Raw genomic sequence first — 72,089 nt, 5'->3', positions numbered from 1 at the left:
TGCCTGTCTGTTTGAACATGCTAATCTCTAATTTTATTCTACGCGAGTTTTGATGGTGTTTGTACAGGTAACTCGGCGTACCTTAGGGTAACGTAAGACTTTATTTCACCAAAAAACATCGCAGAAGAAAGATATCCTTATATATCATAAAAATGTACGTGTGTAAACTGTCCAGCCACATTAATGTTACCATCAATCAAAAGCCTGAATAACCACCTTTTCCTGCACGAACCGCTGCGAGACGTGCAAGAGGAGAGGTGGGATAATATTGACAGGGATGCGGGACCATACCGAATATAGTTCCGCGGCCAGCTGCGCCTAGGTTTCTCGATTGAGGATTCATGGCACGTGAAAACCACATTAAGGTGATCCCCACACACTATCGATTGGGTTTAATCCGGAAAGTTTGGTGGTCAGGGGAGTACACAGTAAACTCATCCTGTTGCTCTTCGCACCACACATGTACACTGTGAGCTGTGTGGCACGTTGCACTGTCCTGCTGGTAGACGCTATTGCGCCGAGGAGAAACAAACTGCATGTAGGGGTGGACATGGTAAACACCCTGCCGACAATTGTTTCAGGATGTATACTATCAGACGTTTCACGCCATACATGCCTACGATCACTTGTCCGATGGACCGTAAAATGTGATTTATCTGAATAAGCCACCTATCGCTCCTCATAGGGCGTCCACTTGCGATATTGGCGTCACAATTCCAGCCTTCGTCGCCGATGCCAATAAACATCGCTCAGCGTAGGCTGCATGAACCACAGGCTTGCTGCGGAGGCCCATACGCAGCAGCTTTGCCAAACGGTCACTGAGGAGACACTGTTGGTAGTCCCTTGGTTCATCTGGACGGTCAGTTGCTCAATATCTGCACGTCAGTTCTCCCGTACACATATACGCAGCCGTCGTTCATCCTTGTCATCTCTGGCCCTTGGTGCGCCACAGTTGCCCCGGCGTTGGTTTTCGATAGCGACATTTTGCCATGCACTGTATATTTGAAACGCGGCGGACCGCGAGCTATTTGGAGATTTAGTCAGTTCTGAAATTCTTCCACCCCTGCATCGAAAGCCAATGATCAAGCCGTTTTGGATGTCAGATAAATCGCTCCGTTTCCGCATTACGGCAACGACTGCAGTTGTTTCGCTTCATATGCCCTCCACTGCTTGTGCTGCCACCTGGCATCTGTGAGTGGGGCCAGCCGGTGTGGCGGAGCGGTTCTAGGCGCTTCAGTCTGGAACCGCGCGACCGCTACGGTCGCAGGTTCGAATCCTGCCTGGGGCATGGATGTGTGTGATGTCCTTAGATTAGTTGGGTTTAAGTAGTTCTAGGTTCTAGGGGACTGATGACCTCAGATGTTAAGTACCATAGTGCTCAGAGCCATTAGCCATCTTTGAGTGGTTATCGCAAATTGATGTCTAACATATTCGGTGGACACATTAATGTGACTGGACCGTGTAATGCTTACTATCTGGAAAGGAGTACTGTGGGGATAAGGGCCAGCACCTCCTATTGGGATGAAGGTAATAATGTGGAGAGAGAATGAGGAGGAGGAGATGAACAGATAGAGAGAGGGAAGAAGGAAACGGACATGTATAGGGGGAGAAGAGGATACTGACAGAGATAGGGTGAGGGGAATTGGACAGAGAAAGGGAAGAGGAGGAGATGGGCAGAGAGAGGGGTAGGAAGGCATGGACAGAGAAAAGACAGTAGACAGGGGGGGGGGGAGTGGACTAGGTGGTCTGAGATAGGGGAGAAGGAGATGGAAGAGAGGGGGGTAGAAGGAGATGGACAGAGAGGCGGGGGGGGGGGGGGGAGGCTGAGTAGATGGGCAGAGAGAGGGTGAAGGGGGAGATTAACGAGTAGAATGAAATAACTAACAAACCCTAACAGTGTCGGGTACTCAACTTCTATCAAATAACTTAAAAATAGATAGCATAGATCCACAGTGGTACACAAAACAGGCCAGAAACTGTTGCAGAAGAAACGAAAAAATCATTGCCAAATTTAAAAGAGTACATAATTTCCAAGATTGGCGATGTTTCCACAACGAAACTCAAAAGTTTGCAGAAAATCCAAAGAGATTCTGGTCATGTGTACAGCCCACCAGCGGCAATATGCAATCAACATCTTCACTGTGCCTTAGCAATGGTAATGTTACCAATCACAGTGCAACTAATGTGGAGGTACCTTTACCGAAGAAGACAAAGATAATATTCCACAATTCGAACCAAGAACTGCTGTCAGCATGAGTAACTTAGAAGTAGATACCCTTTTGTAGCGAAGCAGCTAAAATAACTTGAAAAAGACCAGATTGTATACTAGTTAGGTTCCTTTCAGAGTATGCTGATACAGTAGCTTTGTACTAAGCAATCGTATGCAACCGTTCGACCAATGAAAGACCCGTCCCTAATGATTGGAAAGTTGCATGGACTATACCAACACTCAAGAAACAGGAAATACGAGTTCTATGCTGAATTACAGCCGCACATCATTGACGACGATTTTCAGTAGGATTTTGGATCATAAGTTGTACTCATTTTTGAAAAGGTCTTTCTGCAAATTTGGAGGAAATGCGCTAAGAACGGATTCCATACCTTTAAATACATCTTTGAGCATGAAAAGGGTTTTAATCCACACATAGTGAATGGGTTTTTGTGACTTCGTTACAGTGTCATTTTTTAAAGTGCTTTACTTCTACAATAATACCCGTTCAATAGTAATCATCTTCGCATGCCATCTATCGACAGTCTAATGCACATTGCGTTACGTTTCGCTTTTGGTAGTTTAACTGTTATTATTTATGAACAGTCCTGTGAGATGTAAAATGGCGTCAAGTATTGAACTGAAACGTAGTGAAAGTACCAAGAATCTTTTATTCCCGGAAGTGTCAGTTTTTAATTTTGAAAAGGCTACACTATTATCAAGAACAAAAAGCAAGACATACAACCTTTAATTGATTTATTTCACATGAGTATTGGTGTTTCTATGATGATTCGATGAAGTGAGGCCACTTCAGCACGTAACAGTGCTGCTGCTGATGATATCAGGGAAACCATTTTGTACGTACTTCGGTTAGAGCTGCAACACTGTGAAAATGTATGAGCAAAAAAAGGAAACAACTTAAAACAATACTAAAAACGTAACTTGAGCATGTGAATAAATTACTTCCTCCAAAAAAGGACCTTATTCCAGGATTTTGGAGTAATTTTTTTTTAAAGATGGAAAAACTTAGCAACTGCAGTAATGACAAAATTCATTCAGTTCTTTAAAGATTTGAAAGAGTTACATTCTATATACCTAACACGCAGAGCGTTTTCTTTAGTTACTGTAAACTGAAGAGTTTGGAGTAAGGTCCTTTCAAAAATGACTGTATTACATACTGTGCTCGAACATCATGAATTACCTCGACGGAAACGATTTACTAACATAGTCGGCACTGATTCAGAAAATATCGTTCCTTTGAAACACAACTTGCTCTCTATTCACACGAAGTAATGAATGCTATCGACAAGGGATCTCAGATTAATTTCGTATTTCTAGATTTCGAGAAGGCTTTCGACACAGTTCCTCACAAGTGATTTCTAAACAAATTGCGTGCTTATGGACTATTGTCTCAGTTGCGCTACTGCGTTCGTGATCTCCTGTCAGAAACGTCACAGTTGTAGTAACTGACGGAAACTCATCGAGTAAAACAGAAGTGATGTCTGTTATTGCCCAAATAATTGATCTATATAAACGTTTGTCTCTGCGGCGAGATCTACATCTACATCTACATTTATACTCCGCAAGCCACCCAACGGTGTGTGGCGGAGGGCACTTTACATGCCACTGTCGTTACCTCGCTTTCCTGTTCCAGTCGCGTTTGGTTCGCGGGAAGAACGACTGCTGGAAAGCCTCCGTGCGCGCTCGAATCTGTCTAATTTTACATTCGTGATCTCCTCGGGAGGTATAAGTAGGGAGAAGCAATATATTCGATACCTCATCCAGAAACGCACCCTCTCGAAACTTGGGCAGCAAGCTACACCGCGATGCAGAGCGCCTCTCTTGCTGAGTCTGCCACTTGAGTTTGCTAAGGAAATAACCCTGTGACAAAACGCGCCGCTCTTCTTTGGATCTTCTCTATCTCCTCTGTCAACCCGACCTGGTACGAATCCCACACTGATGAGCAATACTCAGGCATAGGTCGAACGAGTGTTTTGTAAGCCACTTCCTTTGTTGATGGACTACATTTTCTAAGGACTCTCCCAATGAATCTCAATCTGGCACCCACCCTACCAACAATTAATTTTATACGATCATTCCACTTCAAATCGTTCAGTACGCATACTCCCAGATATTTTACAGAAGTAACTGCTACCAGTGTTTGTTACGCTATCATATAATCATACAATAAAGGATCCTTCTTTCTATGTATTCGCAATACATTACATTTGTCTATGTTAAGGATCAGTTGCCACTTCCTGCACCAAGTGCGTATCTGCTGCAGATCTTCCTGCATTTCGCTGCAATTTTCTAATGCTGCAACTTCTCTGTATACTACAGCATCATCCGCGAAGAGCCGCATGGAACTTCCGACACTATCTACTAGGTCATTTCTATATATATATTGTGAAAAGCAATGGTCCCATAACGCTCCCCTTTGGCACGCCAGAGGTTACTTTAACGTCTGTAGACGCCTCTCCATTGAGAACAGTATGCTGTGTTCTGTTTGCTAAAAATTCTTCAATCCAGCCACACAGCTGGTCTGATATTCCGTAGGCTCTTACTTTGTTTATCAGGCGACAGTGCGGAACTGTATCGAACGCCTTCCGGAAATCAAGGAAATTGGCATATACCTGATAGCCAGTATCTCATATTTTCTGGGTCTCATGAACAAATAAGGCGAGTTGGGTCTCACACGGTCGCTGTTTCCGGAATCCATGTTGATTCCTACAGAGTAGATTCTGGGTTTCCAGAAATGACGTGATACGCGAGCAAAAAACATTTTCTAAAATTGTGCGACAGATCGATGTCAGAGATAATAGGCCTATAGTTTTGCGCATCTGCTCGACGACCCTTCTTGAAAACTGGAACTACCTGTGCATTTTTTTATGAAATTTCAGTCACCAACTTCCTCCTCCGAATGCGAAAATATTTTGTTGGCACCCAGCTCTATGTGATCATCCTGTTCAAATAGAGAAATCAGAGCTCGCACGGAAAGACTGAAGTGTTCGTTATTCCAAAGCACTGTTCGATAGTGAAAGAGTAGAGAAATAGCTTGCAGGCGGTTGGGTGGGCCCTCGGCTAGCATTTAATTTTGAATTGCAGAGTAGTCTTGTATATGTAGATGTAGAATTTTTACGTTTAGAGCAAGCTGTCATTCATCGCAGCTACTGAAAATCTAGTCTAAGTCAACTTATATACTCCTAGATTCGTTCAACGACGTCTGCTCATCAGAGCCAGTCGAAAAACATACGATGTTCTCGTTCTAGAAGAACTCGTGGCTACTCCTCTTTGCATACACTTGTCCTGACCGACGAGCACGGCAGGTGTCATAACCCTATTTCCGAGAAAGTTAGCTCCGTGGAAGAGGGGTCAAAAGAAGCGAACACGTGTCTCGGCTTATCCGCAAATATTCGAGTCAAACTTTCCCATGTGCGGGTTTCGAACGCGGAACGCAATTTTGTGAAGCCGGGAAGCTAGCCGCTGTGTCATCGGTTCGGTTGAGCATATTATGCGCCAAGCGGCATATAAAGTACTTCGGAAACTTTGACTGTCGTTTCCTCAGAAATGGTCGAGCATCTGGGGACAAGCCGAGACCGTTTTCGCTTATTTGGGCGCCTCTTCCAGTGGCCAATGTTCCTGGGAAGTCGGATTATGTCACTTGTCGTGTTCTCCTCCTGAGTCCATATCGTCTCTGAGAAACGTCCCCTTAGAAAAATTATACATGACTGTGCTTAAACTGACACACAATATTTTTAGCGCAACGCAATTTGACTTTCAATAATCCATACAAAAGAATGGCCCTGACTAACATTAACCTATACCTTTCACAAATCACTTACCTCACAAAAATCTTCGTTACTCGAACTACTGCAATACAGCAGCTCCATTACTGGCAGCTAAATAAAAGATTCAAACTACTGAAGGCACTAACTACTGATAGGCATAGTTAGCAAATACCTTTCACAAATCACTTACCTCACAAAAATCTTCGTTACTCGAATTACTGCAATACAGCGAGCGCCAATACTGCCAGCTAAATAAAAGATTCAAACTACTGAAGGCACTAACTACTGATAGGCATAGTTAGCAAATGAAAGATTTTGATAGAGAACAAACAATGTATTTACCTTAATAGTGTTCAAAAGTCATAATATATATATCAGTTCATGACATCCATTCTTACAAATGTACTGTTTTGATGGACACACGTCCAGATCATCCGCTGTCAAAACTCCGCCATCTCTCTCTCCACATCCACCACTGCTGGCGGCTCACCTCCAACTGCGCAACGCTACGCGCTGTTCACATCCAGCTGCCCAACACTACAACGCTAGACAACAATGCAAACTAGCCACAGACTGCACACAGCACAGCCACCGAGTTTCATACAGAGCGCTACGTGGCGTTACCAATAAGAAAACCTAAACAGCCTACTTACATAGCCCCCACGCTCCCCACAAAAAATTTTACAAATTGTTTTGGGCAGTGGCCAATAATCTTTTCTAAATCGCTTTGCTGGTCTTCGGATGACCTTACTAGACGGTAAATTACAGCATCATCTGCGAACAACCTCAGAGAACTGCTCAGATTGTTACCCAGGTCATTTATATAGATCAGGAACAGCAGAGGTCCCAGGACGCTTCCCTGGGGAACACCTATGTAGATAGAAAACAACAGCGGACCTACCACACTTCCCTGGGGCACTCCAGATGATACCCTCACTTCCGATGAACACTCACCATCGAGGATAACGTACTGGGTTCTATTACTTAAGAAGTCTTCGAGCCACTCACATATTTGGGAACCAATCCCATATGCTCGTACCTTAGGAGTCTGCAGTGGTGGTACCGTAGTGTTCGGTTGAAGGTGTTCATGTTGTAACACTTTCCATTTCCGTCGGTGTTATACTACTGAAGATAAGTACGTGAGACCACACTTTCCACATCCCATGAACTGTGGACATCTTGCGATCTATAACGTCCACGAGTTTTGTGCACACACAATAAAGAAAGAAAACGATGTAGATACGATATAATGGTGGACGTACCATAACGCCGGTATTAACTCCCGGTAGAATATACTGCACATTTGTTGGTGGAAAGGAACAGATGGTTGTCGTCTATAAGCCGCAACTGGAAAAGAAACTCCGGTTTTATACGCAGCCATTCGAAAGTAACTGCTATGAACTGTATCCAGAGAGATTTGGTGAGGCAATAGCGGAAAGATACGAGCGCGGAAAGAGCTGGGAAGGCAGAGAATTCAGTGCTCAAGAATGAGAGAGATGAACCGGAGAAAGACGTGCTAATCGTGCGAGAGATTAAAGAGGAGAGAATGAAATGGTATCGCGGGGGAGTTACGCGAAGCGAAACGAAAGGCCGAAGAGAAGGGGAAGCGAAGGCATCACGTGCGCGCAGCTTATGACGGCAGCAGCTGTGCCGACTACTCCCCTCCAAAAACCCGGCCGCCGTTTAATATCCTGAGTAACTCAATTATGGGAGCCATCAGGCAGGATTTGTCGTCCTTCCATATGATCCATTGATGGCAATAACGCAGCAAATATTGCGCGTGACCCGGCCCGCCGCCAAGATGCGGACAAAGGCCGCTCCACGCCTTGCGTGTCCGCACGCGCGCCTTTATATGAAGCCAATTACAGCTGGAGTTATATCGGGCCCGACGTGACGCCACACTCACAGCTATAATGTATTCACAACCATCTCTCATTACTACGAATCTTATCATGCAGCCCGTCCATTTAGGGTGTTCTTTTCTTACTGGACATGGATTCATAATGTCAAAATGTACCGCCAAATACGATTTTTGTATATATTGTACAAATCGTCATCTTTGAACAAGGAGTTCTACATTAAACAAGATACCTAATTCATTCTACAGTTTCATACTGACAAGATCATCTGAATGTAGCATTCCAGAAAGAAATAGAATCGGTATGCATGCTACAGCATGTGTACCTAATATGTTCCAAAACGCCGCACATCAAAAAGGGATTTTCCAGTGCTTATAACTCCTGTTGATGATAAGAAGGTAGGGTCAAGTGTTTTGGATAGCCCTTAGGCTAGGGATCGTTTTTATACACAAAGTATAATCGTCTTCGCATTACTATCTTCCTAGTCCGCCCCCGGTAGCTGAGTGGTCAGCGCGACAGACTGTCAATCCTAAGGGGCCCCTGTTCGATTCCCGGCTGGGTCGGAGATTTTCTCCGCTCAGGGACTGGGTGTTGTGTTGTCCTAATCATCATCATTTCCTCCCCATCGACTCGCAAGTCGCCGAAGTGGCGTCAAATCGAAAGACTTGCACCAGGCGAAAGGTCTACCCGACGGGAGGCCCTAGCCACACGCCATTATTATTATTACCTGATGTGGACTACGGTGAGCTTGATGAGACTTATGGAAGTACTTTCAGTTCATGGGCAGTTCCTGGTAAAACCACAAAAAGGGTTTTCTTCACTATATTTTGGCGCATCACTACTGAACAAAAATCCAGCTGAGGATTCCAAGACGGCTACCCACAGCAAATGGTCGAATTTTTTAGTCTATATTCCTAAAATCCCGATACCGAGCAACTGTGAAAATTTTTTCATATCTTTACGCGTTTCCAAGATACAGGGGTTCAAAGCTACCCTACTCCTACATGTAACATCCCGTATGAGACGAAATCTAAATAATAAATCACCACAGAAAATTGCTCAAATTTTATCGTTATATTCTCTAGGCATTTATCTAGACGTATCATTACCCTGCTTTCAAATATCTTATCCATTATCAAGAAACACCCCAAAGCTTGTTTTTTGGGTGCCAAAACACAGCTGCGGATTCCGAGACGGCTGTGTACAGCAATCCCTATCTCGAACAGCCTTGAAAATGTTTTTCGTATTTTTATCCGTTGCCGAGATACAGAAATTCAAAGTTACTCTCCTTGTACACGTAAAATACGCAAGCAAAATCCGATGTGAGGCGAAAACATAGTTTATATAGTGATGTAGCACGGAGAAATATGCTGTAAAGTGTCTCCGTTATCATCCTATAACCCCATGTTGTAGTACTGAAGCAGATGCAATACGTTTTTGCACGTACAATCCGGTCTGAGGTGTAAAATTAATTTAGCGTTATTTCAATTTCACATAAGTAAACTATAAATTTTACTGACCAATACATTTCTTTTTACACGAGTGTCATGCAGTGTTGCAGCAGGGAAAAGAAGGAAACCAGCGGAAAAATGCGCCTGTCGGAGCACAAAAAATGCAAGTATGTTCGTGGTTCAAAATGGTTCAAATGGCTCTGAGCACTATGGGACTTAACAGCTGAGGTCATCAGCCCCCTAGAACTTAGAACTACTTGAACCTAACTAACCTAAAGACATTACACACATCCATGCTCAAGGCGATCGTAGCGGTCGCGCGGCTCCAGACTGGTATGTTCGTGTTTATTTAAAAAACTGACTGAAAAGTACGGTACCAGCTGCTTTATTCTACCTTCCTCAGCATCTTCAAAACTTTTTCCAAACATTTTAGATTTTTTATGCTGAGACAAGGAGACAGCGGCAGTGGCAGAGGGACGGAAAAGAAATAAATACTGAAAGGTAGCAGACAGTAGTTGTTTTGTAGCTAGAGCGGAGGAGACAATATCAGCGTGAGAGAAAGAAGGGGACACAGTGGCAGTGCAACATAGTTGACAGTGACAGAACAGTGCTAGGAAAATAGTGAAGGAGACAGTGCCAGGGGGGATGGGAGGAATAAAGAGAATTTGGAAGTGGTGGAGAGCCATTGATAATGAGAGACAGAGTGTATGACAATGACAACGAGGAAGAGAGAGATAGCGACAGTGAGAAGAGACAGCAGGAATGAATGAATGAGATAGTAGCAGTAAGAGGGAGATGATGACAGTAAGAGGAGACTATGATCAGGACACAGGAGACATTGACAGACACAAAGAGATAAAGACAGTGACTTGGACTCAATGAGTGAATGAGAAATGCTACCTGGGAGTGGACAGGTATGAGCGATATAGTGGACTAGTGTGTGTGAATGACTACAGTTACGGGGAAAGTGGTGGTGTTTGAGGTGCGCCGATGTTAAAGCGTGAATATAATTCGCACGCCAAATTTTGTTGTGAAAATTTTTAAAGGTGCTGAGGAAGGTAGAATGAGACAGCTAGTACCCCACTTTTCAGTCAGTCTTTTACAGAAACAGGAACATATTCACATATTTTGTACTCTGATAGGAGTATTTATCCCTGGTACGAATGTATATGGTCCAGTAACAATAATGCGAACACTGCCTGAGTTCGAGGTCAACGTAGAATACCCAATGACAGGTAGCAGGTGGCAACAATAGCAGTGGTGGGTATACAAAGCGTATTGGGGAGACGTGGAAAACGCAGTTGTCGTAATTTGGGAACGAAGTGATTTATGTGATGTCCGAAAGGGCATGTTCATTGGCTTTCGGGCCAATGGTGCAAGATTTAAGAAACGGCTATGTTTGTTCATTGTTCACATGCCGCTATGGTTAAAGTATACCGTGGATATCAAAATAGCGCTATCCAAAACCGGCGCCTAGGTAACTGTGGTGCACAACGGCCATCAACGGCAGACGTGAACGACGGCGACAGAGATGTGTACGGGCGAATAGTCGTGCAAGAAAATGAAATGAGCGTATGGCATTGTTGGGCGGGAGGCCGCTAATCGGGGAACTGCCGCCAGGTGCAAGTCTTATTTCAGTCGACGCCACATTGGGCGACTTGTGCGGCGGCGATGAGGATGAAATGATGATGAGAGCTACACAACACCTAGTCCCCGAGCGGAGAAAATCTCCGACGCAGCCGGGAATCGAACCCAGGCCCGTTTGCATGGGAGGCGAGCACTCTACCACCTGCCAGCCGAAGTGGCCGAGCGGTTCTAGGTGCTACAGTCTGGAACCGCGCGACCGCTACGTCGCAGGTTCGAATCCTGCCTCGGGCATGGATGTGTGTGATGTCCGCAGGTTAGTTAGGTTTAAGTAGTTCTAACTTGTAGGGGACTGATGACCTCAGAAGTTAAGTCCCATAGTGCTGAGAACCATTAGAACCACTCTACCACCCAGTTAAGCAGGCGGATGTAGTCGTGTAACTATTGTGCAACTGATCAGCCAGATGAACCAAGGGGCAATCAGTAGTGCTGCTCGGTGACTGTTCAGCGAACGTTGCTGCGTACGAGCCTCTGCAGCAGGGGCGTGTCTCATGCAGCCATGTTGAGTGCTGTGCATTGATGAGGAAGGGTGCAATCTGCACGCCAGTACTGCAAGTGGACTTCTGTTGAGTGGCTTCAGGCAGTCCTTCGAGAGAAATTACGCTCTGCGAGGTGCGACAATAAAGTAATGAGGCTGATTTTCTTTGCAAGATGTGGCAACCCTGCAGGCTTTCATAGGAACAATATCTTTGACCTTGGTCTGTAAGCTGCTCCTAGTCCAAGCGGCACATCGATGCAACTGTTCAGTCGTGAGTTGTGCTGTAATAAGTTAACACGTGTTTGTGTCTCTCGTCACCGCATAATATTGCGCAACGTTATGCCATTTCTTTTTGCGTTAAATTGGGTGAAAACGCGACGACAACTTATGGTAAGCTTCAGAAGGCTTTTGGAGAGGAGGTTATGTCAATAGCTCAAGTTTATCGTTGGCATAAAATGTTTAATGAAGGCAGAACGAATATTGAAGATGAAGACTGCAGTGGACGAACATCCACCTCACAGACGGATGTCAACTTGGCCAGGGTGCGTGAATTTGTACGATCTGATCGAAGATTATCCGTGAAAATGTGTGGTGTGCGTACTGTAAGACCTTCGGTACACACACCATCAGATTATTTGACTTGTCACTCTAACGAAGTAGGCGAGTGTCAGCAACATGTCTCGTGGTCTTATCGTGGCGTGTTTATCTTCTGCCGTTAGGTCAGATGATAGAAATGCCACTTGCACGCTTAGAGTAGCAGATTGACAGTGACCAACTTTAAACAGAAAATTGACAATCTGAAGTTCCTTTGGTCTTGGTACATTAATCTTATTCTCACATATCTCTGATACTCGACAAAGTGTCTGTACATTTATCTTCATGCCTATGTACAGGAATATGGTAATCTTATTAGGTGCAGACTGAAACTTGACTATAGACTGGTACAGATAAATGTAGACTGGTACAGACTGGTGCAGATAAATGCAGACTGGTGCAGACTAGTGCAGACAAATGCAGACTGACTAATCAGAGGTATGTGCACTCATTATAATACCTCGTGTGTTCATATATCACTGCGTGAGTGTGATCCGCGAGGAGAAAAGGTTCTACTTAGCAGCAATGTCATTGGCTGCGTTACATATTAATACACGGATTGGCGGAAGCAGAATTTGGTCCATCTCTAAGGCAGCGCCATCTCGTAGTGCGGAGATAGACGAGCGCTGCGTCTGCGCTGTTGTGCTTAGCGGGGCGCGCTCTAGTGGGAAAGTTGTGTACGCGCTGACTACGCGGAACTATGAACACAACAAAATGATTACAGAAGAACTGAACATCAATCGAGAAACGGTTCGTCTAATAATAACTCAAGATCTTGCTATGAGAAAGATTTGTGCGAAAATGGTCCCCAAAAATCTCTCGCCGCAACAGCGAGAAACACGGAAAAATGTGGCAGCCGATCTGTTACAGCAAACGGAAATAAATCCAGAATTGCTGAGCCATATTATCACTGGTGATGAAAGTTGGTTTTTTCAGTACGATTCAGAGACAAAACACCAAAGTTCGCAATGGTGCCCAAAGGGATCACTCAGACAAAAAAAAAGCTCACATGTCAAAGTCAAAAGTGAAATGCATGCTTGTGTGCTTCTTTGATTCCAAGGGAATTGTTCATAAAGAGTTGGTGCCTCCTGGACAAACAGTTAACCAATGTTACAACAAAGAAATTTTAGACAGACTTCGTAAAAGAGTTCTTTGTGTCCATGACAACATTGCTGATAATTGGATTCTGAATCATGATAATGCGCCATCCCATACTGCACTGTCAGTACAGCAATTTTTAACCTCAAAACAAATTTCAGTACTACCACAGCCACTTTATTCACCAGATATCGCTCCGTGCGACTTTTTTCTGTTTCCAAGAGTCAAAACGGCTGTCAAGGAACACCATTTTCAAACAACACAAGATGTCCAAAAAGCTGTGACGAGCGTCTTGGAGGATATTACAGAAGCCGGCCGAAGTGGCCGTGCGGTTAAAGGCGCTGCAGTCTGGAACCGCGAGACCGCTACGGTCGCAGGTTCGAATCCTGCCTCGGGCATGGATGTTTGTGATGTCCTTAGGTTAGTTAGGTTTAACTAGTTCTAAGTTCTAGGGGACTAATGACCTCAGCAGTTGAGTCCCATAGTGCTCAGAGCCATTTGAACCATTTTGATATTACAGAAGATGAGTTCCAGAAATGTTACCATCAATGGCAGAAGCGCTGGAAAAAGTGTGTGCAAAAAGAGGGGAACTACTTTGAAGGAGACGACACTAAACTTGACTAAAACGGTAAGCAACATTTTTTTCCACATCAGTCTCATTAGTTTATTGTCGCACCTCGTATACTCCATTGGGCAACTGGCCGTTGGCGTATATGAAACATCTGAAAGCTAACAACCTGCATCCAGGAGGGAGCGTTATGTTCTGGAGAATGTTCCCACGGCATACCCTGGGTGAACTCGTCATTCTGGAAGGCACGATGGATCAACACAAGTAAGGATCTATCCTTGAGGACTATTTCCACCCTCTACATGAAGTTTTGTACGTGCGTAGTTCGAAGGGCGCCAGGATGAGTTGACTATACTCCCCCAGCCATAAAACTCTTTGAATTTAAACCCAATCGAGAACTTGTGGGACCACCTCAATCGGGCTGCTCGTGCCGTGGATCCTCAATCGAGAAACCTAGAGCAGCTGTCTTGGCACAGGAGTCGGCATGGCTGCATATCCCTTTCGGTACCTCCCAGAAGCTTATTGGCTCTCACATGCAAGTCTTAACAGCTGTGTTAGTTGCAGAAGGTGGTTATACAAGCTTTCAACAGGTGGTCACGTTAATATGTCTGGGCAGCCTATTATCATTTTCACTCTGTGCCGTTTTGGATCACGCAGTGGACAACAAGGAGCATTTTCAGAGTTACTTTTATCATTTTTTTCTGCCCATATCAGTTTCATTCTCTTATAATAGGTACTTTCCCGCTCATCAGACCAAGTTGTTCTGGTCTTCTTTGCTTTTTCTGCATGGCCAGTAGTCTTGTTGTGAAGTTTGTGCTGAAGCATTTGACTGCCTGGTGCGTCAAGTTGTTGTGTTACCCTTGCTTCACTCGTGTCTTCTTTTATTGCACTGATGCATTTTCTTAAATCAATTTTTAGTATTGCTGCGAATTTGGTAGTATTCCAAAAGCTGGTTGGTTGCATTCTTTTAATATGTCGCAGCTCGGCACAGGTCCTACCGCCAGCTTTGACGAAAAGTGTGGCCTTCATGACGGAATCAGGACGTTGACGACGGTACATGCTAAGGTCTGCTGATTTACGTTCAGTGGTGTGAGAGGGAGTAAGTCTTCTTTGTTGCTTGGTAGAGGTGATGTTGGAACGGAGAGGTGAGGTGGCTTCATAGGAAGTGAATAAGGGTATAAAGTATCCCAGATTAAACAGAACTCCCATGAGCAAACAGAACTACACCCAAGAACTAAACACAATACAACAAATAGCAGTAGAAAATGATTATACTACCCATATGGTAGACAAGTTAAATCAAAAAATGTGCAAGCAGTACAAAAATAAAGACACCACACACACACATAAATCCTCACCTAGCACAGAACAACACAAAACACAAACGATGACCAAACACAAGATACAACAGAGAAACAACACACACAAAACTAAATGGCACATACTCACCTACAACAACAAGATTGTTCACAGACTAGGCAACATTTTAAAGAAACAGGAACTCCAGATAGGATACAGGACGGAGAACACAACACAGAAAAAGATCAGAACACAAGAAACACCTATGGATAAATTTAACAGATCAGGAATATATGAACTCACATACAACACTTGCCAGTCAGTGTACACAGGACGAACATGCAGAAACTTCAAAACAAGATATTCAGAACATCTCAGAGCTTTAAAAAGCAACAGCTTCCATAGCACATTTGCTGACCACCTTGTAGCCAACAATCACCACCCAACCACAATAGAAACAGACCTAAGAATACTAAAACCCAGCCACAGCCCATACAGCAAACTGACCATTGAGGAAAACTTCCACATACAGAAGGCAATAGCAGAATGAAAACAGATCTTAAACGAATACACTACTCTCTGCAAGGGCACACTATTTAACACATTAAAGGAACTTTACAAATAAAAACAGCACAAACGGATGAAGTCTACACGCACGCACACACACACACACACACACACACACACACACACACACACACACACACATACACACACACGCACACGCACACGCACACGCACACACACACACACACACACACACACACACACACACACACACACACAAACATGGAAAATAGACAAACTAAAATCTGCAAAGAATACCATACAAAAGTTAACGCACACAGCTAAGAACACACACACAGAACACACACACACACACACACACACACACACACACACACACACACACACACATATATATATAAAATGCAAACAAAATTCAAATTTGGCGCCGAACTCTCTGGTGAACAAATGAACACTGGACTGGTGAAGTGAAAAGTGTTTTACTACGTTATTTGTGAAAAATACTTGTTATATTTACGTGTGCATCACAACACCTCAGCATTATGCGGAGAATTGATGTACTTACCACACGAAAACGTAAGTAAAAACGAATATAGGCGCGAAAGCATCGCGAAAAACTGAATTACATTCTAGAAGATAGGTTAACTCCCAGCAAAAAAAAAAGTCATCAACATTGTTTGGTTGCAGATGACAAGCTACCTGTAGTAATTAACACAGAAGTGATCCAGAAAATTCATGCACACCAAATGTAAAAGTATTTGCAAAAAGAAACGATCTGTTGTTTGAACTAAAAAAGCACATAACCTTATAAATCATTTAAAAAAATGTTTACATTGCAGAATAAATAAAAACGAAAACCCATTGATGATGGCACAGTGGTGCCGAAACATGCTTGGGTACTGAGAATAACGGTGTTTTGCATAACTGGCCGACCTCACATCCAACAAGGGTATAAAGACTTAAAGATACAATTTAAGAACACTTAATTTCTTAATAATTTAACTTTACTCGGAGAGGTGGCTTAGAGTGTTTTTCTGTCTTAACACATCAATGATTACACTCTGCCACACTGCAGTGTTCTCAGGAACAGACTGAAGAGCTTGTGAGGGTGGTGCAAGGAAGGTTGTGCTGAGAAATAGTTGTTAAAAAAATCAATACGAGTTAATTAGCACTGACACTAGTCAACCAGGCCGTTGCGCGCGTAAATTCAAATGGCCCACCAGATACAATTAGCGTCAGTTATTATCATGGCGGAGATGATAGCGCACGAGAGTGCTCAGCCTTTCGCTCGGGTTCGAATCTTACGGCCGTCACTCGTCAAATGTTTGTACCGCTCTCGCGTTTTGGCTTGGGAAACCAAGCGAAGAACACGTTTGGGTGCGCCGCCTCTGGCAGATCGCCTGCCCAGCTAACTTCAGCGCTCATTAACTCTGAAACTGCGCAACGTAGCGAATTTTTTTCTGGACAATTATTGCTGGGCACTATCTGCCCCTCAACACCCTTAGAAGCTTTTCAGGCTGTTTCTGGTCATCCTATAGATGTTAGCCATTTCCCAGCAACCCCAGTTCTTGAGTTGTACCTTTCACCATCGGAGACGAGTGTTCTGCTTGCATCTCGTTCTGACAATACACACTGAAATACTTGAACCAAGATAGCAGACGAGTTTAAGGTAGCGCTCGTTCCGTCTTTTATTCTACCACACACAAAATACTGATTGTCACTTGTTGCGACTCAGGTAACTAGACCCATTATTCACACTGGGTGACAAGTGTAAGACAGCACTTGTCCCTCTATGTATTCTGACACACAGAAAATAATATTACACGTTGCTACGACTAGAGACAATATTTATAGAGCATGCTCTTTACTACCTGGGAGAAAAGTCGGTGTAATAATTGTTGCTGGATAGTTGTTGGAAACTCAGTTGTCTTCCTTTGAATGTGTACAGATTTCTCGCAGTTCTTACTCCAGTAACATGGAAGTATCGCTCTGTAGTAACTTCTTGCAACGACTCAGCTGCTCCATGATAATGACTATGACTGGAACTATGGCTGTTATAGCGCCTGCGCCTGAATTGGTCATGCGCTTTCGTCGTTTATATACTGCTTTTTCAGGCACTTCTGGATGAATTTATAGAATAGCGTTGTTTCCCTTGGCTGCCGCCGAAGAACTTTCTGATGAACGAGATGTTTCCAGAACATTTCAGAAGATTCTTGAACAGTTTTTGAGCCAACTGATTTCAGAAGTTCTGCAAGGATGCTGTCTGCTTTGTCATTTTTTAGCCTTTTAAGTACACTTCTGGCCATTAAAATTGCTACACCACAAAGATGTGCTACAGACGCGAAATTTAACCAACAGGAAGATGATGCTGTGATATGCAAATGATTAGCTTTTCAGAGTATTCACACAAGGTTGGCGCCGGTGGCGACACCTACAACGTGCTGACATGAGCAAAGTTTCCAACTGAGTTCTCATACGCAAACAGCAGTTGACCAGCGTTGCCTGGTGAAACGTTGTTGTTGTGCCTCGTGTAAGGAGGAGAAATGCGTACCATCACGTTCCCGACTTTGATAAAGGACGGATTGTAGCCTATAGCGATTGCGGTTTGTCGTATCGCAACATTGCTGCTCGCGTTGGTCGAGATCCAATGACTGTTAGCATGACATAGAATCGGTGGGTTCAGGAGGGTAATATGGAACGCCATGCTGCTTCCCAACGGCCTCGTATCACTAGCAGTCGAGATGACAGGCATCGTATCTGCATGGCTGTAACGGATCGTGCAGCCACGTCTCGATCCCTGAGTCAAGAGATGGGGACTTTTGCAAGACAACAACCATCTGCACGAAGAGTTCGACGACGTTTGCAGCAGCATTGACTATCAGCTTGGAGACCATGGCTGCGGTCACCCTTGACGCTGCATCACAGACAGGAGCGCCTGCAATGGATAATGCACGACCGCACGTTGCAGGTCCTGTACGGGCCTTTCTGGATACAGAAAATGTTCGACTGCTGCCCTGGCCAGCACATTCTCCAGATCTCTCACCAACTGAAAACGTCTGGTCAATGGTGGCCGAGCAACTGAGTCGTCACAATACGCCAGTCACTACTCTTGATGAACTGTGGTATTGTGTTGAAGCTGCATGGGCAGCTGTACCTGTACACGCCATCCAAGCTCTGTTTGACTCAATGCCCATGCGTATCAAGGCCGTTATTACGGCCAGAGGTGGTTGTTTTGGGTACTGATTTCTCAGGATCTATGCACCCAAATTGCGTGAAAATGAATCACATGTCAATTCTAGTATAATATATTTGTCCAATACCCGTTTATCATCTGCATTTCTTCTTGGTGTAGCAATTTAAATGGCCAGTAGTGTAGTATGTATACTGCCTGACAAAAAATGAAACAAGACATGGTCGGTTGTCAGTGTAATTTAGTGCACCTACTATCAGCAGGTATGTAAATGATTAGAGTTGGAATTTTGTGTGACAGGTAAACGAACCACCAGAGTGCATTAGTGTTGATAGTGTTTAGCGTTGTTCCAGGTCTGGTAGGCTATATAAGGGGTGTGCATAGCATCAGACATTGAGTGATCACTGTGACGGACATGCAGATGTTGCTTATTCACGTGAGACAGCATTATCAGTATTTGACAGAGTTTGAAAGGGACCTCGTTGTGGGTTTCCATTTAGCTGGCTGGTCAAATCGAGCATTACCCATATTTGTGGGGCGTTCAAATGTGACGGTGGACCAATATTGGACTACATGGAAACGTGAGGGCAGGCGTACTGTCGTCAAGGGTCTGGTCGTCGATCTCTAATTACCATAATTGAGAATCGCCTTATTGTCCACCAAGCCACATTGTCACCCCATCACATCTACAGCTTCATTCGATAACGAGTAATGGTCTTATCGCAACATTTTGTGTCATCACACTCCATTGATAAACATTCTCTGTCATCTCGCACTATTGGCATGAGACGAGCTGTAGCCAGACTTGGGAATTACTGTCTTATGCAGCCGTTAACACCACAACACATTAGGGTTGTGTCATGACTGGAAAGCACTGACTGTGGAAGAATGGTGTCGCACTGTGTTCAGTGGTTAATCACTGCATCTGGTTTTGCATCTCCCCTGTATGACCATCGTCGGCTACAGCTTCAGCATGGTGTCTCCCGCCAAGTATGGGTGCCCGCTAGGAGGTTTCGACTGATTTCACGCAACCCCACAAAACGTACCTGTCATGTACTTCTTGATGACAGTTATCGGCAGCACACTGCAGGTCAGCGAGGACGCAGCAGTTTTCGATGGAAAGTGCTTGTGATGTTCATCTCTGTTCAGATGAATCGCTGGCTACGAAGACAACATTTTAGGACAGACAATAAACTGGAGATCAGCATAGAGAAGAGGGGGAAAACACAGGCAGCTGCCTCCTATGATGAGGGTATTGGAAAGTTGGTCCAACCCAATGACAAATGTCGAAGTCAGTGGCGACTATGTAGACAAGTAGCTGGAAGGTGTAGCAAACTGTTGCAAATAAAACATTTTTGATTTTCACTGTTGTTTCAGTTTCATACCGGTCGGATATTATTTTTCGGTCAGCCCTCGTAACTTTGGATGTGTGTGTTGAGACATTCATATCTCCTTCCGGCCATCCAGATTTAGGTTTTCTGGGGTTTCGTTTATCGCTCATGGCAAATGACTGGATATCTCCGTGGAAAAAGGCACAACTTATTTCGTTCCTTATCCTGCTCTAACCCGAGCTTGTGCTCCATCTCCAATGAGCTCATCGTCGACGAATCGTTTTTAATTTCCCTTACTATACTGTGGAAAGTTTTAGGTTTTCGTTTCGGATGTGCTGTTCGAGAGTGCAACAGTAGAGATATTGTTTGAAACTGGTTTGGTGTATCCTCTGCGAAACAATGTTGTGTAAACTGCAGAGTAAACATGTAGAAGTGAAATAGCGTATTCCTGGGGAACACGAAATTCAGAGATGGGTCGTCCCACCACAAACTTTCCACTTGAGAACGGATCATTCGTAGGCCAGCGACACACTTGCTTCTTGTGATATAGTCGTTCATGTGTGAAAAATGTTTTACATTTGACATGCCCAAAAATATGTAACCATGATTTTTTTGACAAAATAAGATTTTCCAATGCGTTTTTGGTGTTCCTTCTCAAATCTTGGATCGAATATCATGAAACACGCTTGTAATTGTTATACAATGCTGTTTTAATGTTTTGGTCCTGCCGTTGATGATGGGAGGAGCACCGTGACAAATTTGGCGAAATAAAGAAATATTCGACGTACGTAGCTAGTGGCGTTAACTGCATCACAGAAAAGTTCTTCAAAAATATCCAATAGATGAATCAAATTTTTTCCGTTTTCTTTTGTTTCCCAGTTTTCGTCTGACTCCCCTGTTGTGTGATAATTTGCTGTCTTAACTGCGTTTTCCAAGCTTATTCACTGATAACGCACTATTTGTAACCAAACCCAGCGACGTAAGTGTTTATCTTCCTCTCGTTGGAAATCCTAAGCTTGGAGCTGTTGTAAGTATGTGTGGGGTTATTTATTACCATCAGTACGTTGTAAAAGGGTTTTATTTTCGAAATCATTTTTGCTTTTGTTCATCGTAGATATCTTATGCCTCAGAACAGATGGACACTTTGTAACACTGTTTGTAATCGAAAGTAACGCTGTGAATTTTTCGAGATGTTAGTGTCAAAGAAGGAAAATCTGACCAGAAAGCAATTAAAAATGTATAAACTGTGGTACTTACTGTTTAAGATAGAATTAAATGTTAAAAAATTGATATATTTTATTAGATGAAGCAACTATTTCCTCTTTTATGTTGGAGTTTGATGTATGAATAATGCACGACTATTACTTTTTCTGGTATTATACAGATCATGATCGAACGACTTCCAATTTTTCGAGCATTTCCAGATAAGCACCGAGGATTACCACCAGTTTTGTTTCGGGTAGCCTCTTGTTAGCCAAAAAATCTAATTTTTGGCAATATAAACCTTCCTGACAGGAAACGATTTTCATTGTACAGGAGAAACAAATTTCCATGCAATGAAATGGAATCTGGAACACTGACTTTCCATTCTTAAACATTTCAACCCAAATAATCTCTGTCTGCTCTCGTAGGATGACAATTCAGAATTCTACGATTTAAAATAATAACAATAAACAACAAACAAATAAAATAATAGTTCTCGTATGGTAAAATAAGATCTCCAAGTGGAAATAAACAATACTCGTACCTACCGTAACAAATTTACAAATTCTCAAACAAAAAGATCAGTTTGATGTAGCATTCTACATTCACAAAACTGTATCGATCGTATACACTGTCCAGTCACGGTAATGTGAGAACCTGTAACAAGCCTGAATAACCCTCTTTTGCAGTGCGGACGGCTACAAGGTATTCAGCAAGAGTGTCAGTCAAAAAATGGCTCAAATGGCTCTAAGCACTGTGGGACTTAACATCTGAGGTCATCAGTCCCCTAGACCTAGATCTACTTAAACCTAACTAACCTAAGGACATCATATACATCCATGTTCGAGGCAGGATTCGAACCTGCGACCGTAGCAGTCGCTTGGTTCTGGACTGAAGCGCCTAGAACCGCTCGGCCACTTCGGCCGGCTTCAGTCAAAAAAATGGTTCAAATGGCTCTAAGCACTATGGGACTTAACATCTGAGCCCGCATCTCGTGGTCGCGCGGTAGCGTTCTCGCTTCCCACGCCCGGGTTCCCGGGTTCGATTCCCGGCGGGGTCAGGGATTTTCTCTGCCTCGTGATGGCTGGGTGTTGTGTGCTGTCCTTAGGTTAGTTAGGTTTAAGTAGTTCTAAGTTCTAGGGGACTTATGACCACAGCAGTTGAGTCCCATAGTGCTCAGAGCCATTTGAACCAACTTAACATCTGAGGTCATCAGTCCCCTAGACTTAGAACTGCTTAAACCTACCTAACCTAAGCCCGTCGTACACATCCATGCCCGAGGCAGAATTCGAACCTGCGACCGGAGCAGCAGCGCGGTTCCGGAGTGAAGCGCTTAGAAGCGTTCGGCCACAGCGGCCGGCGAGAGTCAGTCAGATTTGGGAAGTAACGACAGGGGCGTGGAGCCATGCAGACTCCAGTGCCTTACCCAGCTGCGCTACATTTCTCGGTTGAGGATCTATGGCGTGAACAGCCCGATCGAGATGACTCCACAGGTTCTTGACTGGGTTTAAATCCGGGGAGTTTGGTGGCCATGGACTTACTATAAACTGATTTCGTTGCTCCTCGAACCATGCACGTACATTGCGAGCTGTGTGACATATAGCAGTGCCCTGCTGGTGGATGCCATCGCGCCGAGGAAAAAAAACTGGATATAGGAGTGGACATGGCCCCTAAGGATAGAGGCATACTTGTGTTGATCCACTCTGCCTTCCGCAATGACGATATCACCCAGGGAATGCCACGAAAACATTCCCCAAACCACAAGTCTCCAAAGTGCGCTAGACATTTCGACGTTTTTTGCAGGGCAATGTACGCCATTGGCCCTCAACCCGATGGAGCATGAAACGTGATTCCTGTGAAGAGGCCACCTGTCGCGACTCAATGGACGTCCAGTTGTGCAACAGCCGTGCAAATTCTAGCCTTCGTGGGCCAATGTACAGCAGTCATCACGCATGTATGAGCCAGGCACCTGCTGCGGAGGCCCATTTGCAGCAACGTTCGCTGAACGGCCGTTGACGAGACACTGTTGCCACACCCCTTGATTCAGCTGAGTGGTCAGTTGCTCAAGAGTTGCACGTCTGTTCGTCTGTACACATCTCTGCTGTCGTCGTTCACCACTGTCATCTGTGTTACCGTCCGCCCCCGGTAACTGAGCGAGGTCAGCGCGACAGAATGTCAATCCTAAGAGCCCGGTTTCGAGTCCCGGCTGGGTCGGAGATTTTCTCCGCTCAGGGACTGCGTGTTGTGTTGTCCTAATCATCACCATTTTATCCCCATCGACGCGCAAGTCGCCGAATTGGCGTCAGATCGAAAGACTTGCACCCGGCGAAGGGTCTACCCGACGGGAGGCCCTAGTCACACGACATCTGTGTTACCTAAACAGACGAATTGTCGGTAGCCCTAAATGTGAATTCAGAGCAGCAGAACTGACCTTGGAGCATATCGTCGACAGTACTTCAAAAGAAGTGCTTCTATATCAGATCAATTATATTTATTTCGTAGGTAAAAGTCGGCAGTACAGATTGTTCGGATTTGGATGAAGGGTTGTCATGTAAGGAAACGGATTCTGAGACAACTCATGTTGACTACCGAATTGCGGCAGAAAAGCTTTCCTCAACACATGGGTGGCATTCTTGGGAGGTTTCAAGGAACGAGTTGTGGTCGTCCTCTCGCCTAATTCTAAAGTAGCAATTTCCTGATGCAAGTATTGTTTCTACACTTCTGGTCATTAAAATTGCTACACCAATAAGAAATGCAGATGATAAACGGGTGTTCATTGGACAAATATATTATTCTAGAACCGACATGCGATTACATTTTCACTCCATTTGGGTGCATAGATCCTGAGAAATCAGTACCCACCCAGAACAACCACGTCTAGCCGTAATACCGGCCTTGATACGCCTGGGCGTTGAGTCAAACAGGGCTTGGATGGCGTGTACAGGTACAACTACCCACGCAGCTTCAACACGATACCACAGTTCATCAAGAGTAGTGACTGGCGTATTGTGACGAGCCAGTTGCTCGGTCATCATTGACCAGACGTTTTCAGTTGGTGAGAGATCTGGAGGAATGTGCTGGCCAGGGCAGCAGTCGAACATTTTCTGTATCCAGAAAGGCTCGTACAGGACATGCAACATGCGGTCGTGCTGAAATATAGAGTTCCGCAGAGACCGCTGAAGGGTAGAGCTACGGGTCGTAACACATCTGAAATGTAACGTCCACTGTTCAAAGTGCCGTTAATGCGAACAAGAGGTGACTGAGACTTGTAACAAATGGCACCCCATACCATCGCGCCGAGTGATACGCCAGTATGGCGATGACGAATACACGCTTCCAATGTGAGTTCACCGGGATGTCGCCAAATACGGATGCGACCATCATGATGCTGTAAACAGAACCTGGATTCATTCGAAAAAATGACAATGACATTTTGCCATTCGTGCATCCAGGTTCGCCGTTGACTACATCATCGCAGGCGCTCCTGTCTGTGATGCAGCGTCAAGGGTAACCGCAGCCACGGTCTCCGAGCTGATAGTCCATGCTGCTGCAAACGTCGTCGAACTGTTCGTGCAGATAGTTGTTGTCTTGCAAACGTACCCATCTGTTGACTCAGGGATCGAGACGTGGCTGCACGATCCGTTACAGCCATGCGGATAACATGCCTGTCATCTCGACTGCTAGTGATACGAGGCTGTTGGGATCCAGCACGACGTTCCGTATTACCCTCCTGAACCTACTGATTCCATATTCTGCTAACAGTCATTGGATCTCGACCAACGCGAGCAGCAATGTTGCGATACGATAAACCGCAATCGCTATAGGCTACAATCCGACCTTTATCAAAGTCGGGAACGTGATGGTACGCATTTCTCCTCCTTACACGAGGCATCACAACAACGTTTCACCAGCCAACGGCGGTCGACTGCTGTTTGTGTACGAGAAATCGGTTGGAAACTTTCGTCATGTCAGCACGTTGTAGGTGTCGCCACCGGCGCCAACCTTGTGTGAATGCTCTGAAAAGCTAATCATTTGCATATCACAGCATCTTCTTGCTGTCGGTTAAATTTCGCGTCTGTAGCACGTCATCTTCGAGGTGTAGCAATTTTAATGGGCAGTAGTGTACATGTGGTAGTAACGATGCCTAAGCTGCCAGGTGTCGACTTGAGCTAAGACAAGTATCTGCTAATCATGAACGTCAGCAAGAATCTTGTCATTTCATTTTCCTTAATACTAGAGGAAATTCGTGCCTTCTCAAGAGAATTTCTGTCTGTCCAATCCTGGGTGTTGCCCCCTGCCCCTCTCCCTATTAGACACTGTGTATACTGCGTCCACCAATAGTAAAAGACCGCGCAGACACAGTACCAACATAGTAATCTGTTTATGGGTCTTTATCCGCGATGTCATGAAAATTTTTGCCTCGTTCTCCTCTATTTTTAAGCCTCCAGGCACACTCACATTTGTCACATTGGTTACAAGCATGTTGTTGCTGCTCCAACAAAGTATGGACTGGGAACAGAGAAGTTTTTATTCCCATCTTTAGCTTTCTGGCTTTTGCCCCATGCTGACTGTGGAGTCTGAAGATGTAAGTGCCGATTTTGCTGATAGCAGATTTCAGATCCATACTATGAACGGTTCACTCAACATCCTTCTGCTACAGCAACACATCTCAAATGTATCGATTCTCTTCTTTTCTGGTTTTCCCGCGGTCCATGATTCACTTCCGTACAGTGCTGTGCTCCATAAGTACACTCTGAGAAAGTTTCTCCTCGATTTAAAGCCGTTGTTTGATATTAGTAGCTACACTTCTTATGGCCATAAAGACCCCCTTTACCTGCACTAGTCTGTTTCTATGTTCTTACTGCTTCGTCTGTCATGGGGTGTTTTGCATCCAAGGTTGTAGAATTCTTTAACCCTGTTTCCTCAGTGATCACCAATTTTAATAAATAAGTTGCTCATTTCTACTAGTTCTCAATACTTTAATCTTTCTTCGGTCTGCTCTACTACATAGTTGGTACTCAGGAGACTGTTCATTCCAGTCAACAGATCATGTAACCCTTCTTCACTTTCGCTCAGGATAGTAATGTCACCAGCGAATCATGTAGCTGATGTCCTTTCACCATGAATACTTTGTATAGTGGGGGCCGTTACTGAATGGATATATTAGTAAAAAATTTGATTTTTATTTTTACTTTATGTTCGTCAGTGCCTTCTGCCTGGCAGCTAGTTGCAGCGTCTCAGTCACGTTGCCCAGAACCGGGTAGAACCATTCTGAAACTCACGTTTTGAACCATCAGCAGCTAAATTCACGTGTTGCTCACGAGGTAACGCTACCGACCTGCGCGTCTTATGATCTGGCCGACCAACAGGGAGGCTTGGAGGCGGCCAAGTGGGGGTGGAACTGCGGCCAGCTGCTGGGAGCGGACACGCTGTTCGCTCTCTTCTACGGTAGCTTCCGACCCGACCAGACGTTCTCCTCTCCTGCTCTCTTGGTCGGCTGCCCATTCAGTCTCGGCGGCTTCTCTAGGCCTGCCTTTCCTTTTTACGGCATTAAAACTTCATACAGTTAAAACTATGTTTGATTTTTCACCTCAACGGTTGCCTGCTGCTTTCCCCTCCTGGCAAATCCTGACACATTAACAACTTTAATCCCACTCCTAAGCCTTTCTTTTATTCCCATCATTACTGCTTCGATGGACAGTTTGAACAGTAAGAGTGAAAGGCTACATTCGTTTCTAACACCCTTCCTAATCCGAACGCACACGGTACGGTGCGTGATGGAAAGTACCCTGTACCATTACTATCATTTCCTTTCTGTTCCATTCGCAGGTAGAGCGAAAGAAAAACGACTGTCTGTATACCTTCGTATGAGCCCTAATTTCTCGTATCTTCGTGGTCCTTATGCGAAATGTATGTTGGCGGCAGTAGACTTTAAACGCCGATTCTCTAAATTTTCTCAACAGAGTTGCTCGAAAAGGACGTCACATTCTCTTCCGGGATTCCCATTTGAGTTTCCGAAGCATATGCGTGACACTTGCTTGGTGTTCGAACCTACCGGTAACAAATCGAGCAGCCTGCCTCTTAATTGCATCCATGTTTTCCATTGATTCGACCTGGTGCGAATCCCAAACACTCGAGCAGTACTCAAGAATATGTCGCACCAGCGTCCTGTGTGCGGTCTACTTTACAAGTGAATCCTGAAATTCTCACAATAAACCGAAGTCGACCATGAACCTTCCCTACCACAATGCTGATATTCTCGTTCCATTTCACATCGCTTTGCAACGTTACGTCCAGATATTTAAAAGACGTGTGTGTGTCGAGCAGAACATTATTAATGCCGTAACTGAATATTACGGGTTTCTTTTATCTTCTCATCCGCATTAACATACATTTTTTTCTACATTTAGCGCCAGCTGCCATTCATCACACCAACTAGAAATTTTTCGAAGTCACTTTGTGTCATCCTGCAGTCACTCACCCTCGACGCCTTCCCGTGCACCACAGCATCATCAGAAACAATCGCAGATTGCTGCTTACCATGTTCCCAGATCATTTCTGTATATACAGGGTGGTCCATCTGAAGTTTCGGATGAGATTATCTCGAAAACTATACATCAGGTAAAAACAGTGGGTAAGACAAGTTCGTAAGCTCAAAGGGGGCCATCAAATGATACTACACGTGACCCTCAGCCCTTGCCCCCTTGGGTGGCGCGGAGGGCAACTTTTAAATCCTAAATGGAAACCCCCACTTTTTATTGCAGATTCGGATTCTCCACAAAAAGTAATCAATTTTTGTCAAACACACTTTTTTTAACCATTTTTTTGCAGAATATATCCTACCCGCGACAGTTTTTGATGGAGAGAGGCGGAATGGTATTAAAATCTCGTTAGGGAACTCTTCACAGTCGCATTATTCACCCGACTGAGGTGCTACCGTGGCCAATCTGCGAACTATGGCTCAGTATACAGGTCGGTGCAATGCGATTAGACGCCACATCACTTATATTGTGAGCCGGCCGAAGTGGCCGTGCGGTTAAAGGCGCTGCAGTCTGGAACCGCAAGACCGCTACGGTCGCAGGTTCGAATCCTGCCTCGGGCATGGATGTTTGCGATGTCCTTAGGTTAGTTAGGTTTAACTAGTTCTGAGTTCTAGGGGACTAATGACCTCAGCAGTTGAGTCCCATAGTGCTCGGAGCCATTTTTGAACTTAGATTGTGAACCGTAAACATCAACTGACGAAAGTAAATTATTTTTTGGCGAAACATGGCTCACTATCCTCCTACAGACATTGTTGATTTTAGGTGTTGCCATAACAATTACGCTGCAGCTGCGCAATTGTATGCGGATTGTTTCCCAAACAGACGACATCCAAGCGAAAACATTATTCGAAGTTGCACTCAACGAGCTCAAAATGGATACATGCACCGTCCACCTCTTCATCGCGAATACAGTGAAAATGACACTCGTAACCTTACCGTTCTCGCCTGTGTTCAACTGGATCCCGAAGTTAGTAGCCGTGCGATTCAGAGACAAACTGGAATACCGAAATCAACTGTTTTGAGGATTCTGAAGGCACATAAATTCCATGATTATCATATCACACTGACATAGGCATTAACGCCGAAAGATATGCAAATACACGTGCATTTCTGCCAATGGCCCTTGGAAATGATAAGAGGTGACAATGATTTTTTTAGATACGTAATGTTCACCGATGAAGCCACATTCAAAAACAATGGCTAATTAAATCGTCATGATTGTCATTATTCGTCCCCTGTCATGGCACAGATCCGTTGACAATCAACACAAATGGTCGTTAATGGTCTGATGTGGAATTTTAAACGGTTACTTGATAGGACCGTATTTTTTTGACCGAAATGTTACTGGGAATCTTATTTACAACTTCTCCGGGATGATTTGTTGGAGCTAATGGAAGATGTTGATTTAGAAACTAGGCAACGAATGTGGTTCCAACAGGACGGAGCAGCTCCCCATTATGCTAAAAATGTGCGGAACGGTTTAAATTTACGATTCTCTGGTCGGTGGATAGGACGCGGCGGTCCAATTCAGTGGCCTCCACGTTCACTATACCTAAAATCTCATTTTTTCTTGTGGGGTTATTTAAAAAGTATTGTTTATGAAAGACCAGCCCACAACCCGAAAGGATATGGAACAACGCATTCGAAGAGCATGTGCAGCCATACCACGGGATGTGATGCTCAAAACTGTGGTCAACTTTCGCAGACGATTGACTTTATGTATTGAAGCAAATGGGGGATAATTTTCAACAGCTGGCCGTGGTGGCCGAGCGGTTCTAGGTACTTCAGTCCGGAACCGCGCGACTGCTACGGTCGCAGGTTCGAATTCTGCCTCGGGCATGGATGTGTGTGATTCCTTCGGTTGGTTGGGTTTCAGTAGTTCTAAGTTCTAGGGGACTGATGAACTCAGCTGTTGAGTCCCATATTGCTCAGAGCCATTTGAACCAATTTTCAACTATTTCTTCGTAGCTAATTTTACTTAAGCACCCCAAATTGTGAAAGGCAAGAGGACTCACAGTAATGAAGTACCCCAACATGTGAGAGGCAAGGGGGCTCACACTAATAAAGCACCCCATGGGAACATCATTCTACTACGTCCATGTCGTTGTTCCTGGGTAACGCTGAAAGTAGCATACAGTACGTTTTGTACAAAAATAGCTTCATTTGGCGTAACGAAAGAACTGATGAACATTTTTTATCGATTTGATGCGTCTTTGTCGGATAATTCTAAATAAATCAAAGTTCTTCCCAGTTTTAATTTTTCTCTATTTCAGCGCCATCTGTCAATGGTTAAAATGTTTCAGACAAAACTTGATTACTTTTTATGGTGAATCCGAATCCGCAATAAAAATAGGGGTTTCCATTTAAGATTTAAAAGTTGCTCCCCGCCCCACTGAAGTGGGTGGGGGCTGGAGGTTCACCTTTGAGTTTACGAACTTGTCTTACCCATTATTTTTATCCGATGTATAGTTTTCGAGATAATCTCATGCGAAACTTCAGATGGACCATCATGTAGAAAATAATAGCGGTACTACCGCACCCGATGTTCTCAAATTAATTGCAGTAGACAAGGCGAAGTCGCTTAATGGCGGGTTTCCAGAAGGACGTTAATATGGGTATGAAGCTAACTACCATGCGCGCCAAAGTCATAACAGATGGCGGGGAGTACCGTTTCAAGATCAAGAGAAGCGAACCCTCCTAAAGAAGTGGAAATACTAGGAAGGACTTATAATTCAGACCAGGTAACAGCAATACTAACTCATTACCCTCAAGGCAGGATAGAAAACCGCATTATCCTACAAAATTACAGTATAATCACCTCTACTCCCGTCGTACGCGCCCCTTCTCGACATACTAGGGGGGAGTGGGGGTCACGCAGCCATTTCCTCCACAAAGCAGGGTCGTTATCGGTAGCAGAAATTAAAATAGCCGGTCGCTCTTTTCCTCTCGCCTTGCGTTGCCAGGTGAAGCTGAGAGGGCATCAAAAGCTTGCCGCGCTTGCAGAGGGCGGACACACACACGGCTGGCTGTGCCCAGGTGGCGAGGCGCTGTATCTTGTTTGAGGGCCTTCCGCGAGCAGAAGGACCCAGGGCAGGCGGGGTCGCTTAATTAACACAAAAGAACTGCGCGCGGCATTCTTTTCAGAGTCCAGCGGGCCGTGCTGCGCGCTCCGTGCGCGTGTGAGGAAAAGGCAACGTCGAGATGAAACGGAGCCCTTGATTCTGCCTGCTCCCTCAGCTGAGAGGACGGAAAATTAAAATAAAAAGGAAGCCAGCGAAAAAAGAGGCGGCCCGCTGAAAGGCCGCGCCATTGTAACAGTGTTCTTCCTCCGCCCTCTGCTGGCAATACGATAAGGATTTAAATTTAATTTAGATTAGGCGGCTTGCGCGTGGCAGGCGGACGTGACAGTTTCCTTAGCCGTTGCGACTTGTGCTTACTCGTCGCGTGCGCTCCTGTTATGTCGCGCTACTCTTTTAAGAAACTCTGACGCGTAAATAGTCCGTACTGAGACGTACGTTACACGTATACCTGCCAGAGTCGTTAGAAGATGCTAAATACGGTTTAAAACTTTTCAACAACAGCTGGTCTCTCTAGTTCAAAGTGTTCAAAAGTGTGTGAAATCTTATGGGACTTAACTGCTAAGTCTCTGAGCTTACACACTACTTAACCTAAATTATCCTAAGGACAAACACACACACACACACATGCCCGAGGGAGGACTCGAACCTCCTCCGGGATCAGCCGCACAGTACATGACTGCAGCGCCTTTGACCGTACGGCTAATCCCGCGCGGCGTCTCTCTAGTAGCTGGATATAAATATAATTTGTTGGGAAATGGCGCAGCGACAAAGCACAATTATGAAAAATGTGTAGCGTACTACCATCTTTACGACGTTTCTCATCGAGCCATATACGTTATCTCGCGTTTATGGCTGCTTCTCTCACACAAATAATGATAAAAATTCAGAAATTCAGGGTCGCCACCAGCCCAAGCCCTTCCTAACCATTTAGAAAGAAACAGAGCTGGAAAATTATTAGTTTAATTACTTTAATAATTTAATTACAAGTACGCAAATTTCTTTAAGTAGCCAGATAAATAGCACTTCATGTCGTGCATGAAGCAACTTGATTAATTCAGGATTGGAAATCGGAATAAGTGGGTAAGATCAACACTACAGAACTGTAAGATGGCAAGAACTATGCCCCTTACAAGAAGTCATTGAAGACCACCTAACTCACATTGAGCGAACAGTAGGGCTGAACAAAAATGACTGACAAGACACAATGCATCTTGTAGAGGGTATAGTATGGACGTATTGGAATAATTAATGTCGGGTGATGGTTTTAAAGTAATTCACACGACATGAAAACTTTGTGGAAATGCTTTGATTTACTGGAGGCTAGTTTATCCCAGGGAAGTATTCAGAATTGACCGTGGCTGGCTGGGGAGCGGCAAAGGGAAGCGACAATAGGCAGCTTAGGGCAGCTCAAGCTCTGAGAAAGCGGTAACGGGGCGCAGCCTCCAGCTGCCTTAAGATGAGTGACAGTGAGTGGGTGGTTGACCCCATACTGGTGTACCGGGAAGTAGACGGAGAACTTGTACGCCCGTCGTCCCGTTTTCAGTGAAACATGCGAGCAAGTCGCGCAAAGCTATGGTGGAGCAGTCAACAGAGGCCATAATATGCGTGTTCGTGACCATAGCAACTTGACGCTGAATTCACGGTCCGCAGAGTCTGAAGTAAACTAGGTGAAGAGCGACAGAATGAAATACGCCGGTCTCTGATGGGAACGTAGGACCGAGGAATTTGAAGTACTCTCCTGGGAGTCAGAATTCCGGAAAAATTGGTGTTTTATGCAGACGCTAACCTTGAAGGGTGGCCTGGGAGGATCTAAATAGCAGAAGTTGAGAGGAAGGGAAATTTTGTGGGAATTTGTTCACTTCCCAGACCAGGCATTGTTCGGCACTGGGAAGTGACGCATAATTAACGCGACTTGCGCTGCAATTGGCGTAAGTGATTTTGCTGGAGGGGAAACCGAGATGAAGAGTGGACTGGGAGGAGTCTCCGTAGTGGTCTTCCGTTCCCAGCTTGCCTAGAGTGCGGACGTGGCATTCTTTACTCATAAATAAAATATGGCGTTTCAGTCTTCGATCGCTATTCTTTATTTTCAGTTACCGGTTTCGGGCTAGCTGCCCATCTTCAGATCATATATTGTAGTTACAGAGTAACTTGTCCGTACAGAACACTCGGTTCGCTGTCATGACAGCGAACCGAGCTAGCCCGAAACCAGTAATTGAAAATAAAGAATAGCGATCGAGGACTGAAACGCCATATTTTATTTAATGAACGATCGCGGAATTCCGATTGAGACAATCATGTCTAGTTTTGATATTCTTTACTCAGCTTGCCTGAGAGTGAATGAGCATCTCTGCAGTTTAGGACTTAGCAAACGGAACGACTGAGCTTGGAGATATAAAGTTTTGGTTCAGCTATGTACTGAGCTAGATAGCTAGAAGTGAATAGACGAGTGCAGCCTTGCAGCACCACGAGGTCAGCCGACGTCCGCATAACGACGCCGCCCCGCCACGCTGAATTCGGTGATATTGCGCCCGCTCCGGCCACTGATTAATTTGTTGGATCACGCCGGCAAAGTTTCCACGAGGATTTCATGAGCCGTGTATTGTAGAAATCTTCTCGCACTTCGCATTACGCCTGAGTCAGTCGATAGGAATTACTTTTGATTTATCACGCTTTACTCCACGCAAACGCAATTTATTACCACTGCCTGTTAGGAGAGTCATGTAATGTGATGATTGAAGGTCGTGAGTTAAAATAAATCTGTGCTAATCGACTGCATCTGTTTTCAATCAAGTAGTTGAAATCCCAAGTCACTTTCTTAATTTTATGTTCAACATTTGCATCTGGTGTTCAATAGCTGAAAATAACATCAATGTGCGCCACTTTTTAATTAAAAGGGATCAATTCTGAATCAATTAATGTGAGCGCTGCCACCGCAGTTCAATCAGGAGTCACAGGGCCTTACTACTTTCCTTGAGTTATCCGACATTGAGGCAGTTTTGCACTCTCTGTTGATCTGTTAGTCAATTACCTGGGGTGAACACACACCAAAACCAGATAAGTGACGGGTGGGGTGTTACAGAACTTACCTTTCACGTAGATTATTTATTGTATTTAAGTATTTGGGTGCACATCCTAACTACACATAACTGGTGCCTGACTAGAAATATTTAAATAAGAATTACGTGAGAATGTAACAGATCACAATTTAACTACAGCAAAAACAAACACAGAAAACGGGGGTGGAGACAATGATACTATCATCTCCTTTGCATTCATACCATAAAAATATGTCAGTGAGGTTCGCATTACAATTCTCCGCATGCACTAATCTGAACAGAGGTTTAACCTATGCACGAGGTTTTGCGATAATTATTCAACATAATAAGTGCGTCTGCTGTTTGCAAACGGCCGAACTAGAGCACGTGGTGCATTCCGAATCAAACTGTTACGCTGCTTTGCAGAAAGCGCACGAAAGAACAGATATTCTTCCAGAAATTACAGCCCATTAAACAAGCAAACTGTTAAAATAAAGCCTATTGCGGTGCCGTGGTGAACCAGGAGGGTCATTGGTTACCAAACACGTGACACAAAATCGACACGCAAAGGCAATAGCAACTTCCACAAAATATAATATTAAAAATCATACTCGCTTCGACACAGTATTATACTCACGCATGGTTGAAGTGATCCTAACCAGCTTTTCCTAATCAGATTTACCGTTTGAAATTCTATTTTATCGTGTTCAAAATGAACAAAGTAACTTCCACACATTTAACTCAAACACCCAAAACTCGCCTATTTAAAGCAATATAATTATGGCACATTCGGAAAAATAACTCGCTTCACATGCTTCAGTTAAGCTGAAGTTCTTAAGCATTTCAACCGTTAAACATAACGAAGTCCTGACTCAACTTGCTTCCTATCACCTGAAACCCGCCTTAAGAGCTACGATCCGTACTCACCAAGCGTTCACCGAAGAGTTCCCCTTTCTCTTTCGAGATTACCTAGCTCCCCGTGCAGCGGAAGCTGCCAGAGGTGTAGCCCTGCCTCACCAACCTCACACACAAAAACAGCCTTCGACACAGCCTTCGACTAAGATGGGTAAGCCCCTCTGTTCAGGTACTGGAAACTCAAGTTGGTCATCCTGTGCTCTCCTTCGAACGAGAAGCAACATCGTCTGCTCCCAGCAGGCCTTATTTGAGTGCTCAGTCTTTCTGGAAGATCTCATGAAATGAGCTAAAATCAGGTAGTAAAGTAAATAAGTTGTACCGAATTCGACAAGCGTCTTATGAAACGACTTCACAGAGACGTTTCAAATGTAAGACGAGATCAGTGCACTTACCTGACTTCACAAAAGATTCACTGACGCACTATCCTAGTAGGAATGTCGACATGTGAAAGTTATCTTAATAAAAATAATAGTTTTCAAACAGCTGCATCAAGAAAAATAATTCGCTAAAAAAGCCTAATGGCAACGTCGTAGTCAGTTCGAAGGCACGGTTCCAAACAATTGGTATTGAATCTCTAGCCTCTGCTTCATCCGTAATACGAGGGTTGGACAAAAATATGTGAACACCGCGAGAAATGCGTGCTTGAAAATTCCTACAGGTTGTGCTGCTGTATTAACCCACGAGCGGCAACTAGACAGTTGGCACAATACGCTGCTGGTGTCGGTCACGGTCAGATCAGCGTTCTGTGTAGTTGGTGTGTATTAAGCCGGAAATAAGTGAATTCGAACGTCTGCAAATTATTGGTGGTCGTATGGTGAGTGTTTACGTATCCAAGGTAGCCGAAGTGTTTGGTGTTTCAAAAGGCATCGAGCGAAGATTTACACTACATACGGAGGAAGCAGAGAAACATTATCGGCTAAATCACAATTAGAACGAAAGTGCGTGTTGAGTTATCGTGACAGACGGTCATTCACAACCGCAAAAGTCACTGCAGAAATGAATGTCGCACTCACGAATGCTATCAGCACCAAAAGAAAGCAAAGGGAACCCCATAAATGCGGAGCGAGCTGGAATTCCAAAACCACTCATCAGTGGTGGAAATGTTCGTAACGGGAAAATGTGGTGGCGAAACCATGAAACCTGGAGTATGGAGCAAGAAAGGCGTTTGGTCGGTTGAGGCTGGTCTCACACTGTTACCAACTTCTGGCCGGCGAAACACGGTGCGGGTTCGGTGATGGTTTGGACAGACATATAATGGTATTCCATGGGTTTCATGGTTACTCTGCAACTTTGCATTGGTACTGAGGATTATGTGACCATTTGGCTGATCAGGCCATTCCACGGTGGTGATGCTGTGTTCCAAAATGACACGACCCCTGTTCACGTAGTTCGCGTCGTCCAGGACTGGTTTTGTGATCACTAGGATCTCCCCCTGCCCACCACAGTCACCAGGCCTCAATGTTACTGAGCTCTTGTGGTCTACTTTGGAGGGAAGGATGCTTGATCGCTATACATCTCCATCCACTATTTTGCAGGAAGAAAGGTATAAGATTCCCCTGGAAATCATATAAGACCTGTATTTATCCTTCCGAGGCGTGTGGAAGCTTTTTCGAATGCCACCGGTTTTCCCACACCGTATTAGGCATGGAAATACGTTTTGTTGTTGATGTTTTCATATTTTTGTCCACCCCTTGTATGTAACGTTTGTAACATTATAAACAGGTCCGAAAGCTTTAGGGTCAAAATCATTAAGATGATAGAGAATCCCAAATCGGTAGTTTCCAGATAAGGGGGTAGCGATCTTACATCGACAATCGATGCGAGCTCACCGTTCAACATATTACTCAGCCCATTAGTAGAAAACAGTGATCGGTTTGGATAGCTGTAGGTGATGTAGAACTGGTAGCAGACGGTCATGTGGCCGTCCAACGATGACGTAAAGCCGTCGGCACACGGACCGTGCTGTCGAACGTTAACGTTGAGCGTGCCAAGTTCAACGTGCTGCTGAACGCTCAGGAACGATGCGACTTGTGCATACGGTACGTCGACCCCAACGTGGTATACGCGATCGCGACGCAGTCCAGCGGCAGTTTGAGGGATGTTTCTAGTTCGTAAATCACACTGTTTACTCAACGGGTGGGCGTAAAATTCCCATGTTAGCTCTATTAAAACGCACATTTCCTCCATCGTCCACGAAAAGGAAAGTACCATGTCCAATCAATAAGGACACAGACTTATAAAAGTTCCTTTGCAAACAGTGCGGTACAAGTTTGGAATAATTCTCCGCAACATGTAAATTACGACGCATAAAAGAAAGAGGAGCGAAATATCTTTATGCAAGTAGCGCAAGCTGTCCTGTAGAGGAAGCCAATCAAACAAAGTCACCCCTCAAAAAAAGATGAACTTATATTTACATAACATCAAATATTATAGCATATACTTATATTAAACTAATAATAAAGTATGAGAACCTAATAAAAACGTGAATGGTAAGAAAAAAAATTGTAAGTGTTAAGACGCGAACCACCACCTCAACAAAAACTCATTTCTGGACAGAGACGACTCATTACGCTAAACCAACAACATGCTGCTTGTACTTAATCATATTGTGTTACCCCTTCCTAAAAACGTTAATCGTAGATAATTATATAACTAACTGAAATTTAATTATAACAAATTGTACCAAGAACAGTGCGCGTTTTGGGTGGATCTTCAGTGTGTCGCTGCCTTCAAATAGCCTACTCTCATAATACGCAAGTTACAATTATTCATTTGCCACGAATATTATGCTTCTCATTATTTTATTGGAACGAATCACACAACTAACAACGGGTTTTCCAGTGATTCTCAATTTTGCTGGTGCTCAGAAACGGCATATATACATATAGACTTGAAATGAATGCCAATATGGCGCCTCATAACTCTGTACTGAAGGGAGACGGCGTGCGTGTGACGTACGTGGTGGCGTCGTGTCATCTCATTGGTCAAAGGTCAGACGCACGGTCAGAATATCTGACATGCCAGATATTGCTCTGCACGTTCGGAAAGACTCCCGAACGTGCTATTCCACGCTATGACGTCAGAAACTCGGCACACTTAACCGCTCAACACTCGGATGCACGGTCCGTGTGCCGACGGCTTAAGTCATGGCGGTGCAGTGGTGTGTATGTGCAGTCGGTTGTATGGGATCGGCGGAGTAGGACGAGACGACGAAGGGACGTGAAAGAATGGCAGAAAGGATCTATCGTGTGTAGACGTATCCGTGACCAAAACATGAGAAGTTGCCCACTTTTCGTTAGTGTATTGAAGCGGACTGAGCAAAGTGTCTACAAGGAATGGCATGTTAGACGCAGCTGCTTAGTACGACGTAACAACGGCGATTGTAAGAAGATCCAAACCGACAAGGACCGGAGATGAGTGTCACACATTGACAATTACAATCTGTTTTAAACCCGACAGCATGTACAACTGTTAGTGAATGCAGGCCCATCTCAACCAGTTTCCGAGCGACCATTGCGAAGAGATGGATGGAATGGGCATTTGGAGTCGGGTAACTCGCAAAAGACCATTCATCACAACAGTACATAGAGCTGCACGCCTTCAGTGGGCCAAACAGCACACTACCTGGGCTGTAGATGGGTAGAAGCGTGTAAAGTCGACATTTGGCCTCTTTTGAAACGATTCATGGCACTGAGTGCACCGATGCACGAATGAGGCATTTAATCTGCATTGCTCGTAGGGCGGGAAGAGGCTCTGAAACGTTTAAGGATGTTTTTGCTCCATGGTTTGGACTCACTCATTCAAGCAACCATGAACATGAACTGCTAACTTTATTTCAACATTCTTGGTAACCAAATGTTGCCATTTGTTCTACCGGATGGTTATAATTAAGTTTTCCCTATTTAACACTTCATAACACGGAAAGTAATAACCATACGAGTTCCAGACTTGGTAGCATTAATGCCAAGGACATGAGGAAGAGACATCATGCAGAACCAATTCAAATGAAACACTTTTAATGTGCTGCTACTGTACATCATACTATTACATACTGATACCATTACTGCTACAAAAGGGATTGCAGTATGGCGCCAAGCAGTGCCCAGAAGAGTCTAAAAGCGCAGGATTGCACTCTGCACACTAGAACAAATCATGTCCTTAGGTAAGCTGGCTACCGCTCTTGACATGCTGCGCTTCAGATCAGCACATGTGTGAAAGTTCCCCCTGGTAAAACCTTGTCCTTCAGGTAGCCCACAACCAGAAATTACAGGGAGTGAGATCAGGTGATCGTGCTGGCCAAGCATTTGGAAACGATCGACCGGTAATTCGAACATTTCCAAATGTGTTTCCGAGAAGCAGGTGGATTTAACGAGCGACGTGAGGTGGGGCCCCGTCTTGCATGAAAACTGTTGAGTTCAGTGCATCTGTCTCCTGCAGGGCGGCTGTGACATGCTGGCGAAGCATATCGCAGTAATCAGTAATGCTGGCCAGTCGCAGTGCGCGACTTTGGTCCTTGAGCGCCAACCTGTTAAAAGAAAAGAAAAAAAGGCCATTGATGAACGTAGCCGTGAAGCCGCACCATATGGTGACACATTCACCAAACAAAGAAACTTCATGCACAGTGACTGGAGTTGAACATTCCCATACTAGGCAATTCTGTGTGTTTACTTCACCCATTAGAGAAAAATGAGCTTCCATAGGATGGTCAAGGGCCAGCCCTCGTCAACTTCAATGCTTGCGAGAAAGTAGAGAGCAAAGTCAACACATCGTTGCACGTCCTGTGGCGCAAGCTGCTGTACGATATGGATCCTATACGGATACCATTTGAGAATGGTTCGAAGCACGTTGCGTACAATGCACCGCGGGATGTTCAACTGTCCGACACAGCACGCACACTGCCTGACGATCGGGAATTGCGCGCAGCGTTGTCTGCCATAGCATCAGTAATTTCATCAGCCACCTGTTCCTTTTGTCCAAGCTCATGTTGACACGTCAACAAGTGCACTTAACTGGTCAGGTGTGTGAGACTTTGAATCACGATGACTGATCACGGCACCGGAGGCCATAGTTGGAACTGGACGGTGCCGCTGTGACGCATGGAAATCATGCACAGCATGCTCTGGACATTAAAGCTACCAAGTTTGGTACTCGAAATTAGTTTTTGTGTTATAACGTGTTAAATAGGGAAAGTTGAATTATAACCACCCGGTATATCTTCATGATGATGAGTATTCTGTGGATCCTGGGAATTTGGTAGCTCTGTGGAATCTAATCTTTAATGAATGGCTTCAGCTGTATGTGTCGTACGGGAATGTGTGGACTCAATCCCTCGCCGAGTGGAGACAGCTGTCAAGGTTATAGGTGCAACCCGCCCAGATAGCCTCGCGCGTTAGCACGTCACTTCCGGGATTCGGTGCGGCGCGCCGTCCTAGGATCAAGTTCCCCCATCGGATTAACTAGGGCCGGTGTGCCTGTCAGTCTGAGTGTGGTTTTCAGGTGGTTTCCCACATTTGACTAGGTGAATACCGTGCTGTTACCCATGTCCCACCTGAGTTACACGATTCGCAAACATGGGATAAACTTTTCACTGACAGATGGGGTACATAGTCCCCTTGCAGTGATTGGCGCGAAGGCCATACGGCGATCCTCTACCACTAACATTGCCAAATCCCAATTAACATGCCGCCTCCACGCACATAAGGAATAAATCCAGAAAAAGAGGAAAATATCAGTCTGATATCTCTTGTGCCTAACTAACTGTTTGTTCGTAGATCATACGACGTCGTCTTCACTAAGCAATGCGTGTGACACACATGTTTGTAAATGCTTATATTTAATAATAAACAACTTTCTGCTTCATCAGAGCCGGACTTGCTGACGTGAAAATGCAATCCACAATCGTCTGTGATGTGTTTACTAGCAGCGGCTGATATGCAGAAGTCACCAACAAAGATCATTGCTCTAGAAGTCTTTAATTATTTGTGTTAATTAGAGAAGTTTTCGGTAGTGCATTTTTCCCAATCACGATCAGATGGCAAGCTCACTTCGAGCTGAAAAAAATATGTAGAGTGCACACCAACCACCGACGTGCACAGAAGACATTATGGTGAATGAGGAGGTGCAATACTGGAACACCCGGATGGTCACGTTGGTCCACCGCAGCTATCTACAGTAGTAGACACTGCCGTAGAAGTTGAGCAAGATGACAACTTGATGATAGCAGAAAGAATGTAGAAGTCAGAGAGCCCATGGATACGGTTTCACCAGAAGTTGCATCTCAGAAGCTCTCAAAGCAACCTGCTAAGAACCGATACAGTTGTCACGAAACCTTTAAAACAGTCGGCAGACATGAGGCAGCTTTACACCAAGCAGCGATTTAGCCCCAGCTACAGCTGCGAACGAAACATAACTACAATAAAAGGTAGACAGCAATACAGATATGTGGGGTGGTTCCATATCAAGCGGTCTAGTTTTAGAGATGTTTTCTATTCGACTGTTTCGAATTTTGTTCGTATTTTATAAACAGGTCTGATAAAATGTCAAACGAAGCTATATAAATCTGTACTCCAGCAAATTGTAATACTTTCTGGTAGGAGCCTCTCGTATGAAGGGCGACAAAGTGTCACAGCGACATTTCAGAAGTATTGGTCAAACATGTAGTGCTGTAATTTTGTGTAATGTTTTGGGAAAAAACTGTAAAGCTAGCCAAGGTAGTTGAGTTGAAAAGTCCACATTGTGCGAATTGCGTCAGTTATCTGATTGGCTATTTTTGCACCAAGTAGCACACAAAGTCTTCACTAAATATTTTCGTGATGAAAGTTTAAGTGGCTTCATCTGGTCAAGAAGTTTGTTCAGCAAGCTCCCATTGTGTGACTTTGTTGTCTAGTAGCTTGTTTATCAACCCTACATGTTATATCAGATTTGGGTCAGTAGTTTTTGAGGTGGATGAGAGTGAAGGGGAGGGGGGGGGGGGGAATAGAATTTTTGCAAAAATAAGCGACTTTTAAACCCTTGTGTCACAGAAGCGAGGCCTGATCCATACTTGAATGAGATTTTCACTCTGCAGCGAAGTGTGCGCTGATATGAAACTTCCTTGCAGATTAAAACTGTGTGCCGAACCGAGACTCGAACTCGGGAGATTTGCCTTTCGCGGGCAAGTGCTCTAAATGGTAGAGCACTTGCCCGCGAAAGGCAAAGTTCCCAAGTTCGAATCTCGGTCCGGCACACAGTTTTAATCTGTCAAGAAGTTTCTTGATCCATATTTGTCTTGATTACAGTTTGAAAGAGCATAATTTTATACACAGAATCGGAAAATTTCAATATTCCTGTTTTCCTTAAAGGTCTACAGCTACACTGTAAACTTTCTCACGCAGATCACTTCTTCTTCTTCTCCTTCTTCTTCTTCTTCTTCTGCGTCTCTACAACTCATGAGGAGTCTCGGCCTCTTCAGTATCTCCTTCCATTTATCCCGGCCTGTTGCTAGCATTTTCCAATTCCTGTAGCCCATCTTACGAAGGTTTCTATGACTCCGTTCTCCCATCTACACTGAAGCGCCAAAGAAACTGGTATAGGCATGCGTAGTCAAATACAAATATATGTAAACAGGCAGAATACCGCGCTGCGATCGGCAACGCCTATATAAGACAACAAGTGTTTGGCGCAGTTGGTAGATCGGTTACTGCTGCTACAACAGCAGGTTATCAAGATTTAAGTGAGTTTGAACGTGGTGATTCAGTTGGCGCACGAGCGATGGGACACCGCATCTCCGTGGGAGCGATGAAGTGGGAATTTTCCCGTACGACCATTTCGCGACTGTACCGCGAATATCAGGAATCCGGTACAACATCAAATCTCCGACATTGCAGCGGCCGGCAAAAGATGCTGCAAGAACGGGACCAGCGACAACTGAAGAGAAGCGCCCAACGTGACTGAAGTGCAACCCTTCCGCAAATTGCTGTAGATTCCAATGCTGGGATATTAACAAGTTCAATGACTCTGAGCACTATGGGACTTGACTTCTGAGGTCATCAGTCCCCTAGAACTTAGAACTACTTAAACCTAACTAACCTAATGACATCACACACATCCATGCCCGAGGCAGGATTCGAACCTGCGACCGTAGATGTCGCGCGGTTCCAGACTCTAGCGCCTAGAACCGATCGGCTACCCGGGCCGGCTATTAACGAGTGCCAGCGTGCGAACCATTTAACGAAACATCGTCGATATGAGCTTTGGAACCGAAGGCTCACTCGTGTACTGTTGACGACTGCGTGACACAAAGCTGTACGCCTCGCCAGGGCCCGTCAACACCGACATTGGACTGTTGATGACTGGAAACATGTTGCCTGGTCCATCTCTCTCCCTCCTCCCCCACCCCCCCCGCCACCATCTGGGTTTATTTCCTCCTTCCCGTCTCTCTCTGTCCATTTCCTCCTCCTCTTTCTGTCCATCTTCTCCTCCCCCCTTCTCTTTGCACGTTATCACCCTTGCATCATCCCAACAGGAGGTTGCTGAAATAATGTGTACCTGAACTGTGTCTCGTACAATGATATCGTATTTTGGAAGTACATTAAATGGTATATGAGAAAATTGTCTGCTAAATATGCTGCAGATAGAGTTAGTAGTAGAGCAGTAAAAAATTAAAAGACAGTTTCAATTTATGTACTGCGAAAATGTAGTAAACAATAAATTTTTTTCCTTTCCTCTTTCTGTGGAGGTTGTCAGCGAGAAAAGACGCGTAAAGGTTTCAAATTATTGGGTTGGTGGATAATTGTGTACCGTTTGTATATAAGTTTAATTAACAGAACAGATACACATAATAGAGACTTTAGTCATCAATAACATACACTCCTGGAAATGGAAAAAAGAACACATTGACACTGGTGTGTCAGACCCACCATACTTGCTCCGGACACTGCGAGAGGGCTGTACAAGCAATGATCACACGCACGGCACAGCGGACACACCAGGAACCGCGGTGTTGGCCGTCGAATGGCGCTAGCTGCGCAGCATTTGTGCACCGCCGCCGTCAATGTCAGCCAGTTTGCCGTGGCATACGGAGCTCCATCGCAGTCTTTAACACTGGTAGCATGCCGCGACAGCGTGGACGTGAACCGTATGTGCAGTTGACGGACTTTGAGCGAGGGCGTATAGTGGGCATGCGGGAGGCCGGGTGGACGTACCGCCGAATTGCGTGAGGTCTCCACAGTACATCGATGTTGTCGCCAGTGGTCGGCGGAAGGTGCACGTGCCCGCCGACCGGGGACCGGACCGCAGCGACGCACGGATGCACGCCAAGACCGTAGGATCCTACGCAGTGCCGTAGGGGACCGCACCGCCACTTCCCAGCAAATTAGGGACACTGTTGCTCCTGGGGTATCGGCGAGGACCATTCGCAACCGTCTCCATGAAGCTGGGCTACGGTCCCGCACACGTTAGGCCGTCTTCCGCTCACGCCCCAACATCGTGCAGCCCGCCTCCAGTGGTGTCGCGACAGGCGTGAATGGAGGGACGAATGGAGACGTGTCGTCTTCAGCGATGAGAGTCGCTTCTGCCTTGGTGCCAATGATGGTCGTATGCGTGTTTGGCACCGTGCAGGTGAGCGCCACAATCAGGACTGCATACGACCGAGGCACACAGGGCCAACACCCGGCATCATGGTGTGGGGAGCGATCTCCTACACTGGCCGTACACCACTGGTGATCGTCGAGGGGACACTGAATAGTGCACGGTACATCCAAACCGTCATCGAACCCATCGTTCTACCATTCCTAGACCGGCAAGGGAACTTGCTGTTCCAACAGGACAATGCACGTCCGCATGTATCCCGTGCCACCCAACGTGCTCTAGAAGGTGTAAGTCAACTACCCTGGCCAGCAAGATCTCCGGATCTGTCCCCCATTGAGCATGTTTGGGACTGGATGAAGCGTCGTCTCACGCGGTCTGCACGTTCAGGACGAACGCTGGTTCAACTGAGGCGCCAGGTGGAAATGGCATGGCAAGCCGTTCCACAGGACTACATCCAGCATCTCTACGATCGTCTCCATGGGAGAATAGCAGCCTGCATTGCTGCGAAAGGTGGATATACACTGTACTAGTGCCGACATTGTGCATGCTCTGTTGCCTGTGTCTATGTGCCTGTGGTTCTGTCAGTGTGATCATGTGATGTATCTGACCCCAGGAATGTGTCAATAAAGTTTCCCCTTCCTGGGACAATGAATTCACGGTGTTCTTATTTCAATTTCCAGGAGTGTATATCCGGCAAATTAAAGTCTCCACCCAGAACTATAACATGATCAGGAAATCTACTGGAAATATTTTCCAAATTTTCCTTCAGGTGCTGTCACAACAGCTGCTGAGCCAGGGGGCCTTTACAGACATCCGGTTACCATGTTTGAGCCTGCTTTAACCGTGACCTTCATCCAAATGATTTCACATTTCGGATCTCCGTCTATTTCCTTCGATACTATTGTACTTTTTATCGCTATAAACACGCCTCCCCCTTCACTGTCCAGCCTGTCTCTGCGGTATACATTCCAATCTGAGCTTAGAATTTCATTACTATTTACATCTGGTTTCAGCCAACTTTCTGTCCCTAGTACTATGTGGACGTTGTGACCGTTTATTAATGAGAGCAGTTCTGGGACGTTTCTATAGACGCTCTTGCAGTTTACTATTAGCACATTAATATTGTTATTCCTTGTTGCGTTTTGTCTACTACTACCTTGTCGAGTCTCAGGAGGCGTCTTGTTGGGCCTAGGGAGGGAATTCTCTATCCTAAAAAACCCACGTGTGCACTACACACGTACTCCGCTGCCCTTGTAGCCGCTTCCTGCGTGTAGTGCACGCCTGACCTATTCAGGGGGACCCTACATTTCTCCACCCGATAGCGGAGGTCGATAAATTTGCATCCCAGATCTCCGCAGAATCGTCTGAGCCTCTGGTTTAAGCGTTCTTCTCGGCTCCTAACCAGAGGACCGCGATCGGTTCTGGGAACGATACTACAAATAGTTAGCTCAGATTCCACCCCGCGACCGAGGCTTTCCGCCTTCACTGACGCCGCCAGCCATCTGTATGAACTGAGGATGACCTCTGAACCAAGACGGCAAGAGTCATTGATGCCGACATGAGCAACAATTTGCAGTCGGGTGCACCCAGTGCTCTCTATCGCCGCCGGCAGGGCCTCCTCCACATCTCGGATGAGACCCCCGGCAAGCAGACTGAGTGAACACTGGCCTTCTTCCCCGACCTTTCCGCTATCTCCCTAAGGGGCTCCATCACCCGCCTAACGTTGGAGCTCCCAATCACTAATAAAACCCTCCCCCCGTGTGCCTGCTCGGACCTTGCTGAAGGAGCGGCCACATGTCCACTCACAGGCACAGCGGGCGATGCCATACGTCCAGCCTCCACATTCTAGGACTGCGTATGCAATACGTCTCGGATGTTAAAAATAAAAATCCGCAGTGATGGTTACACCTCGGGAAAGCAATTCGTTGTACACCACCCCGTCGCTGTTCCACCAGATGCATAATTTATCTTTTGTGGATGCGCGCATTTGTTTCTACGGGGAGTTGCTGCTTTGTTTGGGCTCAGCCATTCCTTTCTTTCCCTTTTGTCGTCACCAGTAACGATACACGACAGGAATGGACGGTGTTGTTCGAGCTAATTTATGACGAGCAATCAGAGTTGCACATGTGACCACCCACTGATTTTTGTGGTTTTGGCTTAGAGCATGCAGTACCAGATTTTCGAACCTTCCCTGTTGCATGGAAATGTCACACGATGGTGGAATGATCACAGTTCATCACATTTGCCAGTTCCTAAGAACACTGACGTGGATCATTGTGAATTGATGCGGAAGTTCTTCGTCAAACGCTCAAGGTCTTCCTGAAGGTGGAGACCCACTAATATCAAAGCGATCCTTCTTAAAACGGCTAAACCATTTTCTTGCCGTGGTCTGTCCAACGTCATTATCCCCATCCAGCGTGCAAATGTTTCTGGGTGCCTCCGCTGCTGTCACGCCTCTATTGAACGGAGGCAGAATAATATGTCGTAAATGTTCCGGTTTCTCCACTAGGCACTCTATTTTCTAGTGCCCACAGTTACACTCTCTATCTCCAAATGACAAAATGACAATATGTAAACTCAAATAGCAGCAGTGAACTACAAATAAAAATTAGAACTATTTTGTTAAAATTAAATAGAAGAAAAATAATAGCCGGCCGCGGTGGCCGTGCGGTTCTAGGCGCTCCAGTCCGGAGCCGCGCTGCTGCTACGGTCGCAGGTTCGAATCCTGCCTCGGGCATGGGTGTGTGTGATGTCCTTAGGTTAGTTAGGTTTAAGTAGTTCTAAGTTCTAGGGGACTGATGACCACAGCAGTTGAGTCCCATAGTGCTCAGAGCCATTTGAACCATTTTTTGAAAAATAATAGTGAAATACTGACTCATGATATTCTTTGCTTAATATTTGTGTAGCCCTTTTCGTGTACTGCTACAGCACACCTAGATGGCATAGAATCCACGAGCATGGCCGACTGTGTGTGAGGAATCTTCTTCAATCGCTCACACGGAGTGTGTACGGCCTGGGACGACCGGGATATCCGGGAGAAATCCCGGAATTTTTTTATCCGGGTACAGTTTTTTTTTAATTAACGGAAATTTTGCATCGTTTTAGTTTTCAGTTGAATTGTTGTAATTTTGGCTGGTAAGAACTGTTATTCTAACAAAGAATTTTGCTTTGTCCCGCTACTGCAGAATAATACTGCAGCACGAAAACAAACGAGAGAACCACACCAAAATAAAAAATTAGTGTCAAAGAAAATGCGCCATTTACAACAAAACAAACTACGTACACAAGCGTCTGTCGACAGCGAAACGTGTCACTGTCTTTAGGACGAAGACTGTCAGTATTTCGTATCAGATGCTTTTGATTAGCGTGACGTAACAACTGTTTACATTTCTAATAGGTCACGGGGAAATATTACGACTGGTGGTTTGAGAACCGTAACATTCAAAGTTAATTTCCTTTTACTCAAGATGTATTATGTTACTTAACACTTTGAGTCCAGGTCCAGAAGACTAGCAATCTTTGCCGTTATTTAAAACTTACCTGCATTTTTGTGTTTGATATATGAGGGCTATTTGGAAAGTAAGGAACGATAGGTCGCGAAATGGAAACCACAGTGAAAATAAAAACTGTCTTATTTGCAACAGTTAGCTACAACTTCCAGCTACTTATCTCCGACTTACACGTTTGTCGTAGCGTTGTACCAACTTTCCAATACCCTCGTTATAGAAGGCAGCCGCCAGTGCTTTCCGCCAATTCTCTACGCTGGCCTACAGGTCGTTGTCTGTGCCAAAATGTCTTCATAGCCGGTGTTTCATGTGAGCAGACATGAAATTCAGAAGGAGACAATCATGGGCTGTATTGTGTCTAATCAAACATTTCCAATTGAAAACGATGCTGAAGCATCTTCATTGCCCCTGCAGAATGCGGCTGAGAATTGTCTTGAAGAAGAAAACGCACGACAGTTACGTAATGTTGGCTGCATAGCTTCAGGTGAAATTTCTCACCAAGCCCTCGTACATGGCGGGAGACACTATTGTTCTAGGTATCTTTATGTGCTCCCTGTGTGCTCAGAACTAAAAAGAACGACGTAACGCGATCGACGGGCACACTAGAACACTGCCCAACACATCTGTGCAAAACTTCATCGGATTTTTACTGTGGTTTCCATTTCGCGATCGATCGTTCCTTACTATCCGATCGTTCATTACTTTCCGAATAACTCTCGTTAGTTTTTCATATTTATTTTAGTTCTTTTATAGATTACAAATTATGCAATAACCATAGCGGACAGTATAATTATCCTTAAAACATTAAAAAGATAAAGTACGACGTAAATTCTTGAGGAATTTCACACATAACTGCCTTTTCTATGAAAAAATCGAAGTGCTCGTCATTGCATTTATTCAGTCGGGTAACTATCATAACGTTCGTTGCACAGCAGTGACATATTTGTGCTTGTCACAAATATTCAGCTGCTGCAATTTAAGCTGTGCTCTTAGGATCCTGCTTAACCACACCCTCATAAAAAAACAGCAAAAACCTTTGACGGCCAGTGAAAGTTTGCCATTAAGCTGTAAAGAATGTATGTTGTTTTAAGCCGTTTAGGTTTCCTATTTGTGTATTCGTACTACTTAACAATGATGTTTCTATTGGCTGACTACATCACAAATCCTATACTCTGAATACCTGCTTCCATCGGCTGATGAATCCCTTAACATGAGCTCTGATTGGCTAACAAATGCGCATCGCAGTCTCAATTTCAGTGCTTCGAAAGCTACCGTGCTGTAATTGGTGGAATTCCTGTTTATATTTACCTAAAACGAAAATATGTAATGTACATGTTGTCACGCATCAAAGACCTTTCCAAAATGCATTGTTTATTGCGGGGAAGTTCTACACCGGTGTATAATTTGCAAGTTATATAGCTCCAAGGGAAAGTATGTAGGCACTTAACACGAAAATCTTAGTACATCCATATTTAAATTGGATGATGGTGGGACATCAGCTGGTATAATTTTAATTTAAAAATTTTTAATAAAAATAACACAAAAAAGTGTATTTTCACAAGGGAAAGAGCGTATTAACCGGAATCCTGCCTGGGGCATGGATGTGTGTGATGTCCTTAGGTTAGTTAGGTTTAAGTAGTTCTAAGTTCTAGGGGAATGATGACCTCCGATGTTAAGTCCCATAGTGCTCAGAGCCATTTGAACCATTTTTTTAAATTTCCTTCGCCAATCCGAGCTTGTGCACAATCTCTAATGACATAGTCCTCCACGAGACGTTACACCATGATTTTTCTGCTTCCCACATTCCTATTCGTATGAAGTTTTTGGGATATGGCCCTTTGCCTGTTTACAAGTGATTCATATCTGTAATAGGGTCAACGCTATGCTTACGGTCTGCTGTTAATACTAGAGAAACTGCTGTACATGTGTCTTGCAGCGCTCCTGTGTTTTCCATCAGTTCGCCATTCTCGGATCTCCAAATTCGACGGCGTTTGTTGTCAGGTATGAGAACTCCTGTGATCTCATGTGCCCGATCGTGTTGGTTACACCCCCATCCAGTGTGATGCAGCCCTGTACACAATACGATTTCCAGCGTACACAGTCCGAAAACCACCGCAACAATTCACAAGAGAAATTTCTGTATTTTCTGTGTCTACTTCTGAAAGAGATAAAAATAAGGATCTTAACACATAACTGATTTCACGAGTTACTGGCGACCGTAGCGGAAGCCGCTTGACGGAAGTTTGTGCGGTGGCGCTCGACGCGGACGTAGCTGGTTTAAACCCAGGTACTGAGCGAGGTGGGTCTGTGATAATACACAGTCACGCTAAACACTTTTTATAAAGTATAACACAAGCCGCCATATGTTGTGTTTAAAGAAATGTGTCACATGTTATTACAGGGGACAGTACCAGTAAAAACTGGAAAATAAGTCCTGTAAACATACACTATCTGGTCAGAAGTATCCAAACACCCATATTTAATGCGAAATTAACCACTAGGTGTCAAGAGACGCACCCGCCTTTGTTAAAGGTGACGGGGAGTATTTTGCTGTCAGAGAAACAGTAACAACACAATGGGTCGGTCAGGATAGCTTAGAGACTTCCCGCGTGGACTAATCGAATGCCAACCGAATAATACCGGGTGATCAAAAAGTCAGTATAAATTTGAAAACTGAATAAATCACGGAATAATGTAGATAGAGATGTACAAATTGACGCACACATTTGGAATGACATGGGGATTTATTAGAACAAAAAATAAATAAATTAATAAAAAAATACAAAAGTTCAAATAATGTCCTACAGATGGCGCTTCATATGATCAGAATAGCAATAATTAGCATAACAAAGTTAGACAAAGCAAAGATGATGTTCTTTACAGGAAATGCTCAATATGTCCACCATCATTCTTCAACAATAGCTGTAGTCGAGGAATAATGTTGTGAACAGCACTGTAAAGCATGTCCGGAGTTAAGTGAGGCATTAGCGTCTGATGTTGTCTTTCAGCATCCCTAGAGATGTCGGTCGATCACGATACACTTGCGACTTCAGGTAACCCCAAAGCCAATAATCGCACGGACTGAGGTCTGGGGACGTGGGAGGCCAAGCATGACGAAAGTGGCGGCTGGGCACACGATCATCACCAAACGACGCGCGCGAGAGATCTTTCACGCGTCTTATGAGGTGGAGCGCCATCCTGCATAAACATCGTACGTTCCAGCAGGTGTTTATCAGCCACGCTGGGGATGATGCGATTCTGTAACATATCGGCGTACCTCTCACCCGTCACGGTAGCAGTCACTGACGTTTTGCTGCCCATCGCCATCTGTCGGACATGTTGTGAACGTTGTTTTTTTTTTGTTCTAATAAAACCCCATGTCATTCCAAGCATGTGCGTCGATTTGTACCTCTCTATCTACATTATTCCGTGGCTTATTACGTTTTCAAATTTATACTGATTTTTTGATCACCCGGTAAATCCATCATTGACATTTCAACCCTTTTAAAACTGCTCTATTCGACTATTGGTAATGTGACTGTGATGTGGAAACGCAAAGGAACAACTACAGCTAAACGAAGTCCAGACAAACCTCATGGACAAGGATTGGAGAGCATTGCAGTGGGTGGTTCTAAAATACCGCATGAAATCAGTATTGGTGACCATTGCGGAGGGTGGTTGTAAAAAGACGCATGAAATCAGTGGAAGGAATATCTGCTGAGCTCGAAAGTGCTACCAGTCCAGCTAATGCAATGACTATGTGTAAGGAATCAAATGGAATGGGGTCCAATGGACGAGCAGCACCTCATAAGCCACACATATCTGTAGTCGATATTAAGCAACGCTTGAGGTGGTGTAAAGAGCGATTTCACTGGAGAGTGGATGCCTGGAAACGAGTGATTTGGGGTGATGTATCACGCTACTCCCTGTGACAGCAGATGCAAGTGTTCGAGTTTGGTGAACGCCAGGAGTCGGTGTCTGCCATTCAAAAGCGAATTGCGGAGGAGGTGATGCTAGGGTATGAGAGTACTTTCCGTGGTTGGGGTGTGGTGCACTAATTTGTGCTTATGAAAACGCTATATACGAACGATATGGACGTATTTTATAGCATTCTGTACTGTGTACAGTGGAGGAACAGAGTGGAGACGATGATTTTATCATGATGAAAGTGTACAATAATATTATCTTGGAACTCTTCCATTTGGTCCGTGTTTGCACAGAAAAACGGTAAAATCACAAACTGAGTCCGCCTTGATGCAAAACACCGTGTTATTTCTTAATTTCTTTATTATCCCAAACTAGTTTCGGCGACAAATATCACCATCGTCAGTGAGTTTTTTTTAATCTAAAACATGCAGAAAATGGTATGGTTGTACAAACACAGTAAAACATTATTACATTTTCACAAATCGTCTTTTGAAATATAGTTTTATATTGATACTTTCATACTACCTTATTTGTTGTATGCTAGAGCATGTTTTATGCTATTATTGGCACTGTTTGTGACATTTTTCTGTGCTCTTTTTTCTGTTGCCGTCTTTTTACTTAGCGAACATCATGTCATCTGCAACCATGTGAGCGGCTGTTAGTACACAAATACTCATAGGTGAACTTCGTATGCTCTTTTTTCTGTTGCCGTCTTTTTACTTAGCGAACATCATGTCATCTGCAACCATGTGAGCGGCTGTTAGTACACAAATACTCATAGGTGAACTTCGTATGTCAGCATTATATACTTGAGGTTGTGGTAGTGATGTGGAAACCTGCCAGCTAAATACACGCCAAAATAATTGAAACTTCCTGGCAGATTAAAACTGTGTGCCCGACCGAGACTCGAACTCGGGACCTTTGCCTTTCGCGGGCAAGTGCTCTACCATCTGAGCTACCGAAGCACGACTCACGCCCGGTCTCACAGCTTTACTCGGTCTCACAGCTTTACTGGCAGAAGTAAAGCTGTGAGACCGGGCGTGAGTCGTGCTTCGGTAGCTCAGATGGTAGAGCACTTGCCCGCGAAAGGCAAAGGTCCCGAGTTCGAGTCTCGGTCGGGCACACAGTTTTAATCGGGCGTGAGTCGTGCTTCGGTAGCTCAGATGGTAGAGCACTTCCCCGCGAAAGGCAAAGGTCCCGAGTTCGAGTCTCGGTCGGGCACACAGTTTTAATCTGCCAGGAAGTTTCATATCAGCACACACTCCGCTGCAGAGTGAAATCTCATTCTGGGGCCAAAATAATTGTTTGTACAACCATACCATTTTCTGCATGTTTTAGATTTAAAAAAACCCACTTACGATTGTGATATTTGTTGCCGAAACTAGTTTGGGATAATAAAGAAATAAACAAATAACACGGTGTTTTGCATCAAGGCGGACTCAATTTGTGATACTACTGTTTTTATGAAAGTGTACATTGATATAAAGCAGCATCTGTAAGGCGATGGTTTGTGGACAGTAACATTCCTGAAACCATCTAGCCTGTCCAGAGTCCCGACCTGAACCCAGTGGAACATCTCTGGGATGAGTTTGAACGTCGACCTCAGGTTCCATCACTTCCTTCTCTGGTATCGGCCCTTGAGGAAGAATGGGCTGCCATTCCTCCACAGACATACAGGCACCTCATTCAAAATGTCGCCAGCAGAGTTCAAGTCGTCATGAACAAGAAGAGTGGACATACGTCATACTAAAACACACTAATAGATGTCCGGATACTTTTGATCAGACAGAAATACTTTGAGATTTGGGCCATTGATATTTTGTTGAGCGCGGTGCATACTCACAGGTGACTTCCTGTTGCTGTTCACGTCTCTTATTCGTTACTTTACTCTCCCACTCTGTGTAAATCCTGTCTCATCTTGCCTCATCGATTACTAGTGTGTAGGAGCCGTCAGATCACAAGACTATCATGCCAGATTACAGGATTCTAAGATGGAGCGCTGAATACCCTTAGTTCACAGCGTGCATTACATTTGCAAATGCGATTCGATTCACAGAGAGTGGGATAGTAGCATAACACAGTAACAAATGACCAATGAATGTCAACTAAAGACAGCTTACACAAGTGAGAACTGGCTATTCAAGATATAAGCCTCAGAAAATAGTGAATCTATCGCCAGCACAAAGTCCCGAAAAAGTGGAAAAAAGCGCAGGTGACTCCTATATACAAGAGGGGTAAAAGAACGGCCCCGAGAAATTACAGATCTCAACATCGATTTCCTGCAGGACTATGAACATATTTTCATTTCGAATGTAATAAATTTCCTTTAGACGGAAAAGCTTCTGTCTACAAATCATCACAGATTTAGAAAGCATCGCTCGTGAGAAACTCGACTTGCTCCTTTCTCACATGATATACTGCGAACCATGGATGAAGGTCAGTTTGTACATTACATATACCTAGATTACCGAAAAATGTTTGACGCGGTCTCCCACTGGAGACTGTTAACGAAGCATGCGGAATAGGTTGCCACATATGGAATGCCACGAAGGCTTAGTAATAGAACCCAGTTCGTTGTCCACGACGGCGACTGTTCATCAGAGACCAGGGTATCGGCAGGAATTCCCCAGGAAAGTGTGATAGAACTGCTCGTATTCTCTACATGCATAAATGATCTGACGGACAGGGTGAGCAGCAATCAGCGGTTGTTTACTGATGAGACTGTCTTGTATGGGAAGGTGTCGTCGTTGAGTGACTGTAGGAGGTTACACGATGACTTAGGCAAACTTTCTAGTTGCTGTGATGAATGGCAGCTTCCTCTAAATGTAGGAAAAAAGGAAGGTAATGCAGACGAGTAGGAGAGACAATCCTGTAATGTTCTAATACAGCATTAGGTGTGTGTTGTTTAACACATTCACGTCAATTAATTGTCTAGGGGTGACGCTGCAAAGCCGTATAAAATACAACGAACAAACAATGAAGGCAGTTGGGAAGACGAATGGCGCACTTCGATTTATTGGGAGAACTTTAGCAAAGTGTGGTTCATCTGTAAAAGAGACCGAGTATGGAGCACTAATGCGACCCATTCTTTGGTAATGGTAGTGTAGTTGGGACTCGAACCAGGCCTAATCCAAGGAAAACATCGAAGCACTTCAGAGACGGGCTGCTGGATTTGTTACTGGTAGCCGGCCGCGGGGCCGAGCGGTTCTAGGCGCTTCAGTCCGGAACTTCGCGACTGTTACGGTCGCAGTTTCGAATCCTGCCTCGGGCATGGATGTGTGTGACGTCCGTAGGTTAGTTAGGTTTAAGTAGTTCTAAGTTCTAGGGGACTGATGTCCTCAGATGTTGAGTCTCATAGTGCTCAGAGCCATTTTTTTTGTTACTGGTAGGTTCGATCAACACGCGAGTATTACGAAAATGCTCCGTGAACTAAATAAGTATTCATGGACAGAGGACGACGTTCTTTCCCGAAAGGCTGTTGAGGAAATTTAAATTTAGAGAACCGGAATTTGAAGTTAACTGCAGAACGATTCTTTGCTAAAGGACCACAAGATAAGAGAAATTTGGACTCGCACGGGGGCATAATAGACAGTCGTGTTCCCTCGCTCTATATGCGAGATAAAATGAGAAGAAATGACACGTAGCAGTATCAGGTACCCTTCGCCACGCACCATTCGGTGGCTTGGGGAGTATGTATGTAGATGCAGAGGACCTCGTGTGTAACTTTTTATGAACATCTCAACCGGGCAAGCAATAACTGTTGTTACAAGCAGGAAGACTTTAGGTTCCCTCAATGCCCTCTTGAAGTTTCGGAACATATTTCTACAGGATGTGGAAAGAAAATTTGTGCAACCATTCTTTCTACCAAAACTTCACTGTTGCGATGTAATTCATCATGGTACAAGCAGTGACAACTTGTGATGCTTAGAATTAACCATGAATGCATGTGTGCGTTCCATATGCAACATCGGCGTGTATGACGAATGTCAGACCTTCATACTCCCAGTTTGGTCGGTTGCGGCCAGACAAATCACGCGACACCCATAAGCGATGTCCACTTCATCTGCTCCTCATAGCGCATGGACCTGAGTACCCTGCATCGAAGATCAAGTACCTGTCATCTCGTCATAATCATAATACAAAGTCCCACATACAAAATTTCTATATGTTCCCATCCATAAAAATAAAATTCGCAATGTCCTTTGTTACAATTGCCAGTAATTCAGTACTGTAGTTTAAAAAAAAAAAAAAAGCTGAAATACTCGCTTTTGCCAGTCTTCTAACTTTCTCCCAAAGATTAACTTCTATGGCAAGTTTATCTCTGTAAAAGAATAAAGCAAACGCTCCCATGCTCTCCGGCAACGTTTATTTGTCTTTTCGTTCTTGAATCAACAACGATACATTTTTGCCCTTATTCACTCGTGTCCCCCCCCCCCCCTCCCCCTCTCTCTCTCATTTGAGATCTACCTGACTGTAATTTTCCCAGGCACTAGTAATAAACGTATATAAACTGTGTTTTACTGTGTTCGTAGTAATTACTAAGTGTTGTGTTCTATAAGGGCGATCAAGAATTTGCATTTAAGGGTGTTGCCGCAACGTATATGCAACATAACGTGACTCCTATACGGATATATAAACACAGACGCGTAGACAAGGGATTAATGTGTCATTAGTGCCTTTCCGACGTCGCGTGCGGTAAGTGCGGAGGCGTGAACAATGGCGACGTTATTACCAAATGCGTCCAGACTGCACCAGTGTGCTGTTATTCTTTTCTTGGGTGCCGAAGGACAAGAACTGGTGGACATTCATCGGAAAATGAAGAATGTGTATGGAGAAGCATGTCTGCCGAAAACCTCCAATTTGGAATCGTGCGCCAAGTTTCGCGCTGGTCGTGATTCGACACAAGGCACCAGTCGATATGGAAGGCCACTCTAACGGAAGACACGCCCTGTAGTCCTGATATCTCCACATATAATCATCAGATTTTCGGTCCCTTAAAACAGGCCTTGAAGGGTCGACAATTTCAGTCGGACAGTGGTGTGAAGCAGACACTTACAGACTTCTTCGCACAACAGGACACTGGCTTTTACCGAACGGGAATTTTCAACCTGGTGCGTCGTTGGAATGATTGCCTCAATGCTTATACCGATTTTGCATGATTGACACACAGATTTTGGATCGTACGGCCTTCAAACGCAAACTTTGAGGTCGCCCCTTATACAGGGTGTAACGGATATAAGTGCACATATTTCTATCGGTGACTGAGGACGGTGTGCTGAACAACACTACATTAATAGCTACATCATTTGCAGACTAATAAGTATAGCTATTACAAGTTATATATGTTTTTAGGTTGGGTAGTACCACCAAGGATTACCTCCAAGAACCTGTGGCAAGAGCAAGTCATTAATGCTTGTTTTCCCCTGGGCAACAGTCAAGTGTTGGGGTTACGACTGTGCAGAAAACGTTAGATTGCAGGATTTGTGACATGTTTGAGGAAAGACTGTTCGATGCAGAGAAAAGTAACAACTACACTGATGTGCGTACATATGTAGGTACCACATATGAAAATATCTATCCTTACCCAGTAAACTTGTATATTACATGTAACTTACAATGTGGTTGTCGTAACGAATTAGTGTAAAAAGTGTATAATGTCTGGTTAGATATCCTCAAAGAATGTCCTGTAAAGCTGGCCACAGATCTCTTTTGAAAAACCGAGTTTGTCTGCGCTGAATTTAACATTTAGAAATTAAACACAACTACAGAGTGATCAAAAGTATCCGGACACTTGGCTGAAAATGATTCACAAGTTCATGACGCCCTCCATAGGTAATGCTGCCGGCCCACCCTTAGCCTTGATGATAGCTTCCATTCTCGCAGGTACACGTTCAGTCAGGTGCTGGATGGTTTCTTGTGGAATGGGAGCCCGTTCTTCACGTAGTGCTGCACTGAGGAGAGGTATCGATTTCGGTCGGTGAAGCCTGGCACGAAGTCGGCGTTCCAAAACATCCCAAAGGTGTTCTATAGGATTCAGGTCAGGACTCTGTGCAGGCCAGTCCATCACAGGAATGTTATTGTGTAACCACTCATCCACAGGCGGTGCATTATGAAGAGGTGTTCTATCGTTTTGAAAGATACAATCGTCATCCCCGAATTACTCTTCTGCAGTGGGAAGCAATAAGATGCTTAAAACATCCATGTAGGCCTGTGATGTGATAGTGCCACGCAAAACAACAAGGGGTGCAAGTCCCCTCCATGAAAAATACGACCACACCATGACACCACCGCCTCCGAATTTTACTGTTGGCACCACACACGCTGGCAGATGGCGTTCACCGGGCGTTCCCATACCCACACCCTGACATCGGATCGCCACATTGTGTACCGTGATTCGTCACTCCACAAACCGTTTTTCCACTGTTCAATCGTCCAATGTTTACGCTTCTTACACCAAGCGAGGCGTCGTTTGGCATTTACTGGCGTGATGTGTGGCTTATGAGCAACCGCTCGATCATGAAATCCGTTTTCTCAAAAATGGTTCAAATGGCTCTGAGCACTATGGGACTTAACATCTGTGGTTATCAGTCCCCTAGAACTTAGAACTACTTAGAACCGTAGCAGCAGCGCGGTAGTTTCTATGATTTTGCTGAGATATTTGAAGTACACTATGTGATCAAAAGTATCCGGACACCCCCCTAACAGACGTTTTTCATATTTGGTGCATTGTGCTGCCACCTACTGCCAGGTACTCAATATCAGCGACCTCAGTAGTCATTAGCCATCGTGAGAGAGCAGAGTGGGGCGTTCCGCGAAACTCAAGGACTTCTAACGTGATCAGGTGATTGGGTGTCACTTGTGTCATACGTCCGTACCCGAGATTTCCACACTCGTAAACATCCCTAGATCCACTGTTTCCGATGTGATAGTGAACTGGAAACGTGAAGGGACACGTACAGCACAAAAGCGTTCAGGCCGACCTCGTCTGTTGACTGGCAGAGACCGCTGACCGTTGAAGAGAGTCGAAATGTGTAATAGGTAGACATCTACCCAGACCATAACACAAGAATTCCAAACGGCATCAGGATCCACTGCAAGTACTATGACAGTTAGGTGGCAGGTGAGAAAACGGAGCCGGCCGATGTGGCCGTGCGGTTCTAGGCTCTTCAGTCTGGAATCGCGTTACCGCTACGGTCGTAGGTTCGAATCCTGCTTCGAGCATGGATGTGTGTGATGTCCTTAGGTTAGTTAGGTTTAAGTAGTTCAAAGTCTAGGGGACTGATGACCTCAGATGTTAAGTCCCATAGTGCTCAGAGCCATTTGAACCATTTAATAGATACTGCGGGATTAGGAAAAATAAGTCAATGGGAATTAGGTTAGTGAAACTCAAGGGGGCGCTTGATATCTTCAACAAAACGTACATGACTACACATGTAAAGATTAGACATTAGACTCTGTAAGGTGCTATCACACCGTAGCAACATTTCTTATTATGTAAATTGAAGGAGGAGGTAGGAAAGGAAAGGGACTATATATATCAGCTGCATCAGGATTTTGTGCGGCATCAGTGGCGACGAGTGAAAATGTGTGCCAGACCAGAATTTGAACCCGTGAGATGCTGCTTACTAGTTTGTTGCGTTTACCACTGCGCCACACAGAGTGTTTGTCACACTTGGCGAGGACCATCTCGGCAAGCCTCGGCCGACCCACATTCCCATCTAGGACCACCTGGGGTCAGTCCCTCTCCAGGCCCTCCATGCTCGCTACTTTGAGATTCCCGCAGGAGGTCGGACGTACAAGTGCATTCGCACTGAATGTGATGGATTTATTGCCCATAGAGGTGAATCAGTTATTTGAATATGTGATGTCTGTTCTTCCGGACATGTCCGACAGAACAGACAAATGGTTCAAATGACTCTGAGCGCTATGCGACTTAACTTCTGAGGTCATCAGTCGCCTAGAACTCAGAACTAATTAAACCTAATTAACCTAAGGACATCACACACATCCATGCCCGAGGCAGGATTCGAACCTGCGACCGAGAACAGACACCACGCATTCATATATAGTAATGAAAGATCTCTGTTGGATTCCTTTCATGTTAATTTCTTAAATCTGTTTTCATTTACAGCATAAATTCCTCTTCTAAATTTACTATGGTGTTTCTGACTCTATCTGGGAGGAGACTGAGCTGTGGAACGTGTTACTTTTACACTTATTCAAGAACGATCTGTCAGAGCACTACACTTTAAAACACAGTTTATATGTAATTCATGTCACACAGTCTCATACGGAACCTACATCTGCTTTCTTTTATATACTGTATATGATAAGATATTGTCATCCCCCTACAGTTCTGTGTGAAAGAATGAATGAGCAAATGTATTTCTAGTTGCATGCTCGATGGTAGCAGACAAGCCGGTCTGCTAGAGAACAGTAGGACCAACGTTGGAACAGGTAGCTACGCTTTCTAAAAGCAAAGGGGTTTCTATTCTTAGTGTGGTCCTGTTCGTCCCTTGTCATGTTGGTGTAGGAAGCTGCCTCTCTGGTCACTTCCGTTTTGTATCTGTGAAGCACCCTCGGTAGGGGCCCATGCCAGTCTGTCCGCGGCGAGCGTCTGAAGTGGTAAGATCTCCGGCTAAGCGCGTCTCTGCTATGTCCGTAGGACAATGGATTTCTTAAGTTCAGCCCTGAAAATTTAATCACCTTTATTTCAGGTTTAGATCTAAAAAATCTAATGTTATCTTAAATTGCAACACAGTGTAATTTGAGTGAGAAGTTCAGAATATCTTCTGGTAGTTGCTTTGTCATTACTTTGTGAGTAAAGTGGAACCACGTGTAGATCAGTAACTCTAACTAAGATCATCAATCTTAAATGCAAATGTGCGTGAGATTATAATGTCTCGTCTTGACAATATTTTTCAATATAGCAACTTTTCTTTATGTTCAACCCACATGGGGTGTACTCAGTGAGACCAGTACCACGTGCTTATACAATTGTTTGACCCATCAGGTTAATAGTAAGACGGTATTAACCAGTTGGAGGTTTTCCTTTTGTAAATTGCATTTCGATGTAATTTATTTTAATTATCAAAATTATTGTGGAGCTACACTCTCTGTGCAAACCAAGTTGACCACATGAAGCATGTGGTGTAATCATCAAAGTAGCCCTCAGCTATTCTTTTCGGGAAGATTTCACAGAGAGTTAGTATGAATTTAGTATACCAGTGTGTGGTAATTTCATGACGGAAAGGATTGCTCTACGAACGTAACTTCTTTGGGTGAAAATTGAATCGGTTGGTTGGGGTTAATTTCCTCTTGGATATGTTTCAACGTTCTTCGTGTGTTATTTTATGAATGCAGTGTTGTATGCAGTCTCCCAATCTTGGCTCCATATTTGATGTGTTCTGTAAGATTACAGACTCACATTTTCACAATCCTAAATAAGGCACCAGTTTAGTTATGAATCAAGTTTAATATGTTGAAATTTTAACGGAATAATGATCAATGTTAAAATAAATGTGCAAATATAAACTGAATTATTTCTTTATATTTAAATTCTCTTTTTATATATATACCACCGGTTGTCGTAAGATGATTATTAAAAGATTATAATTAATGTTAGCCTGGTTGGAAATTTGATAAGCTAGACTGGATACCTGGTGAAACAGTTGCTCAGTAATGCAAAGTTAACTCCCCCAGATAGCTCACGGCTTTTAACCCGCTTTTACTGTCTTGAATATCAGCACCGCTTTCAGAACAAATTAATGCATCAACATTACAGTAATTACTTATTTCAGCAGGATTAGCACAGTGAGCGGAATAGCACCAATGCACCGTATCCCCAGAAGTGTTTGTTTTTGGACACATGTATATTCGACTATTTTCTGCTTTTGACAAGCGCTAGCTGCTGTAACAGAATTGATCACTTTTTAGAAACGTAATCCTATATTTTACCTTATTCACATCCAGGTTTTTGATGGCACGAAAATCGGAGAAATGAATGGCTCCAAATTCATCGACACGGCGCCCCGGGCAAAGTTTGCGCCACTTTCAACTCGCTCCTCTGAAGATACGAATCTGTATATAAAGCGAAACGAGTTCTCCGCGGCTGCTAAGAACTGTCGGTGCTGACAGCTCCGGCGCAGCGTCGCGCGCAGAGCACTCAATTACTAAGTCCTGTTGTGACGGCAGCGAGCCTCTTCACAGAGAAATTCAATTTCAGCGGCACGTGCTGTCTCGACCCCCAGGCGACAGCATTACTGTCCGGCCATAGATTGCTATCGGCCGTGTAACACTCGTCGCTTTATTTACCGCCCGGCGACCTCCGCCGAGTCGCGCCGCGGAGGAAAGGGAGGGAGAGGGGTTTACGGAGGGAGAAGGGCCAGAGAGAGAAGGAAACAGGCGTGGAATGGGCGGAGGAGAGAGGAGGCAGGGAGAGGGGGGCTTAGGCGACGGCGCGGTGGGGGCGGAGAGGAGCTATTTCTTACACGATGGCCGTTCATTCATGGGGCTGTCAGGAGCAGCCGCGGCGCAGTCAGGGGGAGCCACCAGGCCCTACCCTCTAATCTACAGCGCCGCCATCTTGCCTACACTCGCAATAAAGTACGCCCGCCTTGTTGACAAGTGTGTGCGGTCACCACTGCGATCCTCTGCCGGGCTGCTTCGTGCCCGTACTTTCACTCTGTCTCCGCCATTTTCATTGTTTTATCTTGAAAGGTCAGACTTAAAGAAGAATATAATAATTCCAATCCCAAAGAAAGCAGGTGCTGACAGATGTGAAAATTACCGAACTGTCAGTTTAATAAGCGACGGCTGCAGAATACTAACACGAATTCATTGCGGACGAATAGAAAAACTGGTAGAGCCGACCTCGGGGAAGAACAGTTTGGATTCCGTAGAAATGTTGGAACACGTGAGGCAATACTGACCCTACAGCTTCTCTTAGAAGCTAGATTAAGAAAAGGCAAACCTACGTTTCTAGCTTTTGTAGACTTTAGAGAAAGTTTTTGACAATGTTGGCTGGAATACTCTCTTTCAAATTCTGAAGGTGGCAGGGGTGAAATACAGGGAGCGAAAGGCTATTTACAATTTGTACAGAAACCAGCTGGCAGTTATAAGAGTCGAGGGACATGAAAGGGAAGCAGTGGTTGGGAAGGGAGTGAGACAGGGTTGTAGCCTCTCCCCGATGTTATTCAATATGTATATTGAGCAAGCAGTAAAGGAAACAAAAGAAAAATTCGGAGTAGGTGTTAAAATCCATGGAGAAGAATTAAAAACTTTGAGATTCGCCGAAGACATTGTAATTCTGTCAGAGACAGCAAAGGACTTGGTAGAGCAGTTGAACGGAATGGACAGTGTCTTGAAAGGAGGATATAAGATGAACATCAACAAAAGCAAAACGAGGATAATGGAATGTAGTCGAGTTAACTCGAGTGATGCTGAGGGAATTAGATTAGGAAATGAGACACTTGAAGTAGTAAAGGAGTTTTGCTACTTGGGGAGCAAAAAAACTGATGATGGTCGAAGTAGAGATGATATAAAATGTAGACTGGCAATGGCAAGGAATGCGTTTCTGAAGAAGAGAAATTTGTTAACATCGACTATAGATTTAAGTGTCAGGAAGTCGTTTCTGAAAGTATTTGTAAGGAGTGTAGTCATGTATGGAAGTGAAACATGGACGATAAATAGTTTGGACAAGAAGGGAATAGAAGCTTTCGAAATGTGGTGCTACAGAAGAATGCTGAAGATTAGATGGGTAGATCACATAACTAATGAGGAGGTATTGAATAGAATTGAGAAGAAGAGGAGTTTGTGGCACAACTTGACTAGAAGAAGGGATCGGTTGGTATGACATGTTCTGAGGCATCAAGGGATCACCAATTTAGTATTGGAGGGCAGAGATGAATACACTAAGCAGATTCAGAAGGATGTATGCTGCAGTAGGTACTGGGAGATGAAGCAGCTTGCACAGGATAGAGTCGCATGGAGAGCTGCAGCAAACCAGTCTAAGGACTGAAGACCTTAACAACAACAACTTGAAAGTTTGGGAGGAGGAAGGGGATAGATACATTTTTAACGAGTACTGTGGCCTAAGAAAATTCAAATACCGATTAATAACGATCATAACTACACTGCTGTGCAAAATTTATTGGCGGAAGTAACTTTCGCGTGACGTGTCACGGCCAGGTAACATAGTTCGACGAAACTTGGACCATTCTTAGAAATAACTGCTACTGTATACTAAAACTAAACCAAAACTAAGCTCTGTGTTTGACAGGCCATGGAGGCCCGAGGGTACCGACCGGCCGCCTTGTCATTCTCAGTCCACAGGCGTCGCTGGATGGGTATATGGAGGGGCATGTGGTTTGTTCACCGCTCTCTCGGCCTTACGTCACTTTACGAGACCGGAGCCGCTACTTCTCAACCATGTTATCTCCTCAGTTTGCCCCACTACAGAAGGTAAATGAAAGAAATACGCAATGAGACGAACAGGAATGACACTTTTATTCAAAGACAATAATTGCACTCAAGTCACCACGGATTATGGTGGTCCCTGGACGTTACAAAAGGCGGGACGTGGTTCTTTGATACGAGGGCCGTCCAAAAAGTAAGGAACGTTTTGGCATAGCTAAATAAAGACTAGAGACATCAACAAAAATTTTATTTATGCAGTTGCAATACATTGTCGTATTTTTCAATGTATTCGCCGTAGCTGTCAAGGCGCTTTTTGTAAGGCGAGACCAATTTTCCAGTTTCCATGTTGTCCGTTAAACTTCGGTTACACGATAAATCAGTCTAATCTAAAAGCCGTAAATTCAACTAAATACCTAGGTATTACAATTACGAGCAACTTAAATTGGAAGGAACACATAGAAAATGTAGTGGGGAAAGCTAACCAAAGACTGCGTTTTATTGGCAGGATACTTAGAAAATGTAATAGACCTACTAAGGAGACTGCCTACACTATGCTTGTCCATCCTCTTTTAGAATACTGCTGCTCGGTGTGGGATCCTTACCAGATAGGACTGACGGAGTACCCAAAAAAGTTCAAAGACAGTCAGTACGTTTTGTATTATCGCGAAATATGGGAGAGAGTGTCACAGAAATGATACAGGATTAGGGCTGGACATCATTAAAAGAAAGGCGTTTTTCGTTGCGATGACATCTTCGCATGGAATTCCAATCACCAATTTTCTCCTCCGAATGCGAAAATATTTTTTTGACACCGACCTACATAGGAATGAACGATCACCTCGATAAAATGAGGAAAATCAGAGCTCGTACAGAAAGATATAGGTGTTCATTCTTTCCGCGCGCTATACGAGATTGGAATAATAGAGAATTGTGAAGGTGGTTCGATAAACCCTCTGCCAGGCACTTAAATGCGATTTGCAGAGTATCCATGTAGACGTAGATGAGATGTAGATGTACTCGTCTACCGCCAAAGATTTGAGACAAGATGTCACTACTTGTTTGAGGTCTTCATCGTTTATAAATTGTTTTCCATACAAAAACTGCTTCAGGTTCGTCAGTAAGTGAAAATCTCTTGAAGCCAAATCGCGACAGTAACGAGGGTGTTGAAAGATTTCCCACTCAAGACGCTGAAGTTCTTTCTATGTTCGTGCTGATGCATGATGCCGCTCATTGCCATAAATAAAAACACATTTCCACTTACTAGTAGGATACGTCGGATGTTATCGGCAAAGGCGTTTTTAATTCATGAAATGCGCAGCCTCATGCTCCAGTACGAACACAGCAAGAACTTCAGAGTCTTATGTGGGAAATTTTGGGCATCCTCCTTACAGCTGTGACCTGGCACCAAGTGGTTTTCTCTTACTCGCGAACTTCAAGGATTTTTTTTTTTTTTTTTTTTTTTTTTTTTTTTTTTTTTTTTTTTTTTTTTTTTTTTTTGAAAACAGTTGCAAACGATGAAGATATCATGCAGTGACATTCCGGCTCAAATCTTTGGCGGGAGAGGAGCGCAACATGGGAATCGCAAAACTGGTCTGACCTTACAATGTGTACATTGAAAGCTATAGCGACTATATTGAAAAGTAGAGTAAGGTACTACAAATTTGTAAATATCGTTTTGTGTTCATATCTTTCCTCTTTGTTTAATTATGCCAAAACGTTCTTTACTTTCTGGACGACCCTCGTACGCTCTGTTCAAAAATGGCTCTGAGCACTACGGGACTTAACTTCTCAGATCATCAGTCCCCTAGAAATTAGAACTACTTAAACCTAACTAACCTAAGGACACCACACACATCCATGCCCGAGGCAAGATTCGAACCTCCGACCGTAGCAGTCGCGCGGTTCCGGACTGAAGCGCCTAGAAACGCTCGGCCACAACGGCCGGCGGCAAAGTATCTCCCCTCCGTATTTGTCCAGCGTTTCTCTCATGGTAGGGCAATATGCAATCTTGGATTATCGTACAAAATAGGGACACCAGCCGCAAACAAATGTGGTAAATCGTGGCAAAGATCATCATCAGTCTCATCTTCAATTGCTGGCAGCGGAATATTTTTGGGCGTGGAGAGTTGGAACTTTTTCATTGTGACGACTAAGACTTCAGTTCCTGCTCAAAATTACATATCCAGTTTTCATCAGGTGCAACAATCCTTCCCAGAAACTCTTCTGTTTGTGTTCGGTAACGTTGAAGTAATTCTTCTGCTATTCTGTTACGATGTGCTTGTAATGTCTCTTGCAGCGGTCTCTCCACGATATTTTCAGAAATTTAATAAATTATATAACTCAGTACATATCTCGAAATATCTCTTCTTATCTTACCGATTATCAATGCAAAGTAGTTTCAAGCCCAATTATTCCTTGGAGCGTCTATTTACTCCATGGAATAGCTTCTCTGCTATCTATGTTTTCTCTTATGAAAAGAATAGGAACTTCTTGCCGATTAGTCGTAAAAGAAGGATCTATATGTACGTATTGTTGAGCGAGTCGCCATCTTGATGAGATTCTGTATGAGAAGGAATTTAATACATGAACTAAACTAAAGTAAGTGTGTTCGCGTATTATTTAACGTATTATTATTATTGACAGTGTCTGCTTACTACGTTGTGTTGCACGGGATCAGTGGGGAACGTCTGATTTACACTGGACGAACCTGCCGTTTTGAATGCTCAAGATATCCAGTTACTTCAAATAAATAGGCTAACACGGTCTTACCAGCAGATCTCCGGTCTTCCCCATGTGATCACCGAAAAAATAATAATTATTACAAATGTTTCCAGGAGATCGACTGACAATTTTCGTCGCACCGAGACTTCGAAATTGCTTCACTGCCTTATGGAATTTAAGTTAAGCTTAATTTAATCAGGACAGAACAGTATTGAACTGTGTGAATGTGATAAGCCTGCTTTGTCAATGAAAATTCCCTTAATATACGCATGTTTTTACTATCCTGATCAGTGAAGCTAAATCAGGCCGGTGTGAGAGAGGTTCTTTAAATTTTAGAAATATTAAATGCTCTCTGCTCTTCACTCAGATCATGCGGAAGCCACCCGGCAGCAACTTTTCTGACCTTCAGCTTTTCAGTTATCAGTCAGTATACTGATGTAACAAACATTATGGCCCCACATGCCAGTGCGATCATATGATCTCACTCCCCGTGATTTCTGGTTGTGGGACTACCTGAAGGACAGGGTTTACCAGGGGAACATGCACACATGAGCTGATGAGGAGCACAGCATATCAAGAGACATAGCCAGTATAACTACGGACATGCTTCTTTCTGCTCTGCAGAATGCAGTCCTGCACTTTCAGACTCTTCTACACACTGACGGGCGCCATATTGAGTCCCTTTTGTAGCAGTAATGGTACCGGTATGTAGTGTTATGGTGTACCGTAGCAACACATTAAGTGTTTCGATTGAATTGATTCTGCATTATATCTCTTCCTCATGTCCTTGACATTAATGCTACCAAGTTTGGTACTCTTGCGGTAATTAGTTTCTGTGTCATAACGTGTTAAATAGGGACAGTCTAATTATAACCATCCGGTACACAGGGCGAGCCATTACAATTGTTGACTCTCTAGTAACGTACGCTCTCAGAATTCCGAAAGTAAACCAGAATGTAGCGTACAACGCCTGTCTGATAGCGTTGGCGATTTGAGTGTGGTGAGCACCTTCGCGACGCTTTCGCGATTACTAAATGAACCTACGATGAAGCGCGTCTCTCTTCTCTATTTCCTCTAGCTATCACATCTGATTTGAATCCCAGTTGTCGATCACTACTAAGGTTACCGCTAGAACGAGAGTTTTACAGGCTATCTTCTTCGTGGATGGACTACTCTTCCTTAGGATTCTACCAATCAGTCTCAATCTGCTATCTGCCTCACCTGAAATTGCTTTCATGTGGTCGTCCCAGCTTAAATCATTCCATATGGATACTCCTAGATGGTTAATGGTCGTGACTGCCTCAGCGAGTGTTCTGCAATCGTGTAAATCATACATTAACAAACGAACCTGTCGAACCTGTCGCCATCACTAAATGTGTCAGGGAATTGGATATACTTCCTAATCTCCTTCAGAACTCTCTCTCCCTCCATTTCCTCCTCCTCCTCCTCCTCTCTATGACCTCCTTCCCCTACCTCTCTCTATTCCCTCATCCCTTACTCACTCTCTCTACGTCCATTTCTACACCCCCTCTCGATTTCCTCTTCCACCCTCTCCCTGACCTTGAGCCGTGTTCATTGTTATTGCAAACGAAACCTTGATTGGAAGTTGAATCAAACCTTGATGAAGTTGAATTCGCTTCAAACGAATGGGAATATGGTAGGTATCGCTGGCAGGCGGGATATGAGAGAGACTTCTCCACCTGCTGGTTGTGTGAGGATACTAGTTGCGATGACAGAATTTTGCATCGTTGTAATCTGCGAACCGATAGGATTAAATTGTTTCGGATGATTCAGATTTCGAAATTGTATTCTAATCATAAGCCAATAAGCCATAGAAACTACTTTCCCATTTTCTGTTGAAACCAACTCAGTGGAAGAAAACAATACTGCGCATTGTTGTGTACAAAATTTTTGTTTATATTTATAAAAAGAAAGAATGTGTTTGAAAGGCACCATTTGTGTAATAGGTTAAATATCCTGTACTGAAAATGTTGTAACTGCACATTTTCACAGGACAGCATTTTCTTTTTCGAAGTCGTTTTTAACAGAAAATCTGTACGTCTTTGTATGTAACAGATCGTCCGCTGAAACCCTTATGAATTTTCGATATGCTGTGAAAACTCCATACCTCTGACACTCCATTGAGGTACGGTCGAAGTTATCTTTACACCTGAAGATTTATCTCTGTTAAGGGCAACGTGATCTGTTCTGTTTGCTAGGAACTCTTGAATCCGATAACAACGCTGATCTGATATTCATTACGCGACAGTGCAGAAATACATCGATAGTCTTCTGCAACGCAGCATCAAGACGGACGCAGCTATCTACTGTCTTCTGGGTCTCGCGGATGAACAGAGCGAGCTGAGTTTCATACGATCGTTATTTCGGGAGGCCATATTGACTCCAAAAGAGAAGATTTTCAGTCTCCGGAAATGTTATAATAAGCAACAATTAAACGTGTTCTAAAATTCTGTAACAAATTGACGTCAACGCTATGAGTCGATGTTTTTGTGCATCTGTTCGACGATCCTTCTTGAAAATGGGAATAACCTGCACAGTTTTTCCAGCGACTTGCAGTACACTGCTGCTAGAAGACGAGAGCTCGACACAGCAAAGGTGACTGGACTTAATGGGATACCTATAAGATTCTACATAGAATATGTGAATGAACCGGTTCTTGTTCTTTTGCATATTCTACGTAGAATCGTATAGGTATCCCATTAGGTTCAGTCATCTTGCCTAGGTTGTTTTCAGTTGACTGTCTACTGTGTGGTTCCTTATTTCGATATCTTGCACATTTTGACTTCGTGCTAAGATTTAAAGAAGAGCCCGCGATACGATCTTCTTCGCTATGTTATCTTCCATTTCGATTCTGTTACTGTCCCAGAAAGTCTAGAGAGATGGCTTTGACCCGTTTCCTGATTTAACATAAGACAAAAACTGGTTTGAGGCAGTAGCTGAAACGCATTTTCCTTGTATTTCCCCCGTATTTATCCGACGCCCTCTATTTCCCCTCATATTTCTGCCGCGCTGTCTAGGGCGCCTTGTCACGGTCCACACGGTTCCCCGCGTGGGAGGTTCGAGTCCTCCCTCGGGCGTGGCTGTGTGTGTCGTCCTTAGCGTAAGTTAGTTTAAGCTAGATTAAGTAGTGTGTAAGCTCAGAGACCGATGACCTCAGCAGTTTGATCCCATGAGACCTTACCACAAAGGTCTAATTTTCTACGTATTTTCATTCTTCAATTTTAAATTCATTTCAGTTTTGATTTCAGTCTCAAGCTTCTTCTCTGCTTTGATTTTTATTTCTTTTGCTGATATACTGTTCCTTTCTTACGCGGCTTTGACATGTTCGTCTCTGTTATACGACGCATAGTTCATCTCTTACTCCCCTCTGTCCAGTTACGAGTACGAGAGAGATGGATGGCATAGTGAATACAGGGGACCCATGTTCGAGGGGACCGTGGTTCAAATCCCCGTCCGACAGTTCAGCTTTAGGTTTTCCGTGGTGTCTCTAAACCGCGTAAGACATATTCCGAGATGGTTCCTTTGAGAAGGACACGACCGATTTTCTTCCCTATCCTTCTCAGTTGTGAGCTAGTACTTCTTGTCTAAAGACGTCGTCGTCGACGAGATATAATAGGCAAAAATCTCTTTATAACACCCACTGTTACAGAACACTACGTAAATCATGCGTTATTTATTAAATTTTTGCAGCGACAGTGTTGCAATGGTAAGTTTACGCAATCGGACTCAAAATTAATTCTTCTTCTTCTTCGAAACATATCGTAATCGGTGCACAAAACAATACGGATTGCAAATCATTTCTGTTAGGCCACACAAAACTGCAAGTGCGAGTTGTAGAAAGGTAAACTTACGGTGGTCAGTGCAATTTGAAGAGACTTTTTAATGAATAAAGAATTTGAAATAATTTAACCATAAATTTCAGCACTTATTGTTTGCATTAACTATTTCTTGAGAAAGCTATTGAACTAACTTCGACGTGCAATATGATGTACTTTACTATGAGACGCTAATTAATCAGAAAATCGCTCCTCAGAAAACATTTACGAAAGTATTCTTTTGGTTTTGGGTGAAGTAACGTCTGGAGTATCCATTCTTTACATAGATGTCCCATAAACACAAGCACACATGAATGAAAATGCACTTGTCAGACTTTGCAAACAATAAAATGCTAAACAGCAACTAATCATTTATCTTGAATGTCTTTTGTATAATACTTTCAGAATAAGGTTACTTTAAATTGTTGGTTGACTTCTCATGAAATTCTGTTATATCATTACGCAACAGCCACATTTGGAACTCTTTTTAACTAGATGAAATCGTTAAACTGTTCATCAAGATAATAAAAATTTTCTCTTTACAATTACAGTGAAGAGCCAAAGAAACTAGTACACCTGCCTAATATCGTGTAGAGCCATCGCAAGCTCGCAGAAGTGCCGCAACACGACGTGGCATGGAGTCGACTAATGTCTGACCTAGTGCTTGAGGGAACTGACATCATGAATACTGCAGCTCATAAATTCGTAAGATACGAAGGGGTGGAGATCTCTTCTGAACAGCACGTTGCAAGGCATCCCAGATATGCTCAATAATGTTCACGTCTATAGAGTCTGGTGGCCAGTGGTAGTGTTTCAACTCAGAAGAGTGCTCCTGCAGCCACTCTGTAGCAACTCTGGACGTGTTGGGTGTGTCACATTGTCCTGCTGGAGATTCCCAAGTCCGTCGGTATGCACAGTGGATATGAATGGATGCACGTGATCAGACAGGATGCTCATGTACGGGTCACTTGTCAGAATCGTATCTAGACGTATCAGGGGTCCAATATCACTCCAACTGCACACGCCCCACACCATTACAGAGCCTCCACCAGCCTGAACAGGCCCTGCTGACATTCTCCATGGATTCATGAGGTTGTCTCCCTACTCGTAAACGTCCATCTGCTCGAAACAATTGGAAACGAGACTCGTCCAACTAGGTAACATGTTTCCAGTCATCAACAGTCCACTGTCGATGTTGACAGGCCCTAAAGCATTGTGTCGTGCCGTCATCAAGGGTACACGAGTGGGCCTTCGGCTGCGAAAACCCATGTCAATGATGTTTCGTTGAATGGTTCGCACGCTG

This window comes from Schistocerca piceifrons, chromosome 8, assembly GCF_021461385.2.
Source record: "Schistocerca piceifrons isolate TAMUIC-IGC-003096 chromosome 8, iqSchPice1.1, whole genome shotgun sequence".
NCBI classification, from domain to species: Eukaryota; Metazoa; Arthropoda; class Insecta; order Orthoptera; family Acrididae; genus Schistocerca; species Schistocerca piceifrons.
This window is presented reverse-complemented; position numbering follows the sequence as displayed.